This window comes from Pleuronectes platessa, chromosome 2 (assembly GCF_947347685.1).
Source record: "Pleuronectes platessa chromosome 2, fPlePla1.1, whole genome shotgun sequence".
Lineage (NCBI taxonomy): Eukaryota > Metazoa > Chordata > Actinopteri > Pleuronectiformes > Pleuronectidae > Pleuronectes > Pleuronectes platessa.
Window position 1 is genome coordinate 6,832,115 of NC_070627.1, and position 72,089 is coordinate 6,904,203.

At 43.3% G+C, this 72,089-nt stretch overlaps 2 protein-coding genes across 3 annotated transcripts; both read right to left on the reverse strand.

Moving 5' to 3' along the window:
• Positions 1–363: 363 nt before the first annotated feature.
• Positions 364–10,654, reverse strand: mybphb (myosin binding protein Hb). 2 transcript variants are annotated; one of them, XM_053412152.1, is made up of 12 exons: positions 10,408–10,654; positions 7,163–7,204; positions 6,886–6,927; positions 6,534–6,668; positions 5,728–5,895; positions 3,409–3,497; positions 3,121–3,316; positions 2,896–3,035; positions 2,628–2,787; positions 1,893–2,029; positions 543–729; positions 364–434 (listed from the first exon to the last, which is right to left on the reverse strand). In XM_053412152.1, the coding sequence occupies exons 1-12, from the start codon at positions 10,652–10,654 to the stop codon at positions 397–399; spliced, it is 1,581 nt and encodes a 526-aa protein (XP_053268127.1). In that variant the 3' UTR covers positions 364–396. The 2 variants fall into 2 exon arrangements, with proteins under 2 accessions (XP_053268127.1, XP_053268134.1); XM_053412159.1 differs by lacking the exons at positions 6,886–6,927; positions 7,163–7,204.
• A 3,943-nt stretch (positions 10,655–14,597) lies between these two features.
• Positions 14,598–59,832, reverse strand: nav1b (neuron navigator 1b). The gene is made up of 29 exons (XM_053412246.1): positions 58,821–59,832; positions 52,576–52,678; positions 50,600–50,953; positions 34,127–34,271; positions 32,370–32,670; positions 30,284–31,043; positions 29,446–29,856; positions 28,498–28,539; positions 28,255–28,415; positions 27,559–27,732; positions 27,130–27,182; positions 26,546–26,569; positions 25,938–26,015; positions 23,976–24,059; positions 22,948–23,059; positions 22,743–22,864; positions 20,913–21,091; positions 20,555–20,714; positions 20,196–20,391; positions 19,810–19,907; positions 19,630–19,725; positions 18,922–19,090; positions 16,686–16,921; positions 16,428–16,582; positions 16,257–16,328; positions 15,480–15,676; positions 15,248–15,366; positions 14,910–15,107; positions 14,598–14,799 (listed from the first exon to the last, which is right to left on the reverse strand). The coding sequence occupies exons 1-29, from the start codon at positions 59,551–59,553 to the stop codon at positions 14,716–14,718; spliced, it is 5,616 nt and encodes a 1,871-aa protein (XP_053268221.1). The 5' UTR covers positions 59,554–59,832; the 3' UTR covers positions 14,598–14,715.
• Between the last annotated feature and the right edge of the window lie 12,257 nt (positions 59,833–72,089).

Genomic DNA, 72,089 nt, shown 5'->3' on the forward strand with positions numbered 1-72,089 from the left:
GTTGCTGCTGCTGAGTCGATGAAATGTGATGAAGTCTCCGGCCCCAGTTCACGAGGAGCCATCAGGGATGTAATTTACGGGCGCTACCTCCCACACCCTTTAAGTGGCAGAGGCCACCATTTCCCAGTTTAGTGCCGTCCATGTATGGAAAGCCAGTCACGCAGGAGGCACATGTCACCTCGGGACTCATTTAGACCGGCCGACCCGATGCAAACTTTTACGACGCACATACTCAGCGTATAACTGTGTGTTTATATGTTTAATTACAGTTTAAAAGGTGGATACTTTAACTAGATGATGGGTTTGTAGATTCACCAATGCAGTTTTTATCGGTGTACTTTTTATATAGTGATAAAATATGAATCCAAATGATTTCTGACCTGTAATGATGAGAACCTATTTCTTCTCTTTCCCTGCCTCCGGGATCGCTGCCTCTGTTTAACAGAAAAAATGTTTGTGTTCAGACACCAAGCAGAACCTGATGTTTACAATCATAAACAAACTCTGGATGATGGTTTTGGATTTTAAAGGTCCTGACTTACGTTTGACCTCCAGCTTGCAGGCGACTATTGCCTCTCCGTGCTTGTTCTTGGCTTTGCAGGAGTACACGCCACCGTCGTAGTTTCCTGGCTTGCGGATCTCCAGAGAGCAGATGCCCTGGACGCAGATCTGCCTGTACTTAGGGTCGTCTCCAAGAATCATCTGGTTCTTCATCCACTGGACCTTGGGCTGTGGGAAAACAGTTATTCCAGCAATTAATTTGAGGGCATTTGATCAAGAAATAAGGGGTTGTTTCTATTTATGTTTGTGCCACTTGGCGACAAATGCTCTGTTGATTGAAGGGGACACGCAGCGCACGCCACACTGTGGGAGTTTTAACAACCCTGACATGGTGAGGACCCCCGGGGGGGCCCTGCAGGGAATGTCAGACATGTGACCGCGCTTCTCCGCTGACCCTCACAGCCTCGTCTCCTCCCGTCCCTGCTTCAAACAACCAGAATACCAACTCTGGCCTTCTGAATCACAACCATCCATCTATCCCACTGTCCTGTCGGGGACCTGGTGGGATTAGGAGGATGAAGAGGAGGTGAGAGGCTCAGATGTGAGGCCTGCGGGGTCAGATGAATATCCCACTGACAGTGATGGAGGGGGGGGGGGGGGTTTGTTAGAAGCTCTTCATAAGTCCAGGCTCAACCTTATTACCATCACTAAGCTGCTGACAAGAAGGGAGAGTGAGGATTGGCTTGTTGGCACCACTGGTGTTACTGTTGATCCTGCCAACAGTTAAGGCATTTAAACGGTTTAAACATGTCAACGGCCACTGGTTAGGTATATTTTATTAGTCACAAAACTACCAGACATACTTTAGAGATTCAGTTTCTTTTTTAAAACTGCATTTATTAGTCTGGTTTTTATTGTTTTGTGTCTTTCGTCGGATTTTAAACTACTTTTCTCTAATTTCATTGAACTTGTACAACGATGTACAATGATGATAAAAGGCTTTTCTATTATATTTGATTCTACTGTCCTCTGTTTCTATTTTTCAGGGAGCCACTGGTTTGCATATCAATTTGAAAAGACTTACTCAAACCATTATATTTCACATCTGTAATTCAAATATTGAAATTCTGACAGCGAAAGTTATTTTGCTGTCAGCTGTGATATTCACAGTTTGAGATTTGATAGTCGAAACAAACTGAATTCATAAGCTACATGTTCAGAACATGTTGAAAACTGGACGTCAGACTTTAAGACACAGGGTTAGAACATGCAAAACAATCACATACAATACAGTTCATTGGTCTTAACTCAGCTCAGGTAATGGAGGTAATATTGAGTCTGAACTGTTGGTGTCACGTTGTTCAGGTATGAGAACAGAAGTGTCTTTGTACCTTGGGCTCTCCCCTGACGGAGCAGAGCAGCTTGGTGCTGTAGCCCACCGTGGTGGCTCTGTCGCTCAGGGCCGTGGTGAACTTGGGAGCCTCGGTGAAGTCGTGCTCCTGGTATTTGGGAGGTTTGTAGTCGATGTCTGCAGAGTGGAGCAGAAACACAAACCCAGTTTACAGCTGCTTCTGCAAGGCTCAGCTGATGGGTGTCAGCTGGTCTGTAGTTGGTCATTGTTTATCTCCTCCACAAAGAGGAGGTTATGTTTTCAGCCCTTGTCAGTTTGTGTGGTCTGTTTGTTTGTGTGACTGAAGGAAACTGCAAAAACTACCGAACCGTCTTCCATGACATTAAGTTAAGGACGGGGAATGAGCCACAACACATTCGACTTTGATTCGAATCCAGAAACAGTTCTTTATCACTTTATTACCCGTTTAAACTGTTTTCTCACGGAATAACTCCTGGATCTTGATTAAAAAAATTATAAATAAATGTCTGTTGCAGTGAAAACATCTAAATGATACAATCCTTTTAAATTAAAGTTTGTCAAATTCAAGCTGAGAAAAAACTGTTGGAGCTTTTTTACTGCATTTCTATGAACTATGTTTTAAAAATCCAGTTTTTCGAAAGGATAAGAATCAGTTAAGAAGAAGGACAGATGAACCTGTGGCTTCAGAGGGGACGTCACTACATCACTGCTGTTTGAGTGAAGGACTGAAAGACGTCCTGACGGAGACACGTACCTGTCTTCAGGATGACGGCCTCCCCCTTTGTGATGGCGGCCTCCTCGCTCAGTCCACACTTGTTCTCTGAGAACACTCTGAACTTGTAGGTGTTGCCCATGATGAGGTCAGAGATGGTGGCATTCAGTCTGTTGTAATGTTCCAGCACATTGAACCAGTCCTGTGACACACACACACACACACACACACCGACACACACACAATGAATAAGGTGCAGGGGATTTAAAGTGTGGGATTTCTCAACACATCACAGCAGAGCAGGTCTTACTCCAGTCTTCTTGTCGGCCTTCTGCACCGTGTAGCCTTTAATGTCTGTGTTTCCACTGTCTTTAGGTGGAGTCCACTCCAGGGCCACGTTGAAGCCCCAGGTGTCAATAATCTTCACGCTGGCGGGAGGTCCTGGCAGCTCTGTGGACAAAGCACCGATCCTAGCATCCAAGCTCACAGTTTGAAACTATCATCTCCGTGATATGTGGAAAAAAAAATTCCTCACCGACAATCTGAAGGGTGAGTGTCGCCTTGTCCTCGAAGTCGTCCACCTTCACGCACATCTCGTACACGCCGGAGTCGTCCCTCTCGGTCGTGCGGATGAACAGGATGCTGTCTCTGTCGCTGTTGCGGATGTTCACCCTCTTGGTGTCCAGGGGCTGTCCGTCCTTTGTCCAGGTGACCACAGGTTTGGGTTTGCCCTTGAGGGGAGGGGGCAGACATGTGTGTTTCAAGGAGGCATGGTTGGTTTTTTTGTTAATCCTGCAGGAACAAGGAGATGCAGGGGTCTTACTGTGAAGGGGATGGTCAGGTTGATCTTGCTTCCGACCTGGGTGACGTATCTCTGCCTGAGGAAGCGAGGCAGACGGACCTTGGGGCGATCTGGAGAGAAGAACACAGGGTGAGACGACCAGTCGGTTAGTGAATCAACATGTAGTGAGCCTTTCCCAGGTTCTCGGATCTCATCTGTGAATGAAGCCCGAAGAGATCTTTGTTCAAAGATCTGTTGAGTGAAAGTGAAGGATTTCAGATCTGTTCGATGAGCCTGCTGAGCTGAACTAAGTCTGTACTGATTCAGGGAACTTTCACTGGTGTCATCAGGGGCTTCCTGTGGTTTAACTGGTTTTAAAAGCAGCAGTTTGTCTTACGAGTCCCACTCAGACCTTTTTAATATTGTCCAGAGAGTTTACTCCCGAACGTTTACTGTCCAGGCTAAGTTGGTCGATATATATTTATCTTGAATACCTGCAAAGTGCCTGTTGCATGTCCCAGACCCTCAGCTGCCTATCAGCCCCCCCCCCCCCCTGTGTATTAGCTTGTCAAAAGCCCAAAATAGCCCATAAATCATAAACAAGGAAATTAGCCACTGAGACGTGTGAAATGATACAGAAGCCTTTAGGAACCTTTAGGACTCTAAATAAAGCAGCTTCAGTATATCAGCCCCCCCCCCCACACTCACATCACATCACATTCAGACCACAGAAATGACCAACATCAGAACTGTGAATGTTAAACTTGATCAATAAAGGTCACTCTGCACATACGTCAAATTGTAGATATCTCAAATAGCAGCGACTCTGCTGCTATTTTCCCTTTTAAAAAAGAATGGAAAAGTAAAGTGCTCCTCTACATGAGAGTACATCCAGAGCATGTTCAGTCTTATCGCTTCATGTGGATCAGTATCACCTGTAAAGTCTCCGGCATGTTTCAAAATAAACATGAAACCACTGGACGTGTCATTAGATCCAGTGTGACCTGAGAAGTTGGATCTCAACCCACCGACCCCCAACGCGACCCCCTAACACAACCCCCCCTCCCTTCAGGGACAGGATGCTCTGGAATTCACCATCCACCCCTTCCACTCCCCCCCCACCTGCTCGCCACCGTCTATCTTCTGGAGCAGGATTCTGACACCCCCACCCCCTCACCCCCACCCCCCCCCCCCCCCCCCCCTCAAGATGAATCCTGGCAGGGATCACGAAGCCGAGCAGAAAAACCGGTGCTAACATCAGGGTCATCCCAGAAATTTCTCCCGCACCTTCGTGGTCATTTTGCACGAAACCATTCACAGGTCTATATGTGGCCGATGTGGAGCCAGGCAGCTGGAACATGAACCTGAATGTTGAACTGTTCCCAGTCCAGCAGGGATCGAGTTCCCCGCCCGACTCTCCGTTACGCACAACCAACGATTTGTGCCAAAGTAACGCAGCTCCCTCCTTTTAAAGTCCTCGGGGTCCAATCATCATTTTTACCACAAACCACTCCAGATATACTGGCCACGATTAACACTGCAGGGCCGAACCCAATCGAGTAAAACCATCTACTTAAGTGTGGAGTTATCGCACTGTCCCCTCGGGGGGTGATCAGGGTTCCATCTCGTGCCAACAGGACACGGACAGCTGAGAGGAACACATAGCTGAGATCTTCCCGTTTGACTCCCGCACTTTACGAGCAGCTTTCCAGTGATAAACGGCTCCATAAAGTTTAAACCAGGGGCCCCAGTCTAATGGCGTGACTCAAATTTGTTGTGTTGTTGTTTAACTGTTATTTTACAGCTGGATTAAAGTGATCATCCTAACATTAACCTCGGTTTGTTATGAGTTTTGTCTTTCTCCTCCACCTGTGGTCGCTTTTTAAATAAAAATGTATTTTTGAAACTTCTGGAGAAATGGACAAATAATGACTTACAGCCACATCTCTCACTTTTGTGTCACAGTACACAATTTTAGGTAGTATTAGTACCTTATACTATAGTATTTCAGTGCTTTATGATGTAACTAGAGAAAGGTGTGTTTAACAGCTGTATTTGTGTACATATTTATCATTGAAGCTTATTTCTCTTCTAAACTTGACATATTGTTTCTATTCGTATTAACACTGACTCATATAAAAGCCATTTTTACTGTCTTTCCTGTATCTTATCTTGTTAATGCTCATCATGTGTAGCATATTTAATAAAATATAAAACACATGTATAAGATGCATCTGCTCGTCTCTCTCATTTTGCTGCTGCTCACTTCAGTTTCATTGTGTGGGACCAACAGAATGAAGGTAACTGGTTAAATGAAAGCACAGATATTACATTGTCTCTCATCCCTAAAACATTTCTTACCAGCGATCTCCTTCACCAGGATGGCCTCGGGGAGGGCGCAGGGGGGGCTGCGGCCGCCGGCGTTCACTGCCACCACGCGGATCTTCAGGCGGTCCCCGGTGGTCTGGTTCTTGATGACGTAGCGGCAGGACTTCTGCAAGTCCTCGTTCACAGCTTTCCAGTCCTCGGCTGAATGAGAAGGTTAGACACAGAGAAGTCAGACGTCTGCAAAGCTGGAGTTGGTCTCTTTATTGATTTGAATTGTGCAGAAAGAGCGGGAAAAGATTCTGATCCATACAGATCAGGAAGTGAGAACAAACTAATTAAGACACTCTTTGCAGCATTGTGAAGAGTAAAGTTATTATGCATCGAAATATTAAATATATAAAGCAATTTTGCTGTTCTGTGGTGTTTGTGGTAACATTCCCCCGTCTGCTAAATCCAGCTCTCACTGACCCGCTGCTGATATTAGCATAGGGCTGGTCTAAAAGCAGGACCTCCAGTGAGACCACAGCAGCTCCTGAAACGCCTCTCTCCTTGTAGGGAGAAGGTTGGTAGCTCAGGATATAACTCTGCCAGTGACACTTCAGGGACAGCTGCAACCGATATACCGCTGACCCACATTAAACCAGCGATTAAACAAGTTCCAGGGTACAGTTAAAATGCCACGGTGCCAAGGCATTCATACTGTATAATGATATAATGTAAAAAGGTTAAATCAGCTTTAAAATAAAAGCTTTCAAATAAAATTCAAAGGGCCACTGGCAAAGTTTGTACTAATATCTGACTCTTCCTGTTCTCGGTGCCTGGTCGACAGTTCCACTCACTTCCATCCTTGCAGATTTCAACGGTGTATCCGTCCAGACCAGTCAGGCCGACGACCTCCGGCTGGCTCCACATGATGGTCACAGACGTGTCATTCTTGTCCTCGATAAACAGCTCCACTGGGGCGCTGGTGGGCTCTGCAGGAAAAACCGTGGAAACACAGAATTATTCCACTGATACCAGCGAGTGGCCGAAACAGTCCCAGAACAATCAGAAGTCAATTCAGGGCAGGAGCTGAGAAGAGGAGGAGGATGGTGCAGCTCTTTATCTTTACACTGAAATAAAAGAAGGGGAAGAAACGATGGAGGTGAAAATCACACTGCGACGGAGTTCTTCCTCAGAATGGAGCGTTACCTTTGGGTGGAGGTGGTGGGGGGGTGGGTTCCCTAGGCTCCTCTGGTGCAGCCGCCTCAGCAGCTTCAGCTGGTGTTAGATAAGCATTTGCATTATTGTTATTATTGGCAGCATGTGACGAGCAAAGCAAAGCAACAGGATACATGTCTTATGGATTCAGGGATTTATCTTATCACTCAAGAGGATTGTTTATCCTATTCAGGTGAAACGGCAGAACCGGAATCTGGAGTCACTAAAGAGAACAGAGAATAGCAACATGTTGAAAGTTTGGTTTTACCATCAGCAGGTGCTTCAGCAGCAGGAGCAGCTTCGTCTGTGGCTGGAGCGGCAGCGGCTGCTGTTAAATGTTAGATATGAATCATCTGAGCGTTAAGCAGATTGGACAAGTTGAACAATGTGATGTGTGACTGAGTTCCATGTGTTAGAGAGGAAGCCGTACGTGTTGTTAGGTTTACTCTAAGAGTGGAAGGCTCAAACTTTAGTAATACTCTATGGTATCAGATCTGTTGTGGCTCATGTGATCTTCATCGTTTTTACCATCAGCAGGAGCCTCAGCAGCGTCTGTGGCAGCGGGTTCCTCTGCAGCAGCAGCAGGGGCAGCAGCTGGTATTAGAGGTTAGGAGATGTCAGTAGATATATAACATTTTGAAAGGGTTGTATTGACATTTCAAAACGTTATAAAAAGCGATTAAATATGTTTAAATATGTATATTAAGTTTAAAATGTTGAAAATTGGTTATGGAGGAGTGAAGAGAGACAGACCCTCTGAGGGTCACATCCTACCATCATCAGCAGGTTCCTCTGCAGCAGCAGGCGCAGCAGCAGCTGATATAAGAGGTTAGAGATTGTCAGTACATGTTTAAAGGATCCAATGTAATTTTAAACGTTATAAGTAGAATTAAATCTGTTCAAATAATCATCATGATTGAGTGAGGGGTTGAAGAGAGAGAGAGACCCTCTGACGGTCACATCCTACCATCAGCAGCAGGTTCCTCTGCAGCAGCAGGCGCAGCAGCTGGTATTAGAAGTTAGAGAATGTCAGTATATATATGTATATATATATATAACATTTTGAAAGTATTTTAATGTAATTTCAAAACGTTATATGTAGAATTAAATCTGCTCAAATAATCATCATGATTGAGTGAGGGGTTGAAGAGAGAGAGAGACCCTCTGTGGGTCACATCCTACCATCAGCAGCAGGTTCCTCTGCAGCAGCAGGCGCAGAAGCTGATATGAGAGGTTAGAGAATGTAAGTATATAATAATTCAAAAGGCTTTGATTTAGATTTCAAAATCTGATAAAGAGGAATTTAATCTGTTTAATTACACAGAAAAGGGTCAAATTGGACATTTTTTCAAATTTCAAATAGGAAATATGTGATTCAGGGAGGGGTGAAGAGAGAGAGACCCTCTGAGAGTCACATCCTACCATCAGCAGCAGGTTCCTCTGCAGCAGCAGGAGCAGCAGCAGCTGTTATTAGAGGTTAGAAGATGTCAGTATGTATATATATATATAACATTTTGAAAGGGGATTAATCACAGTTCAAAACGTTATAAATATGTAGTAAATATGTTTATATAAATAAAAGTTAAAATTTGCAATTTCAAAACTTTAAAATAGGGGTAAGTTATGGAGGAGTGAAGAGAGAGAGAGACCCTCTGAGAGTCACATCCTACCATCAGCAGCAGGTTCCTCTGCAGCAGCAGCAGGCGCAGCAGCAGCTGATATAAGAGGTTAGAGAACGTCAGTATGTAACATTTTGAAAAGCTTTGATTTAGATTTCAAAGTGTTACATACAAGAAGAATTTAATCTGTTAAATTGGCCATTTTTCATATTTCAAATAGGAAAAATATGTGAATCAGGGAGGGATGAGGAGAGAGAGAGAGGCCCTCTGAGGGCCACATCCTACCATCGACGACAGGTTCCTCTGCAGCAGCAGGAGCAGCAGCTGCTATAAGAGGTTAGAGAATGTCAGTAGATATATAACATCTTGAAAGGGCTTTGATTACATTTTCAAAATGTTATAAATAGAATTAAATCTGTTCAAATAATCAGAATGAGCAGAAGAGAGAGAGAGTGAGAGAGCGAGAGAGACATCATACCATCAGCAGCAGGTTCTTCTACAGCAACAGGAGCAGCAGCTGATATTAGAAGTTAGATGTCAGTATACAACATGTTTGAAAGGGTTTTAATGTCATTTCCAAATGTTACAAAAGGGATTAAATGTTAAAAACATCGAGAGAAGAAGTTAAAATTGGCACAAATGTGAGTCAGGGGTTAATAGACCCTCTGGGGGTCATGTTATACCTTGGGCGGGGGGCTCTTCTGCAGCAACTGGGGCGACAGCTGATGCAAGAGGTTAGGAGATGTCAGCACACACATAAGTCAGGTTTTAAAGACATTTCAATATGTTATAAAAGGGGATTTAATATTTAATAAATTAATAAAGTAAAATCGGTAATTTATCATTACAATTAAAAAATATATATTTCAAAATTGGAAATATGTGAGTCAGGGAGGGGTGAAGAGAGAGAGAGAGAGACCCTCTGAGGGTCCTGACATACCATCGACCGCGGGTTCATCTGCAGCAGGAGCAGCAGCTGATATAAGAGGTTAGGAGATGTTAGTAAAAAATATAACTTGAATCAAAAGAAAAGAGTTATTTTGGAAATTGTTGAATCTGAATTTTTAAAATTAGAAATCTGTGAGTCAAGGAGAAGGGTCCTGACATACCAGCGGCGGCGGGTTCCTCTGCAGCAGCAGGAGCAGCAGCTGATATAAGAGCTTAGGAGATGTTAGTAAAATATAACTTGAATCAATAGAAAATAGTTATTTGGGAAATTTTAGAATCTTAATTTTAAAATTAGAAATCTGTGAGTCAAGGAGAAGGGTCCTGACATACCAGCGGCGGCGGGTTCCTCTGCAGCAGCAGCAGGAGCAGCAGCTTCTTCAGTTGGAGCAGCTGATATAAATGTTAGATGTTCGACACATTAAAGATTCAATGTGCATTGACATGTTAGAAACAGTGTTACACAGAGGTTGTTGTTTTTGTCATGAAACAGTTGTTGTCACACATCGGTTTGTAACGTGAGCACAACAAGTGTTTCACTGCTCGTTGGTAAATCCAGGCTTGTTAATATTTACTTTTCATCCCTGAGGGAACAGAGCGCACAGACTTCGCGGCACAGTTGAGGAAAGCTGCGCGTCTTTGAAGCGTAAAAGCGCGTCAGTGACCGAGTGACTTTCACTTCTGATTCAGTGTGAAGAGTCCAGACAGGCGGATAATGCAGGAACATGCAGCTTTATCTTTGTATTGTGGTTTATACCGATGGCTGCAGATACGGCACTTACCGCCTTTACGCACGAGCGCTTGTGCGTAATGGACAACCTGGCACCGAGCTTACCGTGAGCTGAGCCAACGACTGAGGCTCAGGAGTTAAACTACGCATCCAGCGTTACTTAAACACTAAACCAGGAATATTACGGTGGAGGGAGTTTATGCACTCTGGTTCATTTACCATCAGCGGGTGGAGGAGGGGTGGGGGGTTTGGGCTCCTCAGCTGGCGGGGCCGCGGGGGCCTCCTCGGCAGGTGCGGCCTCGCCCTCAGCGGGGGCCGGGGCTGCCTCTGCGGGGGCTGCCTCTGCGGGGGCGGCCTCTACCGGTGCGGGCTCCGGTGCCGGCGCCGGCTCTGGAGCCTTCTCCTCCTCCTTCTTGGCCGGCTCCTTCTTGGCCGCCTTCTTGATGGGGGCAGGCTTGGACGGCATGTTGAGGGTTGCAGCTAATTCCCAACTGAGGTAAGTCCGAAAAAGTGACTCCAATTCCACCGCGGGTGCAGGGGGGACCCACTCTTATAGGGCTGGGCCGGTTCAAGCTCCGCCCCTGCTGCACAACAAGTAATAGATATAGACCCCTCAACACAGGACACCATGTATGACTCAGTCTGTTCGTCCCACTCATCAACTCTCAGTGCATCATTAACTACTTCTTTACATTCACTGTACGGCTTCATTAAATAGACATGAAAAATATGAATGATATATAATACAATCCTCAGATATAGACTTTACTTTTTTTTATTTCTGCTTTTATGTTCATTGTGATCAAACATTCCGGGGATTTAAATTTTTTTTTTTTTAATAATGTTAACCATTATCCTTTTCATGTAAGTTAGCAATAAGCACTAAGTAAGCTTAAACAAATTCAATAAAGCTGATATGATGAGGCTCTATACGCCTCTGCAGCGGACAGGGTTCGATTCCGGCCTGCGGTTCCCCACTAACACTCTGTCATGTCCAAGAGAGGCCCCGAAAATATATTTATATTACTTATATTCATTCTTTACATACACTAGGGATGAAAGGATTATTGCTTTCTGGGTATATTGTGGTAAAATTCATGACTTCTGTCCTAATTAAAGATATATGAGCTAAAAATATACATCATTACAATATAGATATGTATTATACGATAAATATTGTGAATATTGTATAGATATATCTATATGTAGTGTAGACATTTATATAGCCTAATGCATATATACATATTTATAGCCTGCTTTCAAAATAAGTATATATATATATATATATATATATATATATATATATATATATATATATATATGTTTAAACGCCACAGTTTCAAATCGACACACAAGAAGCCACAGAATAAATATAACATGAATTTTATTGATTCCAACAAACAGTGATAGGTGGATGAAAGTCTTCAGACAAACAAGCCTTATCCATGTATTGGACCCAACTCTGAAGAAATAAACCTTTCTGTCAGTGATATTCTTTTTTTCTCCTCCTCAATGATTGTTGCCGCATCCAGAACGCCGACCTATTTACAATCTTTACAATGATGCCCTGTACAAAATAGAGAAATTAAGTTTTACAAAGGATTCTTTAGAAAAAAAAGAAACAAAAAAAAGAAAGAAATATCAAATATCTGAGTATTAAAAAGGAAAACATCATCTGGAGTGATTTTCCTAAACAATACGTCAATTCTATCATTTTTATTTTCCTCATCACACAGCAGGTTTACATGCATTTACAACACTTAGAAACCTCTAACATTTGCACGTCAGTGACATTAGATACCGCATAACAGCTTTTTTTTTGGAATCATAGTTTAGTCCACAACAAGCTTTGCAAAAATATGACTATTCAGCAACATGTATAGGCCTGAATTCTGAATTTTGAACTCATTATCGGGTTTGATTCTACTTGGAATCAACTCACTGTGAAGAGCCGATTCCTTTTGCCAACTACGTCAGGCTCATTGTTTGATTTTTTCGATTTCGTTTATCGTCATTTGAGCATTAACTTTCTTTTCATTCATAAAGATGAAACACATTAAACCAGCCCCCAAACAGCTGGTTCTTTGATACCAAAGCGAATCCTCCTCCCATTTTTAAGGCTCAGTATTACGCTCCCCACTTCTATCCCATGGTGCACTTTGGTCCAAATCGAGAACCCAAAGACAGACCGGATGGAAACACGTCCGCGTCAAAGCTCAGACATTCGCCGACCGCCAACACCAGTAGAAGTTGCTGCATAGTCCCGATGCACTAGTAAGCAAACACAAATCACAGCTACACTGCTACAGAAGCAACAGGCACAACAACCAGTGAATGAGATGAGAAGCACAGGCGGACGATGGCGTTTGCTGACCTGTGGAAACAGATCGTGGACGGTGACGCTGTCTGCGACCTGGAATATATTTACAATAACGGAAATGATTCTAAAACGGCATCATTTGGCATCTTTTCTTTTTTCTGTAATGCATTTCATTCATTCATTCGTATTTTTTTTGGCAGCCAATCAGAGCTGCAGATTAGTGTAACGTTTTTTTCAGCTTTATTCTAACTGTGCATTTATTTTTAAAAAAAAGGGATCTGCAGCTCAGACACAATTTAAAGTTTGAAACTTTGCCATCGAGCTGTTTTCAAAGTGGTCTGACATTCATTTACAGGGTTGATGTGTAGTTGGTGATGAACAGATGAATCATTTCGACGCCACAACCATAAGCTTCATCTGTCATTTACCCGATAACAGCTTCTATACAAAAAAATCTACAAAGTGTCTAAATCCTCTTTTAACTCTTTAAACTTTTTTTGTTTCTGTGTTTCTGTGTTGCGCTCCCAGAAAGTTCTAGAATATGCACGACATCAACACGGGCGTACACACCGCACAATGCGTCACATGACTCCACTGCATCTACGTAACGTCCTCAACACTTAGTCACCTTAGAAAAAACGATCATCCCCATCGACCTCGCCAGCGTTTCACTGATCTAAGACACGAGAACTCTTTGCTACGCTACCCTGAAAGTCTACATAACCTCTATTTGACATTGAAACAGTCCGGGACGTTGAGTAAGAGCACCGTACAAACCTAAATGATGAGAAAAGCATGAGTGACGAGTGTGTGAACTGCAGAAGAAGTCACTCTTCTCAGCCATTTGTTTTGCAGAGGAGCTTTGTATTAAGGCGTCCTTTAAAAGCACCTACAGGAGGATGAATACTGTTTTTTATAGTTCAACTTAAACCCTTAACTCGACAATCAATATGCATGATTAAAGTACAGTATTTGGTTCAGTATATTAGATATTTGCACCAACTAATGGTAGATAAAATAACTGTGATGTCTGATTGTATGTACATTATATATATACAGTTACTACTCTGATACATGAGGGGAACGATTTGAATCAAGCACACACTCAATACTCTTTTTGTAAGAAATCTGAATTGGATTCAAATAGCATTTTCTCAATCGGGCGTTTGTTATGTTATGTATATGTATTATCCCTGTGTAATAAGTATCTAATACCTGATATATATGGCAACATTGGTGACAACTTGTTGAAACATAAAGCAATTAAATAGAAACTAAATTAAGAAGTTGGAATGGTATGACAATCCCACGAACCCACATCGCAAATAAATAATAGTTTGTATGTAAAAGAGTATGACAGCAAGTTTAACTTCCAAACTTAGAAGCCTGAAAGGTAGACGTTAAAATGAGTGTCAACTTAAAGAATAATCCGGCGTTGTTTGTTTATATATGTTTCTTTCTGTAAAATAAAAGTGATAATTTGAAATAAATAAAGCACAGAGTCGAGGAGGAGATAACTATCAGCCGGGTTGATATCGATGAAAGCACCAGTTTACTCTGCTGAAGTCGAGCTGATGTCTTTTATTCTTAAGGCATTTTATCTGTGTCACCTGCTTGGGCTTTGAAGTTCAGGATTGCATATATAAGTTTGGCTTTCAGAGACTTTAACACTAGATATGTACCAGAGAACAGGAGCTCCTGGCGATGCTGTCATACTCTTTTTTGTCTTTCTTTGTCTAAATGAGTTACCATTGAGTGAGAAACAGCGCTTGTTGACAGGAACGCCGTATCCCATGATGCACTTGGTCACAATGCAGGATGATTCGTGTGTGTGTTAGTGTGCTGCTGCAGAAATAACCTGAAGTTTAAGTGCTGAGACGAAGAGATTCCTGGTGATCTATTAGCACCGATCTGACACGACGGAGGGCTAATGAAGGGTTAAATATGGAATGAAGTAATAGAATATATAAGTTTTCATTCAACGCTTGACCAGTTTTTGAAAATACTGCACATATTAAAAGGATCTGTAATAACCCAGTTTCACTGTTAACCTACTGTGGAAATGAGAGTTTAAATCCCCCCCACCCACCCCCCGCCCGGACAACCACTTTCCGAGGGTTCACACGTTCCTGAATGTGCACTGTGTCCGTGCAGCGTACAGAAAAATAAGATCCGAAGTGCTGAGTGTGTGATGTGGGGCTCTGTGTTCAAAGTTTAGGCAGACTAGGATCTTCTCTGTCTGGGGATTCAATGTAATTGGCAGCCTCTTGAAGTTTCAAAAGCATAGCCATCTACAACAGAGAAGAGAAGAGTTGAGAAAATCAGAAACCCATCGAGGATCCAGTGGAGGTTTGAGTCAAATAATTCTGACGACACTCTTAAAGATTATCGAGATTCTTACCAGCGGATCGGATTCCATGGAGCTGGGCGGAGTCTCCTTGTGGGGCCTCTCCTCGCAGGGCTGACCGGGGCTGCTGGAGCCGATGCTGGGGGGAGGAAGGTGGAACAGCTTGGCCTGGTCCTGCTGGGCAGACGGCCAAGGCAGAGTGCCCCTCACCCACTCCACCGGGTCCTCCCACACCGCCTTCTGGCCGTGCACCTAAGATGTCACAACATGCCACAACAGTAAAATTAGAGCGCAACATTTCCTGTGAAAGGGAAGCCAGCAGCTCTCCCTGAGGACAGAGGCCGACGCCACCTGGGGACAGTTCTCTGGAGTCGCTACCTGTCGTTACTCACCTTGATGCCGTCCTTGGCCCCCTCCTGCAGGTACGGGATAATAGAGTGGTTCCAAAGATCAATAAACCACGATCGAAACTCATCCAGCGTGACCGGACATGACAGGAAAAAACACGGACCTGAGGACACAAGTGGGGGGGGAACAGAGGTGAATTGAGGACACAAGGAAACCCACCAGTCACAGATATAAAGTTTGAGCGACCCTGTCCAGCCCTGAGGTTGCGCTTCATACCAATGAGGAAGTCTGATGTGCTGTGCTTCTCCAGGAAGGCGTGCAGGTGGTACCAGAGTTTGGGGACCCAGTCCAACACCTTGATCAGGTCCTCGTTGGTCAGGTTCCTCTCGTTCTCCGACTCCATCATCTTCCTGTGCAAGTATCGCACCAGGAAGCCGTTGGCTGGTTCCACGTTGTTGGAGAAGGTCACCATCCTTCGAAAATGAGAGGTAACACGCACAAAGTCATATAAACCATACAAATACTGAGTGTGAACATGAGTGGGCGGGTGCATTAGCCTCCTACAGCATTAGTTACACTTTTATCCCTCACATCAACAGTTCACACTTTCAAGACCGTGTGAACCAATTAAAAAAATGCCTTTTCAGAATCGTGAAAACAAGGAATGCTGTAAAACGTCAAACTTCACAATTCAGTACAACATTGTTCCCTTTTCCTTCACATGTTTTCAATAATAACTTTCTGACATGTAAAGCATGTTAAGAGACAAATTACTGACTTTGCTTTACAAAGTCTTTAAGTTAAAGTCCTAGGGAGGGACTGGTTAAAGAATGGCACAACTACAAAAGGTCCCTGCCATACTTTGATTAAATTCAAACTTCACTCTGTTATCGCCAAGGTTAAAGAGGCTTTTATTGTATCGACTGGTTTATTCTACAGTCAGCTTCAAGTCTGATCTCAGTTCAATCAAGAGGAATTTATCCACACACCATAACACACCAATGAACCAGTACAGAAGAAGAAAACAGATCCACAGCTGCTTCTTTCACCAACCTGAAGCTGAGGTGAAGTCCATGGTTCGCAATCATCTTCACTGGCTGGTTACTTGTTCCAATAATGTATGGACTGAAAAGAGAGAGGCATAGACAATTTTATTAATCCACAATTATCTATAAATATGTCTTTATTCATATTTTTTGAGTCATTTTCGAATGTGGAAGTTACCATTTGTGATATTTGCAGGTGAGAGCACCGTTGACCAGTTCGCTGATGGAGGCAGGATTGTGAACATCGTCCAGAATGATCACCAGCGGAATGTCTGAGGTGCTGGTTTCGCGATCAATCTGATTGGCCAGGTTGGAAAGATACAGCTGCAGATCCTGGAGGAGAGAAAGTGAGAGATGACGAACGGATGTGAGACGACACAAAACTGCGTGAACCACCGCTTGTACAGATTCTGAAGAGATGCAAGTTTCTGGTCACCTTGCACGACTGGCGGTGCATGTTGAAAGTGACCACGATGCCACTGGTGACTTCGCGGGCGCTGCGGTCCACCAGGTACTCGGCCAGCCGGGAGGCGAGGTAGGACTTGCCCGTCCCGCTGGGCCCGGACAGGATGAGGCGGCGGTGTTTGAGCAGCAGACTGATGTAGTGCTGCATCATTGGTTTGGGAATGAGCGTTTCAAATACCAGGCTGTCCACACACTTCTCCTTTAGACCTGGACATAGTGAGGAGGAAAGTGAGAATGACCGGAGCGGTAATAAGCAATGAAGCTGACGACTACCTGCTAACTACCCAGGACATATTAAGGTTGGCGATGAAGTCCAGTTTGACACTTGATATTTAACCGCTTGGTCAGAATTATCTTAATATCCATGTTAAAGAATATACACTACAAACAGGAAGAGCTACGGCAGGGAGACGTTGTGAAAACGGATCGATATCACCTCCCCTGTCCTTCATGAGCAACATGGAGCTCAAGGCTTTTGCTCTGAAAATAACTTTGTGCAGCCTCCGCCGCCTTAACATCCTTGGGGCCCGTGTGTCTAAGAGTTGGTGGGCCAGCTGGGCCCCGGCTACACTGGGATCGTGTTACCCAGAGCTCTGTCTGGGCTGCCGCTGCTTTCCCAGCTCTCTTAGCACTTGGCTTCTCGCATTCCTGCGTGCGAAGGTGCGGAGGGGGGGGGGGGTCGGCCGCCGGGCCCCAGCCTCAGCTCTCCTCACTGACCACAGCTCGGGTTTAGAATCCCTGATGGGCTCCACATATGTGCGCCTCACAAATCAAAACACGGCTGCTATACTGTGGCGAATATTGTCTATAATCTACATTTATCTCTCCTGGTTGTGTTACAACAGAATGCATAATATAACCACATTTATATAACTTCCATATATATCTATTTCCAGATAAAACTATTTTTATGTCGTTGAATTAATGAGTTTATCAGCTGCTGCAGGGTCATTTGAGTTTCGGCTACACATTTCTATTATATTGCTCAATGTACGTAAACACATACCGACATAAAAAGAAAAGAGTTGTAAAGTAATACTGAACGTGACGTACAGACGGCTGCAGTTGCTGTGGTAAACAAACAGACATGAGGATTTGCATAAACACTGCACTAAACAGCTGATGCAGACGTTCTGACCATAGACTGTCAATACAGATGGCCGACTGGTTTCTAATTCCTCCCACTATCCAAAACTGAAGCCAGAAATATCCCACATCTTATGCATTTGGAGCAACACCTTGCACAATAGCGTTCGTGGGGGGGGGGGGGGGATTTAGCCGCCGTAGCAAGGTCTTGCGAGGTCGTGCAAAACCATGCGTCGACCAATCGTAAGCCAGTCTCACCTGTCAATCAAGACTTTTCACCCTGTTTTTATCGCATCAAAAAAGTAATTAAAACCAAGGTCCGTGGAGAGTTAACACTTGAACCTCAATGTGATGAGAAGTGAATCTGTGAGGATATTTGTTGCACCATTATTAGAGAGGGGACACTGAGACCCCCTCAACTCCCGGGCCTTATCAACAAGGCCCGGGACCCCCACCTGACTCTGACTTTTATTCCGCCCCCACACCTCAAGGATGTGTTAAATTAACACATTATATTATATTTATATTATACTGCATTACATTGCATATTGCAATCTGACACTGTTCACTGTCTTGCATTTCACTTTTTACTTCACTTTTTATATCTTTTATCTATTATATATATTTTATTTAGATATGTTTATGTCTAAATAAATGTTACTTTGTATAAATATTAGAAAAAGGGAGTAAATAAGAAGTAAATAGTGAGTAAATATATATGGTTTCTTTTTATTGCTTTTCTAATGTGTGTTGTGTTTATTGTGTTTGTATGTTTTTATGTTCTATGTTCATTGTATGCATCAATAACCAGAGCAAATTCCTCGCAGGTGTAAACCTACTTGGCAATAAATACTTTCTGATTCTGATTCTGATTCTGATTCTAACCTCTCATAACGGTCCTGGAAGTGTAAAGACCACGTTCCAGAATAGTCCACATGTCAAACCTGTCCATTAAACACTCCATAGATACATTTAGAATAGATGGTCACTAAAGATATTTATTTCATACTCTGCATTTTGGGTTTGTGTTGTTTTTTCTTCAATCTTGAATCATGACTACATGAGATAAAGCTTCAGTCCTAAACCCAGTCAGACTGCTCGTGTCCCATGTCTTCACAAACCTTTCAGAGACACGGTGATGCTGCTGGGGGCTCGGGACATGCAGCGAGAGGGTTGCGTTTCAGGGGCGTCTCCTCCGAGCACCCTCTTGATGTGGCCCATGCTGTAGCTGTAAATGGAGTCGGTGGAGAGGCCCAGGCTGGAGGTGGGATCAACTTTGGTTATGTACACCTGGGAGGAAAAGGGCCGAAAAGAGAACAGAGGAAAACTGTATCAGCAGCATGTCGTGGTTTTAAGATTTATTTAGAATATTAAGAATTAATATAAATTCACCATAAAACACAACATCATGACAAATGTGACGTTTCAGAGCTTTAATAGGTCTCCCAGGAGAAACAGGGTCTGTGCATGAGGTTTACAAGCTCCTGCTCCTGAGCCCTTTGGGTTCATTGGGTCCCATACACACTAGGAAATGAAACTCACTGAAAAGACATGAGCCTTGTAAATAAGATTCTTTACGGTCACGGTAAATCTAAATACTTTTTAAACTATCTTTGTCCGTTTTATAACAACCAAAAGTTGCGTGGTACGGTAAAGCAGTTAGGGGAAGATGCTATTTCTGCATCTTAGCTCTCACCACTGGCCAGTTGTTGGATAAGCTAAAATTATCGTGACAGCTGAAGCATAAATGTAAACAAGCTGGATACAAACTGTACATTGAGTTCCTGGACGGATCTCACTGAACCGAGTGGTCAGAGGCAGAGTCTCACCTTGAAAGCCTGACTGACGGCCGAGTCCAGCATGGTCCAGTCCATCCTGCCGTTCACCCGGACGGTGCCCGCGAAGAAATCCTGTTGTTTCACCTCCTGCTGGAAAAGAACGGGGGATAAAGATGTTTTTTACTCATGTTTACTATGAGTCTGACGAGGGTGAGGAAGAAGAAGACTTACATCTTTGAAGACGTGCAGGTCCGCGACACAAACCACCACCCGGACACGGTGATCGTCCCTCTGTGAGGAAAGACTGAGGGACTCTGCAGCGTGGACGTCTAACCAGGAGAAAACCAAAGAGGATTTGCAGGACGTCTAACATTTGAATTAAAGCTTAATTAATAACAGTATAAATTATGTAATTGTCACGTCCTAAATAGAACAGACTAATAACTGGGATTAGAAAAATGATTTTGGGAGCCTGCAGAAGATAGTAACTTTAACGATCTACATACATAACATTCACAGTTGTCCTGTGTGTGTAAGAACCATTTACCACAGTGTCTGCATGTTCACAACACTGGTAAAGACAATGCACGTCTACATTTTCGGAGATATAACTTTACCTGAGCTCCCTTCACTCAGCCCTCTGCTGAAGCTTTTTGGCATTTGCAAGGCCACCGACTGTCGCGGCGAGGAACCTTCGAACGTGGCGAGACCTGAGGACTGGGACACGGAGCTGGAGGGTCCGGGGGACGGACAGGGGGACAAAGTACCCGTCTTCAGGTGGTCGTTCTCAGCCTTCAGGTTCTCCACTGTCTTCTACAGGGCAAATCATACCTGTTACAACTGTGTTCATACATCACAATCTTGCCCTCAGTTGAATGAACATTTTGGCTTCCTTTTCGGCCCAGTACCATGTTTTGTGAGGAAAATCAATAATCTAAAAATAAAAAATATTGCAAAAGGAAGCTGTAACACTTGCCTGCATGCCGTTCATGGCCTCCTGCAGCTGCTCCAGCTGATGAGCAGAGCTCAGAGCTTCCAGGCGGATGTCTGTCAGCTTTAGCTCCTTCTGCCACAGCTCTGTACGCAGCCCTGTCACGACCTTGTCATCCACCTCCTCATCGCCTCCTTCACACAGTCTGCACACATTCAGTTCACACCAGAACACATTAGAGATCTGCGGAGGCAGCGAGGAGCAGCGGACTGACAGATGAAATAATTAATTTCAAGAGTTTTCAGTTAAAAAAATGAACACAGAAGTCTTTTACTGACAATGAAACATGGCCACCTCCTGTTCTATCAAGTTTAAAAACAAATCACTGAAGTTAAAGGTTTACCCGGATGATGCTGCAGAGGTCGAGGATCTTATGGTGGCTGAGGGATCGTCACTGATATGGTGGACCTTAGGGGAGGAAGGTGCAGAGGATTCTGGGGTGGCGATCTCCTCGATGTCGGCGTACGGCCCCGACGGCTTGGAACCCTTCTTACTGAAGGCCTTGTTCAAGGAGCTGCGCAACTGTTCAGAGAAGAGAGAGGTTACAATGAGGAATACAGCTGAAGATTTGAACACACGAGAATTGGTGTTGAGCTGCTTCTGTCAGATGAGTCGTCAACATTTGTTTCCGGTTAACTTTCTGGTTCACCTTGTATTATGAAAGTTGTATTGTTTCTTTATGTAACCACTTACTTTTTAAACCTTTTCAAACTAGGTATTATTGAGGCATTTCACTTTTAATGAGATGTGTGAATGAAATGAGAGCTACACAACAAAACTATGAAAACCATCTCAATGTAAAAGTCACTTCAACAGAAATGCTCATCTTCAGTGAACCTCATACACGATGGTTAAATGACGTGCTGGTTAAATCAATACACGGTTCATGTCTGATGAATTCACAGCACATCTCAAAGTAAGTTGATGAATCACGTTTAAAAAGACACGTATGACAGAACGTATGACTCATAAAGTGCGTGCTGGCTGCAGACAGGGGGGGGAGAGGGGGTGGGGGGTGGTGATGGGGGGGGACTAACAGCTTTATTTGCTGGAGCAACATCACTCACCTCGAAGACCTAAAATAAAAAAAGCAGGGCAGCATGAGGGAAAGACCAGAGTCATACTTAATAACAGATCGGGAACAAGATAGGAGGAGAATCACACATGTGCGCATGCAGGAGCACGAAGTAGGACAACAGCTGACTGAGGGTCTCACATCAAATACCTGCACTGAGCTACACTGCTCACAGGAAAGGTCAGAACACATCCAAGCTACATGCTACGTCAGTATAAACATTTAACAACTTAAATTTCATACATTTATATATTTGTTTTTGCAAAAAAAAAATCCACATTAGCCTTTATAGAGAGAAACGTGTGCCATTATGGAGTTTACTGCACATATTGACCATGTGAATACTTTAACCTCTGTAACGTAGTACTAATCAAGACTATTACTACATTTATTACTCTTGATTAGTGCTGATTAATTTGTTGATCAAATACAAATGGATTGCCATGAAAATCTGATCAAACATGAACAAACTCCACAGGATGAAACTCTGAATAAAACCTGCAAAACAAACACCTGCTGGCATTTGTTGTACTTTGCAATAAGTGCTTTTTACAAGGTTGCAAGGCCCATAAAGTGTGTGATATGGTCAAAACAATCAAGATGAAAGCATCATTAATTATCACAATAGACATCAGATGATTATTTTCCTTATTGTTTCCTCCGTGAAGGTTGTGGTTTTATGAGCAGAGAACACTTGATAAACAGATCTGATCGAATGTTATCCCCCTCACTGCTTTCACACAATATATAAGCAAAATAAATCTATTTAAGTTTCAGTGTTTTATTGCTATTGAAGATGCGAATATTATTATTGATGTTTATAATCGTTCAACAAGAAAAATCACTCGAAAATTGGTTCCACCACTTTCATAGTTTCTGTGATGAGAAAAACATGTGATTCCTCAACCGCTGCAAATTGTTGGTCAAATGTATGTGTTCTAGGATTTGTGAGAAGTTTAGCAGAACACAATTCGCTGACTCCTGCTGTGGTAAACCCCGAATCCTCTGGCGCGCCAAACAAACCCAATGTCTAACCAAACTCTGAAGTGTTTCTAATCAGTGTGACCACCACTTGTGTGTCTGGCCGTGAGTCCTCACCCAGCTCTTCTTCTTCTTCTTCTTGGCCTCCTGCTCTTTCAGACTCCCCATGCTGGAGTGGCTGGTGGTGCTGGCCAGGCTGGAGATGCTCTCCGACGAGTTCTGCCGATTGATCACCAGCTCTGAAAACAAGAGCAAATTGAATATTGGGAGGAAAGTTTTTTAAATGTCCAATCACACCCTTCCTCCTCAGCATGTCATGTACCTTTGGGCGTGATGTCTGCATCACTGAGAGCCCCGTGAATGATTTCTTGGGCCTCTGAGTTTTGAGTCTTCAGAATGTCGATGGTCTCCTTTAGCTCGGTGAGCTCCGAGTCCTGAAGAGCAGAAACATCGATATGACCTCCTGTCAGCTCGTAGAAGGGTAACTGAACCAAGATGCTTCGGAGGTGGGGATTTGTGGAGGGGCTCTCTGCGCTCGGCTGGTCGGTCGGGCTGAGTGGCTGGTGACAACATGGAAGTTATCACACCTGGCAAACCTTTGACCTCAAGGAATACACACTGAATTGCTATAGATCTTAAAACAATGTTAATATAAACTGAATTGTAAACTGGCCGAATAATATTAATAAAATAGTTATGCTATGACGACAAGCAAAAAAGACTGGAGAGGGGAGGAAAGGAGGAAAGGGAGGAGAGATGACTGGAGAGGAGAAGAGAGGAGAGGTGACTGAAGAGTGGAGGAAAAGGAGAAAACAGAGGAGAGAGGAGAAGAGTGGAGGAGGAGAGGGAGAGAACAGATGACTGAAGAGAAGATCCGTGTTGGATCAATCAAAAACAATTTGCTAAACCTTTTGCTTAAATAACTATAATTGTCTTTATGGATCTATAGCAATGCATATTTCTGTTCATTGTTTAAAAAAACAGTAAGTCCATTGTATACATGCTAACTTAAAAATTTGTATAAATATGTTATATAATTTGATATACTTATTTAATTGTATTAAAAAAATTATATATAAAGTTATATAAAATACACATAACATGTTTATATTGCTAAGCACACGTTAGGCTTACAGTACAGTATTAAACATTGTTTTAAATAGAAACAAAATCCATAAAAATGTATTTTGTGTTAATAATGAGTTGTGATATTTTGATCCCGTCCCCAAATGTTCACTTCAAGTGTTCTGGACTCTTTTTCTAATGTATTTATTTTACACATAAAAGGAAACAGTCCTGGATGTAAGAGGCAGCACATCAACCGTTAGCATCATGATATCGGAGAGATACCTTTTGGTCCGAGGAGACCGACAGGGTCTCGAGGCGCGCCGTCATCAGCGCCAGGCTCTGCTCGAATGCTGCCACCAGATTGGCCTTTAAGGGAAAGAGACAGGCGGTGAGAAAGAGACAGATAGAGGGGCTCGAGAGAGGAGACAGGTATGAGTCACCGGCTGAATAAAAAATCACTCTGCAGTCTCGCACTCAAAAGCACATCACACTAATGGCTTGTCTCCGTCTGCGGGGAGGAGAGGGAGGGGATGGAGTGGCAGACAGCTGTGGGTGATGTCAGAGATGAAAGAGGAGGTCAGGGTAATGGTGGTGAAGGAGGCGCAGAGTGGGACAGTCAGACAATCCTCTTCAACCTCCTGGAGCATGTTTGACCTTTAGACTAAGATGTCTCACACCTTCGCTGACGATGATGATGGCTTTTTGGTTCAACGTCTTCTTATTAGCTTTGCAGGCTTATCGGTTTATATGTTCGTGATTAAGTTTGCACCCCCACAAAGTTGGTGGAAAACAAATCAAAAGTGTTTGGAGACTGATATTTATGAGTGTGTGCAATTTGGTGCACATCTACAGAATGTTAATGTGGTTTCATTAGGAGACTGTTGGGCCTTAGGTGAGGTGGGTGCTCTACTGAGTCTCCTTTTAATTTGGTTTTATATCTGTTTATGTGTTCTTTTATTTTGGTAATTTAATGAAAACCTTTTGTGTGGTCGACCCAAGTGTCTTCACCTCCTTTTAATACTTAAATCTAGCCTGCCTGTCATTCTCTTCTGCCCTCCTTCCTCATATTTATCTTAAAATAAAAATAGAATCAAAATTGTTCATCTGCATTTCCTTGATTGCCTTTGTTTGGTGTTTTATGCCCAAGAACAATTGTTAGACTCTTGGCATGAAGACCAGACAAAACAAGGAAGTTGAAGTTTTGTTATGTTAGGTATTTTGACTATGTGTGACATTTTACAGACCAAATAGATAACAGACTAAATAGAGGACAGATTACTGGTTAATGAGAATGATCATAGGCTCTAGCCCTCGTCAACATGCTTCAAGGTAGGCATCGAGGCTTGACTGTTTCACACTGTCAGCCTCAGCAGAGATGTGGCCTGACGTCCAATCAGAATCACGCAGGGGAAGTAACAGAAAGCGCTCTGAAGGGCAGCAGTCCAACAAACCTGGCCAAGCTGCTTCACCCAGCATCCAGAGGTGCGGGTCAGCAGGAGGGGGCGCGGGGGGGGACAGCAGCGAGTCCAGTAGTCAATACAGCCAGGAGGGTAAAAGAGAGGAACAGGGGCGTTAGGCCTGTGATAAAGCTTCTCATTCAAAACATTCAAAAATACACACACACATGAAGATTGACTTCATTAATGTGTTCAAATCATACACAGGTTAGTTGGAAGTTATGCAAAGACAGTGAGTAAAATGTGTGGCACGATGAGGAGAATAGAAAAAGGAGGAGCAGGATATTTAGTGCGTAAAGCTGATAGAAATAAAGGGTTAAAAAGTGAAATTAAGAGTTAAGGTTAAATGACTATCCATCAAATTATAAGGGATAAAAAGGTTTTAGTGAAAGTGGCCAGAGGTGACAGGCAGCGAGACGACAGGAAGCACGGCATGTTTGCTTCGACACTCGAGATGATGGATCGTAAATGTTTTGCGATGACATGGAATCTTCAGCACTTGTACATAAGCAGCTGGACTTGCTCGTGTTTCTTGAAGACGTCTTATGTCTCTTTCAAAAGGCGTCTCCAGTTCTCACAGTTTCCAGAAACACCAGCGAGTCCAGTTGCCTGTGTGGACGTGCACAACTCCTGAAGTTACCGAGAACACCTTGGCCTTTCCTTCAGCCTTCCAAATGTCCTCTGACGTTAAATACTGACTCTTAGGACATTTAATTTACATTTTGGATTCATACCACTCGGATAAAAAGTGCGTCCAAGTCACTTAAAAATAAAAAGTCCTACTTACGTTGGCAGAGAGCTGCATTGTCAAGTTGGCAACCTTTTCCTGGGAGGACTCCAGCTCGCGCCTCAGCTTCCGGATTTGCTGCAGACAAACTTCCAAAGTAAGTCTGAGCAGTTTAAGCATTGAAATGATATTAAACAGGAGCTTGAGGTGCTGGAAACGTTAACATGGGTTTTTAATGGTGATAATGGGATAGTGGAATGTGTTACATGTGTGGTTTGGTCAAATGAAAGAAAACAAAACACACAAATATACAAACGACAAACTATCGCTCCTCATTAAAAAACTGAAATGATTCAAAAACAAAGTCGACTCATTCACAACCAAATCAAAATGTTACGATCATGGGATGTTGATGGATTTTCCTCATGCGCTGAGAACTTTTTACGAGGTCTGAAAATGACTTCATTAAATGTTAGCGTCTGGTGCTGAAGGACAAAGAATATGAGACGTAAAAACAGAATGAACTGAGTTATGAGCTTCGGGGATAAAGATCGGGGGTCACAGCCCTGATGACGTCATGTGATGGATGGACCTGGTTCAACAGGAAATGACAGATGACGCAGAGGAAAAGAAGTGTGGGCAAAAGAGCTGCGGCACGTTGGCCTTACCTCCCCTTGTATCCTCTCCTCATTCTAATGAAGGCATGGTAAACAATGAAGAGAGTTCATTTTAGTACTTTTACTACTTACCCACAGTGAGAGGGACAATACTGAAGTTTTATAGAGATGACAACAGGGAAATACAAGCTTGAAAAAGGTAATATAAACCAATTTGGCACTCAACTGGAGACTGAAGATAAATGTTTAAACAGAAAGTAACAGGGCATAAAACATAACGGTAAGTGGCAATAAGAAAATCTCTGAGCAGATTGGAAACATTTGTTTGTCAATCTGAAGATCTGAAGTAGTTTATGTTACATCCACAGGGATTTGAACCCTCAGTCAAAGGATAGTAATCATTCTACAATTTCTTATGATAATTATGGATCTTTGCAGTTAGACAAATAAACACACATTGCTTACCTCACTAGTCTGCACTCTTGACTAACTTGAGTTTGTGGTGCTGACAGGTGAAGGGAGCAATGTGTAACTGTACTGCAGTTAATGCTCCTGAGGCCTGAGACATGACCATGACAACAATAACAACAGTAAGAAGAACAAAGACAATAAGTTAAAATAAAGTTTCTTCTTACCGAGGAATAGGTGGATGAAGCATTGGATGCCAAAGACAGTACAGAGCCATGTACTGTAAGAAAGTTAAGATAAACATTGATATCATGAGATGATTTCTAATCACAGCATAAAGAAGTTCCTTTATAAGAATAATACACAATGCTAACACACATTTGGAAAATTATCAACTTTGTGTGAGAGGAATAAGTTATAAATATTTACGTCATTCAATTTCTAAGTTGCTGGTGGGTGGTTTGCTGTTGTGGTTACATGTGAATCACAGATTAGGTCATTGAGTAACTCCCTTTCAATCTGAAACGATGACACACAGACTCCGCTCCACTTAAAATAAATGATATTCTGATGTTTGGCTTATGTGCCCAGCTTTATTTCATGTGAGGCCATGTTGGGCGACTCCCCTGCAGGGAGGCCACTTGAAGAAGGCTCACCATCGTCCCCCGGTTCACGGAAAGACCCCGACCGCATCATGCTTTTTGGCCGGTCAGCCAGCGACAGACTGCTGCCCAGGGGGGAGGTTCCGAACAGATCACAGGCTGAGTCACCGGGGGGGCCGATGCTGTTCGAGCGCGAGATCCTCGGAGAGCCGCTGGAAATCGGGGCAACTACCGACAAAAGAAACACATTTGGTAAGATGGAGAAACAAAACTTAAACTGGAGGATGCAGCCCTGCAGAGAAACACACACACAGAAATCGTACACCTAGGTATGGCAGCCTTATTCTGATGACTCGGCGAAAGGCAACTCCTTGGTTCCACAACAGTCAGAGAGCTAAATATAGACTGACTTGACACCCCCCCCCACCCTATACTGCCTCTATCTCCTGCATAATTCAGACTTTAAGTTAAGTCCAGTCACAGGATCATCATCTTCACAGGGTTGTATATGATATTAAACTATTTGCTCACCACTTCACCACTTGGATATGACAGATTGTTGTGTCAACATTTCTTAACTTCAGAAAACTTATCTGGACAGGCCCCCCCGAGTGTGAACTCAGTACCTCTCTGCTGGGTAATTATCGACGATTAGACGGATGGCTTATCAAAGATCTCAGGTCTCATTAGTTTCAGAGCTCGAGTGTTTTTAGAACTTGGCAGCCACAGTGAAGACGCAGGCGGACTCACCCACGTTGGTGAGAGGAGCCTTGCCGGATGAGGGGTGGAGCAAGCGGGTGGGAGAGGGCAGCTGGGGGGGGCTGTCGCTCTCCGTCATGCCAGCTATGGTGTGGGAGTGGCGCCTGCCCGGTTTGCTTCCATCACTGTCCGACAGGCTTGAGCCGTAGCGTCTGAGAGGAGAGAGGGGACTTTAACTTAAAATTATCGAAGACTCTTCAAAGTGTGAGATATTAGAAATGTGTTGGGACGTACTCTAAGCCTTTCTTCGGCAAGGTGTTCCTGTCTGCTTGCAAGCTGTAAAAATAAAAACATAATTGACAGAGAAAGAAAGTGTTAAAATCATGTTCATTTGTCATAAACCTGCACAAATCTCAGGGCTTTTTAAACCTTCCTGTAACTACAGTCCATGTGGCGCACTGGGCACTTTCATACAGACTGCGTGGGCACTCTTCTTTGGCAGGAATTCATTTGGGCCATCTTGAAAAAAACTCAGTCTTTCAGTGGCTGCAAACCTTCATCCTCTAAACGACAGCTCAGACTTTATGTTCCCAGAACAGGCCAGCAAATATGGGTGGATGTCTGTGAACTGCCAAGAAGCTTAAAGCTCGATGCTGAAACACTGGCTGTTGTCAATTGACATGAGGATGACAGATCCAGGGTGCATTTTTTTCATGGTTTTAATCAAGTTTTCATTTCTGGGGTATTAAGATTAAGAGTTCCTGGACAAAGAGGACTCTTCTTCTTTAGTTGTTAAATCGTACAAAAACAGAAAACGTCTCCTGTGCAGGTCGAGTGATTTAGAACTTGTTACGTTCCAAAATGTTCCAAAGTGGTTCTGACCTGTCACTGCAGTCGTAAGTGCTCTCTACATATTGTGTGGTAATGCAGTAAACCAGGAGTAATTGTATTATAATTGATGGGATTATTGGGGGCATTAATTGTGCTCATTTGCTGTCCTTGTGCAGGCTCATTCAAATCACCATGTTTACACGTCCTTTACACACTTTTCTGAAGATAGAAGCGTTTGTTGAATCTGACGTGAAGCCCCTAACCATACAAACTTAGGATAATAAGACAAATGTGTTCTTGCATTAGGCCCAAAATGGATATTTGTGATCTCACCTCATATAAAAAACTACAATAAAACACACTAATGAAAGACAAATAACAGAATCACATCTTCTTTCTTCTGAGACTTGCCTATCAGTGAGGTTGAGGGACGTTCTGCTCCCGGCCCCCCAGGTCCCCGTGGTCCTCTCCTGCTTCTCATGCCTCTCAGCAGTGAGAAACCTCGAGCTGCAGGGGACGCTCATCGTCAGGGGCAGGGACTCCATGCTGCGGTGCATCAGCTTGGGATAGAGCAGTGGGGATCCGCTCCGGCTCAGGCTGTCACTGGTGTAGGAGCTGGGGGAATCGATGTGGAGGATGGGCGCTGGGCTCGGGGTGAGGCGGCCGGCGGTGTGGCAACCAGCCAGGTCCTGAAGCTTGGAGTACGGGGGGACTTTGGGGGGGAGGTCATGAATGGTCATGCAGGAGTCAAGACTGTTCGAGTTAACCTTGTCCAGGTGAGCCAGGCTGGGGGGGCGACCCAGAGTTTTCGTGTGCAGCATTCTAGGAAACAGACAGAAGAGACAAGAAGTCAAAAACAGAAACTAAGGTGATGATCGAAACAAAGTCATCACTTGACTCGTGCATGTGTATGATGTGTATTATTCATTTCTTGTCATTTTATAGTGTCTTTGACCCAGATCACAGAAATCAAATCTTCTAACATCTACTCCTACATGCTGAGGCAGCCAGTTGTGTTTGTATTTGACATCTGAATCCAAGATGTCTGCCTGTAAATTCAAGAGCAGCATGAGACAATATTTTGGCCTGTTTCTTTAGAAAGTAGTTCCAGAAAAAACACAGAAAGCGATTTCACTGGATTGTTTAGACTAACTGTCTCTGGGAAGACAAATCTCTGTTAGGGTTAGGGTTAGGTGCTTTTTGTGACTCAGGTTAAATGGCCCTTTAGAGCAGAATGTTAATGAGAGACCTTGGTGTGGTGGGTGATGACAGCTCAGGGTATCTGCCGCTGCTGGTCCGTCTCAGGCCGTGCAGTTTGACAGTGGACTCCCCTGAAGTCCCAGACCGAGTGTCGTCACCCTTCAGGGAGCCGCAGTCCATGTCAGCGCCCACCGCCTTCGCCTTGGCCCTCTCCTTCTCCTTCTCCCGGTCTGTCTGGTTCACCGGGCCTGTGCTGGTTCGAGTCGACATCTTACTGCCGCAGCTACTCATCTCTTTGACCCTGGGGCCCGCGGAGGCCATGGGCACAGGCTTCAAACTCAACAGGCCGGGGTCAATGGTGCCGCTGACAGGCCGACCTGACGGGCGACCAATCACACTGAACGTGCTGGATTTGGCCGGGCGAGGCAGGCTGCGGTATTGAAGGCTGTTTCGGGCAATGGGCCCCGGGAAGCTCTGCTCGCTGCTCGCATCAAAACTGTTCTTCCGACCTGTTGGTATCCCTCCTCCCACGGGCTTCATGGGGATGCAGGAGGACTTGGGGATTTTCCCAACGGTAGCGGAGCCACTGGAGATGGCGGTGCCCCCTGCTGTCATAACAGTGGCGGTGCCGGTGGCTATTGGTGGCTTCTTATACCCAAAGGAGGCGCCAGCAGAGGGTTTGACTAAACCTGATGGAGGCTTGCGGTGCTCTCCAAGATGATCCCGGCCAGCGTCGGAGCGAGACCGTTGCAGACCAGCAGTTTTGATGGACATCTTGGATTTGTCGAGTGGCCTCTCACTTTTAGGTGCTGCATAAAGAAAGAACACAAGCTGCCTGGTTAGGTAACAACATTACGGCAATTTGTATTTATAATTTCAACGCAGATAAGCTGCACAAAGCTTCTTTCATGTGTTAAGAGCATTAAAAAAACTCCAAGACACCTTTGTTATTATTATTTGCATATTAAAAAAGAGCAAACAAAGAATATCAGCTGTGACAAGCATATGAACAAATAATAAACGCATGCAAGTTAATCATAAAAACGTCTGTATTGGCTTAAAAGTTTGGTACTAGGTGAGTACAAGTAAAAAAGTGTAACTTCACTTTAAAAGCTAATAGTTAGAGATGTAAAATTATATAAATTGGTTTTGAAGTGATGACGTCAGCAACTCCGCACCCAAATTTGTCTGCCAACTTTCCGAGTTGTTGTTTTGATTTGACGTTGTGTTCCCTTGAATTTTGTCAGTCAACAAATGTTCTGATTATTCTTAGGCCGCATGAATGCATCATTAGCTACTCAATAAAATATATTGATTGCATAGACTGAAATAGCTTATGAGCAGTCATACATCATTTCTTTCAAAAAGTAAGAGCTGGATAAGACTTTAAAAGATGAGAGAAAGAGGGTAAATTATGTTTTATTTTATTTGTTATTAAAGTTAAGAATTAAAGTAAAAACACGTCTGACGTCTTACTGTATGTGAATCTGTTAACTTGGCATTTGCCTAAAAAAAAATCCATCCACTAAGTACGTTTTTTCCCTTTATCCTGCTGCCAAAATACATACAATCAAAAATAATTATATAATCACTTGTTTTTAAAGCTGAAATTAAGCAAAATGAAGGTCAGGAAAAATGTTGATATTGGATCTCAATTTAAACCCCTTTATTTAATCAAGCACTGTTTTCTTGAGGATTAGAGGACATTAAAATAAATGTAGTTGAAGCAGACAGCAGACACAGTGTCTCTGTACAGTCACTGGCTTTTGCAGGCCTCGGAAGGAACATGGCTTTGGGCCATGCTGGGATTTTTTCCACAATAAAATGGTTTTTCATGGTGAATTGTTTTCATCAGTAAACTGCAGCGTGTTACAAATCAAAACCTGGCTTGAACTTCGGGTTCACTTCTCTATTCAGCTTGACACCGAGCAGACATCCGGTTTGGCTTCTCTACAAACAGACTCTGTTTTATGTTTGGATTCATTACACAAAGACATGATGGATGACATAGATAAAACAAGTTAACGGTGGCGGTGATCCATCAGGAATTTGAATATGAGAGGGAACATCAGACAGAAAGAAAGAGAAATAAACATGGAGATGAAAAGTGACAACATGTTATCGTGAGATCTCACCTGCGACTTTGAGCATGCTCTGAGATGTGTGGGTGATGGGGGAGGTGACGCCCACAGGGGGATTACGACCCTTCCTGAAACTCCCTGGTTGACCCAGACTCTGCGGCTTCTTCAGTTCCCCTCTGCTCCCTGGATCTTCACTGAGGCTTGGAGGCTTCTTCCTCCACTTGCTCGGGGCCTCTGTCTTGAGACTCCCCGTTTCATAGCTGCAGGTATCCAGCTTGTGGATGACTTTCCCATCCTCGCTGTACCAAGACAGTCCGCTTTCCACCATGGAGCGCTTCTCTGCATCAGTGCGGAGCTGCACAGAGAGGAGAGGGGGGTGGGGTAACCTTCAGTTATGGTCTGTGTTATCTGTGGAGTTGGCTGTGCTCTTTAATCTTTTCTAATCTGAGCTGCATTCCAGTGGGAAGGAATACGATAGATTCATGTAGCCAGAGCGGATCAAGAAAAACACAGACAAAGGAAAGAAAGCAAACAAATAAAAACATTAAAAAAAAAAGAGTATTGATCCAAAACTTTCTGAGATAAATCAGTTTGTTGGGGATAAAACTGAAAAAGTTGAGTCTATATATTTTTTTTATGGGTTTCTGTGCAGAAGACAAAACAAAAGCAGGCTGCACGAAAAGAGAAAGATCCTGTGGTGCGTTGAAGAGGTAGCATCGGGGACAAAACTGGACATGCTGCTTCTTGGCACAATATGAATGTGATCCAGAGCGACAGATGGCTCATTGAGCCCCAGTAAGGTTCAGTTCTTCCCAGTGAGCAATCTGCAAATAACCACTATTCCTGGAATAACCTGGGAGAAAGGTAGGAGCCACTACCACGGCTGTAAAAGTGAATCTAAAACAAATGTTAAGATCTCCTCCAGACATGTTTATAGTTTCTTGTGGTTTCCTCACATAGAAAGTTCAGTTGCCAAGTTAAAAATCTACTTTTTCTTCCTCATTAAAAAAACAATCTATAACTACAGTCTCCACCCTGCTGTTGTATGCATCTGCCAGTGCAGTTTCCTTCTACATGTTTTTTTCCCCAAACTCATGAGGTCACAGTGACCTTTGACCTCTGAAATCTGATCAGTTCATCTTTGAGTCCAAATGACAACTGATCATATTTTTGAGAATTCCCCTAAAGGCACTTGAGATATTATATTCAAGGTAAAAATTTGTTTTATGAGGACACCGAAATGAACTTGAAATTTGATCCCTCAAATCGAATCAGTTCCATCCCTCAAGGTGTTTATAAGACCAAAAATGTGATTTGTAAGATCACTGTGACCTTGACCTTTGACCTTCAACCACCAAGCTCGAATCAGTTCCTCCTTGAGTCAAACTGAACATTTGTAAGACATTTTAAGAAATTCCCTCGAGGCGTTCTTGAGATGTTGTGTTCACAAGAGTGGAACAGACAAATAACACGTAAACAAAATACTTCCTGCCACTGGGTGTCGCCCTCGTGGAGCCATAAATAATAAACTATTATTATAAATCTACTGAACCCAAGATGTCTCCTACTTCCATTTGCAGTGTTTGTGCAGTGGATGTTTTGCACTGTGACAGATTGTGTGTCTCTGTCGTTCCAGCGTAATGACAGAGGTGAGGTTTGTGGCTTCTTCCTGTGGCCCTTTGTCAACTCACATTTAACACAGAGTACAATGCAGATCACTTTCTTTAGCTACCGCTTTTTCCAAACAAAACAAGGCAAAGGAAGAGGAAACGTCACCACACGGGGGTCGGAGTGACAGTATTTCAGCTCACCATGACAGAGGAGTTGCGTCTGGAGCCCAGGGGCGTGGTCGGGAGGGAGTTGAGAGAGGAGCTGGCGTTGAACTCCTCTGAACTGAGGTTGTCAGAACCATCGCCGTCGCTGAGGCCGCTGCTTATGGAGCTGCTCTCGTCCCAGCTGAAACCACACATGGACGACAGGTTAGCAAAGCAAACTTAACGTGTTTGGAGGGATGAAATGAAGCTGGTCACAGTCATACGTCCATCTGTCGGCAATAAGTTGTCTCTGGAGGAGGCCACGTGCTCAGACAAGCATTTGGTTCAACTCATACATCAGAGCTTCAGGACATATGGTGAACGAACCCTTCAGGAGAGGACACTTCAGTTTGACTGAAATAAACCATAAGTCTGTCGTTTATCAGCCAACTGTCTACATCATAACAGCTGATGAGAAAAACGTGATTTGAACTTGTGACCATTTGTATGAACATCCTGTTTGAATCATTAATGAACTGCATTATGGGAGGAAGACGATTTAATTTTCTTTGCGTATTTTCTCAAGCCCTAATGATTTGTCTAATGGCCGATAAAATGTTCCGATATGAGCCTATAGCAGATACATTGGTATATATGAAAACTTTTATTTCACAGAATAAACAATACAGAAAAGATTTATGTTTGCATTATGTGATAAAACGTTTATTTTCTTTATTAAAGTTCTATAAAACTCAACCTCTTGCCCAATAAACTGTAAAATATGAAGCGTCAAAAAGGTTTGATGAGGATGTTTAAGGAATGTAAGGAATCCAAGATTGTTTAAAGAGTTTTTCCTCAATGTAGCCTTGTTTAAACAGAATCAAACAAGGGCCACCTTTAACTGTAGCTTCAAGAGAATCTTCACAGGATGTGCAGATAAATCATGACGAGTAAAAATGTATCTGTTCTGACAGTTCAGGGTTTAGAAGGCAGTCTGCCGGTCTCTAAAGATGCAGGGGATCAGAGTGACAGGCTCCTGTACACTCTCTGACCCTTACATCCACCCTGAATCACCCAAAATCACCTCAAACAGATGCTGCAATGAGCAGCCTGTTGCAGAAGGAAAGCAGGGAAGGATAGTTCTGGCACACAGGAAACTAAACTGGTCAATGGGCATCAGATATCTCCATGCACTCATACTGGAAGATAATTAGAATGCAGACTTGGAGCTGCCGCCTCTAAGTCAACCGAAACATTACAGCTCAGAGTCCAAGGGGAGTTTGAAATGAAACAGTAAAACATGTTTATGCGCTTTGGAAGAGCAATAATGCCTCGTTGGGTTTAGAAATTATATCTCCTGTGAGATAAATGCACGTCCAGTTTGGGTTATTGTGTAACTATGCTCCCCCATCATTTCTTCTGGCAACCACAGGTGGAAATCAAATTTGTGTTGGCGCACAAAAAACACGGCGCAGTGGAAAAAGGTACATTAATAAAACCCTTTAAATGCAAAGTCGCTGCTCGAGCTGGATCGGTTCTTTTTTTCCCCTTTTCCTCACTTTCCCTCCACTGAAATGAAAATGCTCTTTGTGGCTGTGCAGGCTGTAATTAGCAGAGGCACGGAACACGGAGCTACACAGCAAAATACAGGGAGACAAAAATGGCCCGTCCACATTCAGAGCAGGATTTAATCACACGGCTGGATTTGAGTTGTAGTCGCGTATACGCTGACACTTCACGCTGGCTTTGAAAACTCTGATATATTAAAGATTTGCGGCCACAGATACATGAGCTCAGTGGGAAAGTTTGACATGAGGAAGGGGAAAAAGAAAAAAAACTAAAATAAATGTTTGATTTTAAATGTTTTTTTTTGTTATATTTTCACATACCATCAATACGGAGAATAAGGTTTGATTTACATTGAGTGCAGATGTTCGCGGTATGTTTGAACAATACCACCTCTGTCAGGAGCCACGGAGCGGCCATGAATAAACCCCACAGGGATGTCAGCGCGAGAGGAGGCAGGAGGGCCTGCGGGCTGTCGGCGCTACGAGCCAAACTGTCAGCATCTCGGGGGGGGGGGAATCCAGACAGAGAGAGAGGGTGGGAGTGCACCGGCAGAGTGCATACTTCATTCATAGGGTGGCAATTAAAATTCTTGTTTTCTGTGGCATTACTCCAACGTCTCTCTGACTCGTGTGTGTCCACGTTGTTACTTGAGTTGGGCTGCAGCAAAAATGTTGTGATTTAAGAAGAATCTGGGGATGATTGGTGGGGCAGAGCAGGTCAGAGACGATGCAATCAGCATCAGTGAACACACACACTGACACACACACAGACACACACAAAAGCTGGCTGCAACTATGGCAAGAATCACTGCATTGTTGTTTTTACAGATATATCCTTGAATTCTATTTGATTTACTTATTGAATCATCAACTTACTTACTTACTTTAATACTCAACTTTTTATCTCTAGTTTTTTCTGACTCTTGCATTTCATTATTTTATTTTTCATTTTAGCTTTAACCCTTTTATATATTTTTGGGCATTTTATCATGATCCTTTTCTCGATCTCTTTTAGGATTTCAGTGTTTTACTTTTACAAGCCTTTATGACCACTCAAAGAGTTTCACCTTTCACACAGTGAATCTGTGTGCAGCACTTTCTCTATCACTGAACAGCCGTCAGTGTCCAGCCCAAAGACACTTCCTGGGCCAGAGCTCTCTATCATTCATGACATTCACATTTTCTTGGCTTCGTTTAAAAGTTCCTTATCACATTGTCTTATGGAGGTATGTGGATGGGTGGGGGTTATTGTACATGAGAAGTATTTTGTATGGAAAGTCTGTCTCAAATCTGTCGGAGTGAATTGAGGGACACAGAACAAAGATGGAGCAAGCAGCAGAATTGAAACCAGATCAGTATTAATCTATAAAAGCAGATTAAATCATGTCAGAGTGCACGGGGAGGATTCAGTATGACGTTCAGTTCTGGCTCTGGGTTTATTTTCTGTTTATCAAGACCATGAGGACAAGGTTACTGCACAGTCATGTCTATGGCTGATTGAATGGTGGATACATCCACTATTATACGGATCCATAAAAATATATCAGCACAGATTATATAAACAGATATTATCATGCCTTTAGTTCTTAATCAGTGTCAACCAGGGTGTCGACATATACATATTATTCAACTTCATCAGCGTCATGTCATAATTCAAACACATTCAAATAACCCGAATTAATCTATTTGTCCTTAATTAATCTGCCGGTTTTTTTGATTTAAAAGTAAATACTTAAAACAACTGTAAAATGTAAGTATTACAGTGTAATGTGGTTATTCAAACACTAAAAACACAGTAATTGAGGCCGAATTAATCTTCAATCTATATTTAGTTATCAGGCTAGTCCTACTTGACTAAAATGTGAAAAGAGACAAGACTCCACTGTATAATCTGATAATTAACTAATTAAATAAGTGTGACGTCGTTATTAAAACACCAAAAATGTTGTAAAACAAGCCGAATTCATCTTCTACCTAAGTTGATCTAATCGGCTAATGTTACTTCACTATAACGTTAAAAACCAGGCGCTGTTTGAGAAATACCGGATAAATGTAGCACTCGCCGCCATTAACCGTCGGATACGTTAGAAAAAGCCGCTGAATCATATCGACCCGCAGCTGTAAAACATCCTCGTTACCTTGACGTGAAGAGCAAAGTCCTTCTCGCTGCTGACGCCTTCACCGGGAAAACACGACCGCTCATTAGAGAGAGAATTTAACTTCCCCGGATCATCAGTGAGCGGACATTTAACTTCACATCCTCCGCTGCCAGGGGACGAGACCCTCAGTGCTTTCACCCGGGTAGCAGGGAGAGGCAGCCGGCCACTGGGCAGACAACACGCCCCTCCCGTGACAGCAGAGGGAAGAAAGGGGGAAGAAGAAGATGATGAAGAAGAACTGGAAGAGGAAGAGGAAGAAGATGAAGGGGGAAGGAGAAGACGAATAAAATAGATGAGGAAGATGAAGAGGAAGATGAAAATAGAGAAGAAGAGTAAGAAGAGTAAGAAGAAGAAGATGTAGAACATTGGTTCCCAAACTGGGGTACGTGTACCCCCAGGGGTACGCGAAGTGGTTCAGGGGGTACGCGGGGAAATATTTGATTTGCGTTTTGAATAGCTCAACATCTTTCGTGTCCTATCGCACGCGCTGCGGGGGGTACGTAGCTTGAGATTGAATGTCTGAAGGGGTACGGGACTGTATAAAGTTTGGGATCCACTGATGTAGAAGATGAAAATGAAGAAGAAGAGTAAGAAGAAGAAGATGTATAAGATGAAAATGAAGAAGAAGAGTAAGAAGAGTAAAAAGAGGTAGAAGAAGAAGAAGATAAACAAAAAAGATGAGGAAGATGAAAATGAAGATCAAGAAGGAAATCAAGAAGAAGAAGAAGAAGAAGAAGAATCAAACTGTACATTGCGATCGGCAGGAGTGTTTCAATGGAATTTGGGGCCCCAGGCAAAAGGGACCTGAGGGGGCCCCTACATCCAAGACACTCAACACCAGTGTAGAAACTCTACCTCGACTCAGACACACCTACGCACAACAATGAATGCTCGGCCCCGTGTGTGGGCTTTGTGTGTAACAATGGCGTGGCAACATCCGGTTGGTGCCGCTTCCTGGTCAGCTATAGCTCTAATTTGCTTTTGACTCAATCGGTAGAATCAAGATTACTTATTTAACTCCTCACACTTTCAGGATTACTTGGGCAGATCATCTGCACCAACTGACCCTCCGGTTTGGTAACGGCCCCGCGGCTGGCAGCAGGGACAAATCGGGTCCTTGAGTAGTAAACTTTTCCACTTCAGCCAAAAGCTCTGGGCAGATATTAACGGATAGTAAGACCAACTTTCTCCGAGGTTGTTTGGCAGTTTCTCTTTCTCTTCTTGTTGTTTTAAAGCATGAGTCACTAAAACTCACCAACTCCAATGTAAACAGTGTCGGGTCAGTCTCAAGCTGAACTAATGCCATGAAATAAATCTCAGGGATTAAAATAGCCTTGGCCGTTTGGGTCATTTTCAAGGATTTATACTTTAAGAAGACACATTTAAAAGCTCATAAAAAGACCTTTCAAGCGTCAGACTTCCTTTTATGTTTAAGAGATGATGACCATAATTGATGTCCCTAAAAATAAAAAAAAACGTGCTCTTTCTTCACACATTGCCTTCTGTGGCCGAGCTGGAAAAACTCAGTTTAAAGGTAAAGTCTGAATCACTGCAAGGGCAACCACGAGAACCACACATGACACGAGGACCTCCACTGAGGCATGAGTAGCCTTGGAAAACCTCCCTCCCCTTCTCATTAGCAGTGGAACAGACCCACGGTGATGACCTCACCAGAGTCTATGCTCTGTAAACTAACCACTCCAGGAGGTAAAAGCCTCCCTGGGCCAAAAGAGATCCCACACACCCAGCACACGTCTTCAATCACAGGCAGCTCAGAGGGAGTCCAGCTGGAATTTTTCGGGTTCAAAACGTAGGAAGAAAAGATCGTACATAACCTTATCCTTGTTTAATTTTACACAGCCATTCCCCAAACAGTCAAGGATTCAGAAATCTAGAAGGGTTCTCTCACCTCTGCCAAGGCACAACAGTCCACTTGTTATGAGACCACATTTAAATTCAATTCATTGGACTTGTTTTTAAAATCAAGATCCATGAATTATTCTCTGAGAAATCAAATGAAATGTTGAAAATCGCAATTCCCTCTAACAAGTTCCTTGAGTATCTGTCCAGTAGTTTTTGCATAATTCTGCTTCCAAACAAACAAACAAACAAACAAACAAACCAGAAAGGAGATTCTATACCTCTGCTCAGGATCAACCTAACCAACCTAAAGCAAATTTCACACACTCATAGATATCAGTTACCTTATGGGTCTTCATTTTTTCCATCAAGATCTATGCAATAGTGGAAATATCCCAAAACAAACACAGAGATAGAGCCCCACCTCACAATGTTAAAGTTAAAACAAATCCTGGATCCACCTTCAAATCAGGATCTGCACTAAAGGGGTTCTTTACTGACCTGATCACTCCACCAAGTTTCGTGCAAATCTGTCCAGTAGTTATTTCGTACTCTTGTTTACAAACAAACCGACTATAGCATGGCACTCAGTGGAGTGGAAAGCTCGGCCGAGGCCCAACGGAACCCTGACATTCAATCAAGCTGAACCAAATTTCACACAATCAGAAGAATCTGTTTCCTAGACATGTTTTTTCCGTCAGGACCATTGAGTTATTCACTGGAAAATCAACAAAAAATGTGGAAAAAATGCTCATTAGGACCCAAACCGCATCCTTTCCACTAAGTTCAGTGGTAATCTGTTGAGGTTTCTTTTTTGTGTGTATTCTTCCTTGCAAAGTACAAACACACAAACAAAAGGGACAGGGGTTAAAACCACCTCCTTGCCAGAGGCAATAACAAAAGCACTTTTGAACAGTACAAACTTATTTTCTTCTCTGTGGTGTTTCAGCCTCACGATTTTCTCTCGGCTTTTCCACATCAAGCCAAATTTTGTAATACAAATGCAGAGTCAGCATAAATGTTTTTTTCAGATGAGCCGGGTTTTTTACTTTTTGTGAAAATCAAGCAGCTGTTTTGCAGTTGTTAGTGTGTAAGAGATCCGCACACAAACAAATTCTTCCGACGTCTCCTCAACAGACTGAGACGATGGTTTGATGCCGGCTTGTTGTGTCTGCCTCTATTTTTCTCTTCTGATCAAAATCCGAGACAGAGCTTTTATTGTTTTACTCACAGACATTTCTGCTTAAACACCACCTGGCGACTTCCAAACTGTATTTTCTAATAGCAAAACATAAACTTGGACGCTCATTCATTTTTCCAATAGAGATGTCTGAAATAAACAGTTTACAGTACAAAAGGAACGGAACCCTGTTTTTCCACGTGTCCTGTTTATCTGGGCCGAGCCACGGAGCAGCTAAACACACTTTTATCTTAAAAAGGCTTGAAGTCCTGTTTGTGCTGTGTAGCAACATCTGTTCTACACTGATAACCACACGGCTTGTGTCAGAAACATCCCGAGTATGTTTGCTCAGGTCGTTGACTTGTGTGTCCGTGCATCACCAGCTCTCAGTATTTACACTGTGTAAAAACAGTGATTTGAGTCCATCAGGGTGGAGTTAAAACACCGTGAGGACCTTCACTGTGTTTACTGAGGGCACCAGACAGGAAGTCTTTTTCATGATCTGACCTTTACTGTTGTGGCTTTTGATCCATCAGTGCAGCCACCCCCCCCCCCCCGCTGTAAACTATGATGCAATACAATAGTCTAAAATGTATTTAAAATATATATAGTATAAAAGAAGTAGACATGAAATCTCAAGTTCTCTTAAGGTCCTTTAAAAATATATGTTTTCGATTTGTTTTGTGTGCAAAAGTCCAAGACAAGAGTCAATTTTCAACAGTGAGCAGGATGAAAAGATTTGTTTTATAAATCATGAGGCCTAAAGTATGCTGCCATGTGAACAACGAGGCCTTCGTTTGACTGTTGACAATCTCTTAACATGAAACATGAACATAAACTGGGATGTGCGTGTACAGGGAGCAATGTCATGTGGAAAAAAAAAGAAAAGAAAAGCTTTTTGTCAAACTGTTCAAACAAAGTTTTGGGCATGTCCTGAGATTCACTGCAGCATTAGGATTTAACTTCATTGGATCAGAGAGGCTTAGTTTGCACTGTGAAAACAGCCTGAGGTCAGAAGAAGAAGAAGAAGAAGAGAAAGAAAAAGTTGGGTGGAACCACAATAGCTCTTAATGCTAAAGTTTCCAATATCAGTCATGAAATAGGAATTAAGTATCCAAATACCAAAGTGTAAATCTTACAGGAGGTTAAAGTAAGGTGGTGAATCTGGATTTGATCTGTGCTGTTGTTTCCTATGGGGTGTCATGACATCAGATATCCAGCAGGAGGCTCTGTGAGTTCAATTTGGGCCTCTATAATGCTCTGGAAGAAAATGGCACTTTTCAACCCATTGATACTCAGAGGGAGACATTCCTCTACTTGAGTTCATTGGAACAGGAACAGTTTCAGATGTCCAGTTCCGTGCACGACCACACCCGGGTGAATAGGACTGGGCAGCAGAGTTGAATCATTCCAGTAAACAGCTCTGAGACGCATCAGCGGCCGTGTGTCCCGGACCGACCGACACATCCATCTCCACAAGGGCCCGGGAAATGGACTCGACGTCTGTTTATCGAACTGGAAAAAATAAATGCACATGCAGTCTCCTTCGACCTCAGACAGACCCCCCCCCCCCCCCCCCCCCCCCCACACACACACACACAGATGTAGCCCAAAAAACAGCTGATGCAAAAATTCCTCCTGAGACCAACAGTCAGACACATTTACAGCCCGATAGTCTGGAATATTGTGCTGTTCTTGCATAATGGTGTATTATTTCCTATTTTTTTTCACCTCAGCTCCCCTCAGCCAGATTCATAACTTGATTGATATTGGACTGAAATATTGGATTTTGAACCGGTCGCTGTCTGAGTCGTGCAGTGTCAGATAACAGCAGAGTTGAAGCGGAGCCAAGTTCAACACAAAGCAACAACTAATCGGAAAAGCGCAGACCCGCGCGGCCACACTTTAAGCAGATAATCTGACATTCCTGTACCAACTCCAACAAACACAGATATGAAAGGGCAACGCTGGATTAAGCAGGTTCCGTATGATTTATGCTTTAAAACATAACATTGTGGGAAAAAAGAAAAAAAAACTGCAGCTGTGTCATATTTTCCACCCGGGGCTGAGTATTATACACTGGTGGAATCCAGACTGCACAACCTGGTGACCACACGCAGACATGATACAGGCATGATTCACAAACCCCGGGGGTGCAGCTGTAATGGTCCATTATGCACGTGGCGGAGGATGCAAGTGGAGGCTGGGGCAGGTTTGGTGAGGAGGGGGCGGGTGACGGTGAGGTAACGTGTGGATCTAGTATTTCCCCCGGACCTTTGTTGGGGAGGGTGAACTCCATGTTGACCCCAGATGTGCTCCAGCTGATGACCTTGGGGGGGTCTGTGTGTAACAGTGACTCACAGCTGGATCTAGCGGAGAAGCTTTTTTACTTTTGCCCAGTTTTTCGACCGTGTTGAAACGTCAGCTCCAAGGAAACATTGGCACTAGTTTGAGCACATACCTCTGCAAAGATCTAAGAATCCTGTTATGAACCCACAATCTATTTAGATCTGCACCAAGTCTCACACAATAATAAAGGTTTGTTATCTAAATATGCCATTTTCTTGAGTTATTCTCTGAGAAATGAAAGAAAATGTTGAAATAGATCCTTGATCTGCCCCCTGATCCGGATCCAGCCCAAAAAACATTTGCGTTCATTCCTGATCGATACCAACCATCAAGTTGTGTGGTTATCTGTGTAGAAGCTGTTGCGTAACCCTGCTAACAATCAAACAATCTACAATGTCCCTCCATAGAGTGCATGACCTCTGTCAAGTTCCCTAAAATTCAATGAAGCCACGACAAAATTCACAAGGTCATAGATATCAGTTTCCCAAATATATCATTTTCAGCCAGATCTATGAATGAGTCTCTGGGTAATAAACAAAAAGGTCGAAAAATCTCGCAATATTAAACAAAGTAAATAGAAAGAATTCCTGGATCCTTCCTCAGAACTGAGTCCGCATCAACATATATTTTCAATTCATCTTCCTGGAGTTACCCCTCCACAAAGTGTTTAAGGGGAACTCAGCAAAAAATCTCACAAGCAGACAAACAAAGACAAAAACACAATTTCCTCATCTGAGGTAATATTGTTTGTCTCCTCCTGTGAGAGTGCATAGAATTCAGAGGCCAGAGAAACCACATCCCCCTCTAACTGAGCCACAGCCCATAAAGGACGGAGCCCAAGTCTCAGTGAAGTGGACCAGGGAGGCCGCAGCCCGGTTCCTGTACAGATGAGTATAAGTGGGTCAGAACACGTGTGGGGTTTCATCAGTCGTGGTCGCCCCCAGTGACTGAACACAGGTTTAACAACAGGCAGGAAGAGGAAATGAAACTCAGACAGCCAGAGGCACAGATCCAGGATCAGATGACTGCACCAAACCATTTCTGTGCTTTACTGAAACCGATTGTCGATGAGCACAGTTTCCAAGATAGAGGCTGCAAAGTATTCCAATATTTGTATTTTTTTAAATCATGCACACGGTCACACTCTACACGCTGAGCATCTTAACACATCCACTCACTATAAAGCTTTGTTGTTGCAATGACATTGCTCGAAGAGAAATCTAAGTCAAGGGCTTATCCACAATATACAGTAATGTAGAGAAAGAGAGCAGTGCAGTGCTCCTGAGGACAGTAAAGAGATTTCCCATGAAAAGAATTGTTTTGATCTAAATCATTTTCCACAAGCAGAGCTACTGTTAATCCGGGGAAATAACAAGACACAAATGGAAATTTAAAACAATAGCTTGTCAGGCAGATGCTTCCCCCCCCCACAATGACAATTACACAACGATGTAATTAGCTGGTTAGCATGCCGGCTTCACACCAGTGTCTCTCTATGCGTCAATCCATCACAGTGTCCCTCTGTCTCCCTCTCATTTTCTATTTGTTTTATTTCTATTTCTTCTGAGCGAGCGATGTACACACACACACACACACACACACACACAGGTCCTCCACACATGCACTGGTTTGAAAGCTATCACACTGACACACACAAGGCAGCCCATCACTGGGTCATGGGAAGCCGGTTGCCATGGCAGCACATCCCGAGCCATGTTGCCGCATGATCAGAGGTGTGATGCGGCCGAGCGAGGCTCCTCTCTCTCTCTCTCTCTCTCTCTGCACTGCATCGCTGCCTGTGTGCTGCAATAGAGAAACAAGAGCCGGTACAGTCCACATCCCCAGATAGGAGCTGGTCCTCTACCTCAAACCCCCTCGGTCGGTTACACCCAGAGGAGAGCAGGACAGCAAACGAGCCATTTTGTTTTCACCTTCACCGTTTCTTTTTTACCCACAGTGTCCTGATCTGTATGCAGCGGCGGGGATGGAGCTGTGCTTTGTTCCCCGTCATGTGTGAGGCTACGAGCAGCATGTGGTTGCAGTTATGGGATCGAGGGGAAAAATTGTATACTCCATCATATCGATAGCATATCATTCATCAGTTATCCATGCTGCTTATCCATTGAGGGTTGCAGGGGGAGCTGGAGCCAGATATTCTATATTCATATCTTATATTATGACAAGATATCTCCTTACAATAGTAACATATACAAGACACAATGGCCTGGCTCTGTCGTATTAGATGTTTAAATGTAGAAACTGAATGTCAAGATGGAGGATGTCTCTTCACTTCCTCCCATTGTCCAGAAATGAATCTAAAATATCTCAGATACAAAGCGATCGGGGGACGGAGCCGTGGTGTCGAGGTCACATCGAATACCACCAGTTACTAACATAAAGGTGGCAGGGTTTATGACCTATATATAGCCAACCAGCAGGGGGCGATATAGACGCGTTGGCTTCAGATTTGGGCAGCTGTCGTGTCGTCCATCTTTTTAAACGGTGATAATGGGCTGAAGTTCCCCCCATTTTAGCTCCTTTCTGCGAGTTGTTTTGGATTTAAGAGCTCTGACCCGTTTATGGATTATTCTGTCATAACGCTACTAAGTGTTAGTGTTCTAGAGTTTCAGGTACGGAGAGTGATCGATGAAATAAAAACATTTTTGTGGAACAAAAGCTGAAGTAGAGCAGCTCTTGAGCTGTTTAAGAGGCTCTCGGTCATCAGCAGCTCTCGGATGCAGGAAAGCCCCGTTCGCTGCTTCCATCCTCAGTCAAGGGTTTGGATCTAAACCAAACGCTGACAGGTATCTGCCTGTTATTCATTCATATCTTCAAATATCTCACACTTACTCCCCTGCCAAGATTAACCATAAATCTGTCAGATGCACAAGTAATGTTGCCAGGGAACATCTGTGTTAGACATAGGAAATCAACCGGAACCAAACTTCTTACTCAAACTACAGCGGAGAGCCTGTAAAACATCAACCATGATTGACTGAGCACCACAGAAATGACACGCTGAATAGGAGTCATAATTCGTACGCCAGAGATGGAAAAAGTCAACCATACACCAATAATAAAAATTTGATTACTGGTCCACTCATAAACCAGCACTTAAAGTATGGCTCGCAGTCGGATGATATCATATGACTGATGGTTGACCTTTGCCAGTACGGTGTGTGGAATGCAGCCACAGGAAACGGTTATGAGTCTTGGCGTGGTCAGACGTGTCGGGGGCTAAATGAGAAGCCATCTCGACATTCCTCCGACTCGTGGGACTCACTCGCTGAGAAGGTGGAGGACTCATCAAAATTAGTGACATTAGATAATAAAATCCAATTCATTAAATGCCAGCCAGTGATTCAAGCAGACAGGCTAATGAGGGAGATGCAGAGTGATGAATAATTGTAATAATATACTGTAAATGTCAGTTCTCCACGACAGGAAACCGTACAAATAGCAACCGCTGTGCGTAGTGCAATTTAATACAACTGGCCTATAACTGCTAAACATGTTGAATTTTTTTTTTTTTTATGTAAATAGTGTTACAGAGGCAGTGATACAACTCACCGATAATATAATGGATTTCGTTATATTATAGGATTCATCAGTGAGGTGGACAAAACCAAATAAAACCCCTTTTCTTGCATTATAATGCACAGGCTTCATCAATGCAAAAAGTGAATCAATATCTATTGAAGGTTTGTTACAATCCCTGGAATCACTGACAAATAAACTCTTTAGCTCGACTAGATGTAAGCTTCTTTCAGATCATTGGTCGAAGCCAGAATGAGCTGCACTAATCAGGAGAAATCTCTACAGAGGCAATCTGTGGCTATTTGAGCCGTTTTGGATTAAATTGGATTTTACAGTTGTATCTGATACGGTGTCCACTGAGAGTATCAGGCCCCTATTGGTGAAAAATCAAGTCATAGAGTTCAAGTTCAATATCTGTAAAGGGGGTTTAAATTAGGTTTTATTTATCTCAGGCATTTATGTTTTTTTTTATGTTACACCATATTTACAATATAACAGATCAATTGTATTAGAAGGGCTATATGTATACGGCCTCGTTAATAATTTCTAGCTTAACTGGGATGAACCCGATCATCAATAGTCTGTGTTGCGCTGTGGAGACGTGACCATTGTTCCCCGATTGGAAAGCTGGGATGTATGTGGCCTCAGGTTATTGACGAGGCCGACACACACAGCAGTGATTACTGTCAGCGTGAATACAGTTAGCCTTAGCTATAGCCAGTGCCGTCTGCTGTGGGTTAATCAATATCTATTAGACGACGGGTGAGGTGTAACATTCTGCTCCAACGTCTCATGTAAGAAAGAGACAATCAACAACATGTTATTGTTTCACCGTGGCTTTCCAGACCGTTTGAGTTGTTTGACCATATCCGAGCATAATAGCCTGAAAACAATCACTCTCTACTTATATTAATTATGCCAGGGGGCTAATTAGAGTTAATTCAACCCAATGAAATGTGTGAGAATTTAAAAGTGGGCCTGTAGTAGAACAGGGAGCCGATTTCTCACCTCTCTCCCCACCAGCCTTTTTCCAACTGGTTTCCATGGCTGCGCAGGAGGAGCCTGATCTATTTTTTCCGAGAGCTCGTAACTAATGGTTCTCAATGAGCCGAGCTGTGAACGTGTGACAGGGGGATGTACAGTAGGAATGCAAATGTGTCACCACACTTTGCAGGAGCAGTTGGTTTTTGCTTTATAAAATAAAATAAATAAACAGATTAGCTCATCATCTACACCGAAAGGATTTATGATGGGGGATTAACTCCTGATATAGAGGATTTCCAGCATTCCTGCAAAAATGAAAAGGAATACCTTCCATTGAAACTAATTCAAATAGTGAAGCACAAAAGATCAGTTTAATCCTGAAAGCAAAAAGCAAGCAACCTGCACAAGTCAAGGAGAAAATAGCTGTATTTCTATATCTCTGTCAGTTGTGGCCTGGTTATTATTTTATGGCATATGCATCCACACACACCCATAATCCTCTTGTGTTGCACATGGTGGTAATCTCATGTTGGGATCAGCCGTAACAATCAGGGATTCGGGGGACTGGCGGCAAACTCTGACCATGACAAGGCATTTTTAAAAATAAATAAATAAACAGGTTACGTAAAAATGATTAGCATCTCTAGTGCCCATGGTGTTGTAAAGCGGGGGGGGGTGAGGGGGGGGGTTCGAACGTTCACCTCACACACGTTGTGTTTGAATCAGAGCAGAGCGGTGGTGGCGAGGAACAGGACAAAATACAGGTCAGATTTAAGTGGATTTCGGGTGCGTGGATGTTACAGACCCATAAAGACAAAATCCTCATTTAATCCAGACCCCATCAGAGTTGATCCTTTTCACTTCTCTGCTCCCAAAAAGCTAAACCTGTACACATGGAGGTAATCGTCCATTGCTATTCGATACCTCTCTCCATTCTCTCAAGCTATAGTGCAGTGCCCGGTGTAAACCTGCCCTGTTTGTTTGGCCTGTGGTGATGTTGGTTGGGTGCAGCTTTCTATCAAACTATTTAACCAGCAATTGAGCTCGGGCAAGAAAACACCTGCAGCCGGACTCAGTTCACAGATCCCTGATCAGCCTCCGCTGTTTGTCTGTTTATTCAAAGTTCAGTAGAGCTTGACTCAGAACACGGAACCCTGAAGTAGAGAATCAGTTGTCGTTATCAACAACGTCACTTGTGTTGATGAGTCCAAGCTACTGAAGAGCGCTGGTCACCTGCTAATCCAAAATTGATCAATATAGAACACATATGTCCAAATTGCACCAAATTCAACTTCCCTGGGCTGTGAACAAAACACATGACCATGTGTGGCGCTGATAAGATGAAGAGATTTCAAAAAATCATTAGATATATAGAACTCCTCTTATTTCTCATTTGTTCCTTCCTCCATTTATCCTCCCAGTTGTTACAGCCCTTCGCTTAAACTGACCCACCCTCATTTCAACACTTTTTCTCTTTTGCTCTAATTTCTTCTCGTTTAAAATGTGTCATCTTTTTTTATTACTGCGCTCTGTAGTAAGAACGGCTTGCAGGCCCTGATGAGCGCTCCAGGGGCTGAGCCTAAATCCCACTGCATGTGCAACAGAGATAAAGCTGCTAAACCACACCAGAGAACTGTCCTGGATTCTCTCTCTCTCTCTTTCTCTCTTTCTCTCCCTCTTTCTCTCTCTCTCTCTCTCTCTCTCTCTCTGACGCTCGCTGTCAGTTGTCAACTTCAGAGAGGGAATTAGATAAAGACACACAAAAGATTGTAGGAGGAGAGTGGAAAGGGTTCAGGCAAAGAGCAGAGAGGAGAGGCAACTGCAAGATGTGGCACGAAAAATACAAAATATTGTCAGACGTCTGATCTAAACTATTTGTTGCTTCTGTACCTGTTGACAAAGTCGTCACAAGATTCCGGCGCAGTTAAGAGGCAAGAGGGCGGTTACTGTGCAAAACCTACGATGGAGTATCAGGGCCACGTGAGGGAAAAATAATAAAGTTGTAACATTACAAGAAGAAGTCAGACATTTGTGAGAAGTCAACTTAGAGTGGGGATCAGCCTGTATGAGGCATGGGGGGCGTGGTCACTGTGGATCGTGGGATAGAGCCGGTCATCCTCTAACCAGAAGGTTGTTCTTTCGGTTCCAGTCTTCCCCTGATGGCCTGATGCCACAAGCACCTCGAGGAATTTGCCTCTTTTGTGTGCTGGAGTAAATGCTTGATTGCATCTGTTTTATTCAAATAGGGTTTTCAAAGCTTCTCAAAAGAATCAATCAATGAGACTTTGGATCCAGAAGGAAGAAGGAGCGAACCACATATTACAACCTTGTTCTCTGATTTCATTTTTGTAATTTAGTAATTTCTGCAACTTTCTTGTGGCAATGTTACGACAACATTCTTGATATCTATGATTTTCTTTTTCTTACTGTGGCTTTAATTCTCCTTTGAATAAATCTGATAAATTCTCTCCTCAGTAAAAAAAATAGTATTCGGGTGGCATCCAGTCAGAGTCAGCAAAAAAAAAGCTGCCTCTGTCAGGAGCACTGAGAAATCCTTAAAAAGCCTGACTGCAGATGAAAGCTCTTTGATGATTCTGCCAAGTGCAACAAGTCAGATGTCAAAGACAAAGCAGGAACCCACCATGATAGAATAATATAATTCCCTTCACTCTAAGTTTTTTGGCACTAGTTGAATGATAAAAATGAGATTGACAAATGTGGCACGACACAATATCCAGCAGTAACAGCAGGAGGTCAATCAGCTCGACTCCCGAGAGCCAAATGAAATTCGACAAGAGCTGCCCGCTGACCTTTTCAAAGTCACAAGGTAGAGGCTGGGAGGACACACTGGCACCCAGTCGCCCTGCAGCCCCTACACGGCTCACAGTCTTACCCGTTAGCCAGGTTGTCGTCATCGTCATCCGGCAGGCTCTTCCCCAGAAGGTCACTGTCGCTCAGATAACCGGACTTAAGGTCGGCGTCGTCCAGGCTCTCGATGAGCTCGATGCGTGAGGCGCTGCTGAGGCGGCCCGGGGTGCGAGCTGGCATCGTGTGGGCCGTGTACTGGGAGGCGGCCTTACTCCCCTGGTATCCTCCACCTGTGGCGGACGGGGCGTCGCCCGCCTGGAGCCGGGGGCTGGACTGGCCGTGGCGCCAGGAGATGGGGGACGAGCGGTTGGACATGCTGGACATGCTGCGGGCGTTGGTCTCGTCACTGTCATATCCAACGTTACTGCTTTCCAGGCAGCTGGAGAGACACATGGCGGGGGGATCAGTGTTACCTTTGCTTGTTTTGAGGGATTTAGACGATAAACATCAAGCCCCTAAACATGTCTGATTTGTATCATCGAGATCGAGGAAATATTCTCTAAGAAATTAAGGAAAATGTCCCTGAATCCTCCATCTCATGATCCGCCCCCTGATTTGGGCCTGCACCAAACATTTGTGGGTTCTTACATCACATCCTTCCACCATGTTTCATCCGTCCAACAGACAAACAAAAAACCACAGACCAAAACTTCTTGGCGGGATTAATAATGTAACAGGATGAGACCAGAGGAAAAAACATTTCTCTTCTTCGTCAGAAACACTTTAGTGGCTTTTCAGTCTGACACGGCAGTTGCCATATTGTGTCCAGAGCCTGAAGCTAGCAATGTGACATCTCAGAACCCAAAGACAAAGACGACCTGATATGTGTCTTAACATGGCATCTGTGTCACAACCACCAGCAGACACCAAGGACTTTCACTTTACGTGTCCGCAGTCCTTATAGACGCTGCAAATACCAACACCACTATAACCATCGGGCATCAACGTGCATCCCAGTTTTCCCAATTCCCTCCAGTAAGTGGGTCAGGGTCAGGGTTAGAAATGTCCTCCAAATGGCTGGAGGCGTCTTCTGGGTCTGCCGATTACATAATGTACCAACTCACCCAAATAAATATTGCAAGAGTTATGACCATGTGGGTATTTTTATCCATTGTTGATGGATAATTCATCCATATGGAGGCCTAGTGGTGCCAGTACTGAGAGTGACGGGGGGAGAATTTTACTTTTGTTGATGAATCGTTGACTGAATGATCAAATATTGTCTATCAGATGATGACTGATAATTACTGTCTCTTTACGCATGTATTATCGAGTATGTATTGTTCCAATATTTTACAGTAATTGATAGAGACAATCCTATGGTTACTAATATTATACATACATTTAGTAAGATATCAGTTTTTTCTGTATTTATTGTTAGAAGCTATGACGCATTGAAGCTACATTTTAGAGGTCAAAACCAAAATTTGAAAAAAATGTTAAACTGAGAAAAATTTGGTGTTAATGTAAAAATCCTCTGGAATGTGAGATAACATCCATATATGCACATCAATTTTCCCCATTCTTATTTTTTGAACAAAGCATTTTTACTTCCAAGGTTAAACGTCCAAATGAAATAAAGACTTGTTCTCTGCCAGTGTCTGATTATGTTGTGGTCATTGCAACACATGGATGCCGGGGGGAAGGGGGGGGCTCTTTCGCCTGGGAGAGCCAAACAGATAAATGCCTTGGAATGAGGTCACGACCAAGAGAAAGAGGCTGTTTGAGAAGGATGGAAGCCAGATGGCAACAGGTGGCAAGTCTCCAAGCGTCTGTTTACACATGACTGCGTTATGTATCGATCCAACGAGCCAGCTCAACGTTTGAGTTTGTTTCCTTTCAGGTTAAATCATACACAGCATTCGGTTCTTTTGTTTTAACCTAAGATCTTATCAACAGAACATGCACTGCTGTGGTTTTAAACCTGATATTAACCAGGGACGTGGGACACACCATTGAGGAGCAGTACAAAATATTAAAATGCAGATGCAGTGCGGTTACCTGTGGCTGAGCTGGGACCCCCGCAGGCTCGACATGGTGTCCTCCAAATTCTGGCGAAGGTCGAGGACATTCTGCACCGTCCGTTTCCTCTGAGACTCGGGGTCTGTGGATCAGTCATGCACAGCAAACGTTTATTAAAGATTCAGCGTTGCTTGGTTTTAGTGTGTGTGTGTGTGTGTGTGTGTGTGTGTGTGTTTTAGGAGAGGTCATGCGGAAAACACAGGTTTATTGGCTGCACATGCTCGTATTATTCGTGTCTGGACTGATGTGACAGGTGTCTTCCTTGTAAAAGCGAAGCCAAAGTACATCCACTTCATTAGGCAGATTAATACCACTCCATGGGCAGATTCACTCTGGCTCTACCCCCCTCTGCTCTGACATGGTACATCCTGAAAATTTGATATTGAAAGCTGGACTGCGACCTACTCGACCACCAGGGGGATGTTTTCATGCCATGCCAGGATCTCTTTTGAGGTATTTTTATGTCGGGTACAGTGCTGTAGGGTATAGTGTGATGTGAGAGCAATAAGAGCCATTTCCCAACACCTCAGCTGTGTGCAACGTAAGGTGTCCAGTCATGGAGTCGTGACCATATCACCTCAATAACACAGAACAATTAGGAGTGTTGTTGTGTTAGCTGCAGATAGTGAGACAATCGGAGAGGAGGATGGGTTTTCCCCCTGAAGTGTGTGGAGACAGAACGCCTTTAGGGCAGAGACATTACATGTGGTGCATTAAACTGAAAAAGCTGCAGAAGAGGCGAGGATGTCAGGGGAGTGTATGTCAAATAATGTGGTGTTATCATAAGAGGCTGCTGGAATAATTAGAGGGTGTGAACTGTGAGCGTCACACACACAATAAACAGATTCAAACCACATGCATGACCCCTTATGCAAACTGGAAGTAGACATGTGGGGCCCAGTGTGTAAAGGAACTGGGGATTTTAATAGTATAAACCCCAAAGGCTTCATATTTATGGTTTCAGACAGAGAAGAAACTATCAAGTAGGTCTATTGGAAGCATGTGGATCTTAGTATAATACAATTTAGTGGTGGATTGTACATGTACAGTATTGACAAGCACAGTCATTTATGATTTATGAGTCTGAGCTGGACAGAAGAAAACACTATTAAACCGTGACTCTGGGATTATTGAAGCCGTGCTCTTCCCCCCATGTTGAAATGGTTTTACGGAACAGAAATCTTTGCAAATTGATTCACAAGTGCACAAGAACAACAGGTCCGGTTCAAAGATCTTGAAATTATCATGAGAATCATCCAACAATCGAGTTATATCAGTGGCCGTGTCCCAAACCACTTTACTCTATTCACTGCTCCTTTTAACAGAAAGATCAGTTAACAAGCATGAAGTAGAAAATTAACGAATAAATCACAATTTCGCTGTATAACTAACAAATGTTGCATTATGGGATTATTAGCAGATATAAGAAGTGATTTTGGACACTAACAGGGTTTTGCAGTCATTCCATGATCAGTGTCATCCACTGTGATTCTCAGCAACTTCCTTCAATCAAATCAATAAAACATTTTGCCCACTTATTTTTCAGCATGCGATTTAATAAATGATAAACAGTAAATATGTGAGATGTGCTCAATGTTCGTCGAGGGGGGTTGATCTGGTTTTATTGTAAGATTCTTAACTGTTATTGAGAGTTAATTTAGTGTCTCCTCCCCCGACAACTTTCAACTAGAAATTAGGTTTATGATGTTTATATTTCTTGTTTTCTGACTTTCTTATGTTCACACACAAGTTTTAACCCTAACCCTAAACCTAACCCTATCCTAACCCTAACCCTAACAATAACCCTTCTACAAGCATTGTGACGTGTGCTCTAAGTCACCAAAACTATGGTATTTCCTTTACTGAACTATTAAAGGGACAATTTAATCATGCTATAATGGCTGCAATCAAATACTAGGGAAACAATCTTGGACTCGATCACATCACATCCACGTTATCACATTCCTATTCTGTAATGCTGCTTATTCTATTCAGGGAAGAATAGCTACATCTGTATTGGATATATTTAGCAGTATATCCTGTATTCAATGTGCTTCCTGTGCAGTGAATGACAGTCCTCTGGCAGCCTGCATTGCAGTGATGCCTCAAATACAGAGACAGGAAAAGCCTGGACAGAATACTGAAGCAGATCTAAAGCGGGAAAGACCCATGAATGATGCAACACCACAGGAAGTGCTCCACATTTACACAGAGCAGAGGCAGAGGAAAGTCGAGCAGCATTAATTCTAGAATATTGTCAGAGGCCCTCGATAATTAACCTTAGAAAAGCATTATATGTTTGTGATGTTGGGCCAATTAAGTCTTCACATTAGCATAATTTGCATGAATAAACAAGATGATCGGGGGAAACAGAGATAGACTTTCAACAGTCTGTTGTAAAGCTTGTTTCACTGAGGAACAGAAACAGAACAGAAAAAGAAACGAGAGGCGGCTTCAGAGGAGGATGAACTTTTTGTAGCTGAGTGTTTTTCACAATAGCAGGTGAAACAGTGGAAACTAGTGTGTGGGTTGTGATAAGAGGAAACAATCAGAGGTTCACAAAGGAGCAAAAAGTGGGCGGTTACTTTTTTTTAATTCACCTCTCCTACAGTTCATATTCGAAAATAGCATTTTAAATAAATAGTTTCAGCTTAATGACTGCAGACAGAATGGCTCACTTGTCCATGTTGTGTTGCAGCATCGGCTAAAGTTTTCTTTGAAAGTAGTAGCATCAAATCATTTCAGATTTTGTATTAATTTGTTATTTTGATAGGGAATATTGAGAGGAAATTGTACACGTTTGTAGGATAGGAAAGGATATGTAGCCAAGGTTTATTTGCAATCCCTGTCCCTAGTTAGGCTTTCATAATCTAAAAAAGGCCACAATACATTGTTGTGAAGTAATTATAACATAACCCAACACACACACACAAATTATAAAACATGTTTGCAGCTGCATGATCAGTGACTGCAGGTTTAATTTGGTTTCAGAAGGCATTTATCCTCTTTATCTAAATGCTTTCATATCAGTTTGTGTTTGTATCTCTGTTGCTGATCATAAAAACAAGACTACAGTCTTCTTGCTCCTGTTCAATCTCACACAAACAAAGTAATAAGAAGCAGAGACCGAGAGACAGGAATTAACTATTTAGATCTGAGGCTGCATGTCGTTTCCTCCATGTTATCCGATTAATACATAATCCAAAAAAATACTTAACAATGACCTCTCGCTCTGACTTTTGAGAGTCAACATTGTGACCTTGCACGCCTGCAGAGCTCTATGATTATTCCTTGTCCCGCAGGAGGAGTGTGTTTTCCTCTGTGAGTCTATATACAGTCTCTGAGGGCCGGCGCTTTGCTTGTGGACATCTTGCAAGACAGATCACATACAATTACATTGAAATGAGGTTTGCTCGTTTCCTCATTGTCTCGAGAAAAAAAGAAGAAAAAAAAAGAGCGTTTCCATGAGTTCTGCTGCCTGCACCACTTTAATCCACTGCTGTCTCAGTGGATATGACTCTGCCGTCCTGATAACCTGAGGTATATTTGTCATAGTACGTTCATCATTGAAAAAACCTGGAAAGTGATTTGTTTTATTCCCAGTGCAAACTCGACTGCTCCACATGAAGGGGAGGAGTTAAACAGAAGTTGCACAATAAAGCATGAAAACTTTGACTTATATCCTAAAAAAGAGGTGATTTTGTTTTTATTAGGCATCTGGAGGTGAGTCTTTTGATGAGGCAGCATTCTGGTGTTGTATGACGTCCATGTTGCACAAACCTAACAAAGTTTAATAAAGGAGCCTGTTAGGAACGTTGACCATTCTTGATGTCATGTCGGTAAATCAACAGAGCCTCTATTTATAGACATAAAGGCATCCTTTGAGTAAGCTCATAATGAGATGTACTGCAGGAGCAGAGGTCGACATTCAGCATTAACTTGGCCTTAAACATACAGCAGCGAATGAATAAAAAAGATCTATTTACAGTGACAGGCATGCCCACTGTACGAGTACAGTCAGCACACGCATGGAGACGTCGACTCTAATATAATAACAGCTTTCATCTCTGTACTACATGCTTCACTGAGTACATAACATAGCTATTATTAAAATAAAAGAAATGCGTGTCTCCTTCCCGAACTGATTAAATGTCAATAATCAGTGCTGCCATTCTCTTTCCCTCAAAATGTTCTCTTTCCATAGTCTTCCTCCTTTCAGGGGCACAAAGCACTTGACTTGTGTCAAAGGCCTGCGCGGGATTATTATTGAAATGATGATAAATTATTCAGTAGGATGATGAACCCGCCTTTTTTGGGAAATAATGGCTTTCAATTGATTAGAGGGAGACATCATGGAGCTCAATGCAATACATTGAGCGGAATAGATGTGACGGCCAGAGGCATCCGGCTGCAAATTTTGTGCAATTATAGGTGAATAAAGCAGACGTGGGTGTGGCACAGGAATCTGCATGGCTCCTGGAAATTTGGGTTTGTGGTTTTAAACTCAAACACGAAGAAACACGACCAATGATTCCACACTGATGCCCATGGTGTCTTGTAGCGTTTAAACATCTCGGTTATCTCTGACTGTGACTAAAGTGAGTGATAGACCTCCATATAGGCTAACGAAGCGTGGATAACAGATTAGATCACAGATGTGTCCATTAAAATGCAACAGGGAACATGCACTCCCGATGGTACTGAAACCATGGAATGACACATTTTGGATTGGTACATGAAATGCTGCTTGATTTTATACGACATGTTTGAGGCATAATTGTGATGAGTGTTAGGGACATTAATTAATGCAAAGTGTTCCAGTTTTTTATGTTTGAAAAGCATCTGTTAAAATTGTCTTTAGACACCAGAGCCATACAGTTAATAAATCAACCATTCTTATTTAAATAGTCTAGAAAATACAAATAAAATCTGAGGTTTAAAAAAACAATAAGAAAACTGGGCCTGAAGCTTAAAGCATCATTCTGATAATCTCTAAAAACTGCAAGTGAATATAAGGAATCTGTAGGGACAAGATGTTTGGGCCAGAAGCTTCTGGTATCTGATTTTGGTTTGACCCATGGAGTTTGAGCAGACTTTGGTTGCCTGCAGGTCAACAGTCCATGTAAATAGCAAGGGGTTGAAGATATTCACGAAAAAATGCATCTGCTATGAAGGTAACTTCATCCATTCATTAGAAGCTAGCTGTTGATATACATCATCCAAAATGTTGTCTGAGCCTAAAACACAGAGCTTTGTATGGAGAAACATTCGATGTGATAAAAGAAAATAGTCTGTAAACAGTGTATGGCAAACAGAAGACGGACTATTCACCCAGGTATCAACATATTGACCTTTGATTTTCATTTGGTAAAAACTGAATTCAGTTTTCCAAAGACAAAGTAGAATGTAGAACGCTTTGATATGCAAAGGAAATAACGAACCAAAAAATGTGATGAAATCATATCGTAATCATAAAGTCTTATTGGGGTCTAGGTCATGTTCATCGGAGAAAAAGCCATTTTCTTTTGCACCATTGCAGTATATAGGGTGTAAACCCTATGAGCGAGCTCTACAGATGAATGGAGATGGGAGGAGGCTAAACATGTGTATGTGTGCCTGAAATGAATTCAATATGGCATGCTGTGTTTCAAATCTCCTTCCAGAAGCATGCGCGGAGCAGCGGATGGACCCTTGAGTGCATCGGCACATGTTGCAACAAACGAGAGCTTTGAAAAGATCAGTCGCTGGTGATTATTCACGACCTTTCAGGATTTCTTTCATGCATCAAACAGCGACGTTATGAGAGCAAGCACATTTAACCTATTCCATTCCACCACAGCCTCAGACACCTGAGTGACATCCTGCAGGAATTAGAACAATGGAGCATTATTGTAGCGTTGGTATTCAACCAGCCATTGAGCATTCATTGAAAAGGCCAGGCTGAGACGGCATTCGATCAAATAATAAGAGGAAAGCATGCTCTGCAAGCACAATGAGGACGTCTTCCTGTTTTTCCCCCCACGGTCGTTCAGCTGCATAAAATCCGTTCCTTGGGAATTGTGGGTCTGCAGCAGCAGCCAGCAGGTGCCGTGTGTTGGTTGTGTTAAAGGGGGCGTGATGCCGACTCTGAGAAGCACTGGGAAGCAGTGGCATTGGCTTTGCAGCACATGGCGGCCAAACATACTATAACGGTGGTAGTATCAAGACTGCTGTGCTGTACTCACCTAACATTTGACTGAAGAGCAGCTGTTCCAGGTCACCCAGCACTGTCACCACCAGCTCTGGGTCCACCTTCAGGAAGGCTTTGTCTCCCCCTTCCTCCCCCTGGCCTTTGGAACCGGACTCCCCTCCGGCTCCAGCTCCCTGTTTCTTAGCGTTGGCCTTTGCTTTGCTGGAGAGGATCTCGTCATCTGACTTTCCATCCTCAGGTGCTTTGCTCAGGGGCTTCACCTCGGCATAAGGACCACGAGGTATGCGGCTCTGCTTGCTCAGGGCAGAGGGAGCAGCCAGAGGGCTGAAGGGCTTGGGTTTGCCCTGGAACAGCGAATGTTCCGACTTGGATAGGTTTCGAGAGAGAGGGGAAACCCCTCCGGCACCGGGGCCACCTCCTGCTGTCTTTGGCTTGCCCATCTTCGTCTGCCCTGCTCCAGGTTTGGCCATGTCATCGCACCACTTTGGCTCATATAGATGCAACTTCTTCTCGGCGTCGGTCAGCACAGCCAGGTTTGTCATAGACCTCTGCTTGCGGAGGTTGGAGGGCACCGGTATCCTGCCCTCGGAGCTACCCACCCGGTAAACCTTCAGCTCACCCCGCTGCGTGCTCTGGGGCACTCCAGACTTGGCCCTCTTCGCTGCCATACCAACTCCTTTGCCATCTGCTTGGCCGTATGCCTTTGTGCTATCCGTCCTTTCCATTTTCAAGTCTCCTTCTCTGCCTTTCACACTATTTCCGAGCATGCCCCCTGCATGAGACCATATAGAAAAGCATGAGTGGGGAGAAATAAGGCTTCCTTACACAAACCCTTCTTCCTATGCAAAAAAAAAAATATGTTTCCTTCAAGGCAATCCTGCAGGCTTCTCTTTCTTCCCTCTGCCTCCTTTCCCTCCGTCCTTCCGACAGGCTGCTGCGGCTGCAGCTGTTGCAGTGCTGCCCAGGCGCTCCCTTTCTCTCCTTCTCCCCTGTTCTCCTTGCCTCAGTTTTTTCCACACTCCTCCTCCCTTCAGCACACCCTCCTGCCGTCGAACCGCGCAGCAGCAGAATGACAGCGCCGGCAGACGCAACCACGCTCCCTCCTCCCTGTGCTCTCTGCTGCCTCTCCCTCGCCTCCTACTCCCCCTCCCACCCTCCCACCCTCCCTCCTCCTTCTTCCCACATTTTTTTCCCTCCTTCTCTTAGGGATGCTTTGCTGCATCTCAGCAGAATATATGAAGTGCAGGGGGGGGGGGACGATCAGAAAATGGATCAATCTGTGGCTTTTAAAACCAGCCACCGTTCTTCCTCTAACACACCATGTTTTCCCACCATCTCCTCCGAGTCCTTTGTTCTTCCCCTCCCCCTCCCTCACCTCCAGTGCTCGCTGTTCAATACGCTCAACATGATGCATGATTTGTGATGTGGAGGAGTTATTAATGCGTGAATGGATAGACATTAAGAAACGGAATGACAGAGCATAGCATGCAGTATTGTTAGTGCCACTGCAGCCAATGGAGCATCCAGATTATCTCTTGATCCTCTCTGAGCTTTCTTACCGTATCAATTCCAGATTTACGGCTGGATAAATCATACACTGAAACATTAGCAGGGTGCCGCCCTGCTTTAAACGGATAACTGTATTCTCCTCGTTTAACGCCAGCAATGATGACATCAATATTCATGTATATAATGTGACTTTATTGAAAACTGATGCACATTGAACTGAGTTTTGACTGCAGCTTGAAAAAAAGAGAGAGAGAGAAAACTTAGCAGGAGTAGAGGCCAAATGGGTGACTTCACTCCAGCAGACTGAGCGAGCGACAAGATGTGCCAGCGTAACACACCCAAAACCACACGTTGGAAATGTCTTCAAGTCAGGGAGAGACACAGACACAGACGGAGAGAGACACACATGTGACTGTGTTAAATTGAGAATCCAGTCAGACCGATTTGTGCAGGGTCTTCTGCGGACATAGGAGTGGAATCATCTTTTCAAGCCAGTTCCACGCAGCCGTGTCTCAGGAGGATGGACGAGGCTCTGCAGCGCCCGCATGCAGCGCCGCTCCATGGAAACCAGCCTCTCTCATCGCCTGCACTGCTCTGCACTAACACAGCAGCCACAGACATATTTACCTTTTCCATAAACTAATGCGATACAGCCCACATGTTATCATGGATGCATCGAAGGAATTTATTTTGTTAAATATCCCAACGCCACTGTTTCTGGATGCGTTTCTCCGTTATCTTTATGGAGCTAAAGCTGCCGGAGTGATTGACCTGTTACCTACAATGCCAGGAGGGGAGCACTCCCACACTCCTGCAGTGGGCTTTGCATCACACTCCGCTGCCTTTTGTTATTTGGGTTTGAAGGCACCTGGGGTTGCTCATGGACCAGTGAGAATGCTTGATATGGCAATTTGTTTTCTGGTAACAATGTCGTGTCTTGTTTCTCCTGATCACGAGGTCCTAGGCTCCCCTGCTGACTCCAGATCGCCGACCTTAGCCCCATGAGGCACTGAATAGCTCACTTGTTTTGGGAAGTGAACATTTCTCAAAAGAGTCACATGGTAACAAATCCGGACATGCCCAATTTCCTGCATGCTTTTAGAATGGCATCTATACATAAAGTTAATATCATACATAATTGAAACAAGCATCTCTTCTCAGGAGTTTCATATTACCACCATGAAATTCTGTAGGTTCAATAATCGGTATCCCTCTGTATCTCTCTAATCATGTAAGTTGTTCCAGACTGAAATACTTATTTAAACCTGATTCTTTTCTCTTTTTGTTGTTGTTAATTGGCCTCACTAATTCCAAGCAGACATAACCATACATTGTGTATAAGCAAGTGTTATCATGCTAACACCTTTGATTGAATGAAGGAAACATTTGTTCAGACTAGATAATCAGTGTTTAATGTAATTCCAATCACCCCATGCTGTGTTAGCTTGTCAACCCCTCAAACTAAGATAGTGAACATGCTAAACATCTGCACAGTTGTGCCTCTATAGCTTCCTCAATGTTTGTCCATAACTTAATCCAAAAAGGGGTTTTAATTCTGAATCGACTGTTGTTTCCATTCTGTAGAAACATTCAACCATCATCGGGTCTCAGGAGAGACGAGGGTGGAGCTGCATCTTTCATTTGGTTGCTTTCACATCTGGGGCTGATCCGTACTCTCCAACTGGTCATCTGAGTAATCCTATATGTGTGTGTGTGTGTGTGTGTGTGTGTGTGTGTGTGACATGTCTTATATGTCTGGTTCAAAAGCTTTTCTGTAAAGAGATTTAAGACAATTCTCACAAACTCAAAGGCCTCAGGATCAAGACTTGGCTTTGGTTAGGGGTAAGGTTTTGGAGTGTGTGTGTGTGTGTGTGTGTGTGTGTGTGTGTGTGTGTGTGTACTTTTTATCTTATAACATTAGTCATCACATTTTAAGGTCATTTTAAGAGATTGAGATCATGTTCAGGTTAGGTTAAGGTAAGTGTGAAGGTTTAGGGGGCTAGGCAAGTAGCATTTATGATTCAGGTTAGAGCAAGTCTCCAGAAAATCAATGCAATCAACGTTATGTTCTCTGAAGTCATGGAGACTGTGTGTGTGTGTGGGTGTGTGTGTGTGTGTGTGTGTGTGTGTGTTGAACAGCTGGGTGATATGAATTTCCCCTGGACAGCGCATGTAATCACTTTGGAGCTGCTCAGCTGCAAATGATGCAATAGTTTTGAAAACATCGAGACGACCTCCACGTGTGCTCAGAGCCAACGCACAGGGAGAACAACCATGTAAATGTGCCACATGTACCGAGAGCCGAGCAAAGAATTGAAAGCACATTTTAAGTTTTCACATGCTGGTGGATTCATGTGGTAATCAAAAGCCTCTGAATCGAGATCTAATGGGATCAATGTGCTGGCTGGAATGTGAGCAGCTCGAGGGAAGAAGATAGTGTTTTTATTTCACTCAAATCCCTCTGTCTGTTTTGGGTTCTTATTTTTTAAATCAAGCTGCACAAAACTAGAAGGTTCTGCTTCTCTGACTGTAACTGCTTGAATGATTAGTTTGCTCTCTTGCATTAATCCTGGCAAATAATTCCCTTATTTCTGAAACCGCAGTCGTTTTGAAGCCAGATTTCTCCCCAGAGACCCCGACCTGAACCGTTGTTTGTGCAGATGTTTCTCCTGAGTGGAACTGTCATTTCAACAACCTATAATTTTCCAGCTCACTTGTTGTTGAAGCTCACGAAGACACATCTCTCCACCCTGTTGTCAAAACCGGAATTTAAGCGCCCCTGAGGTCCGTCCGGCGGGAACGAGGGGGAACTCCCAGACAGGAGGTGAAAGCCGATCCTCCCATCAAACCACTCAGTCTCTCAGCGTCTGTCCACCCTCCGCCAAGGACCACTCAGTCTCTGGTCTCTCTCTCTCTCTCCCTGAGGAGGCTGGCCGGGAGGCGCTCGCCCCTCACAGTCATTAAGATAATTAAGAAGCCAGTTAGAGGGCTATATAACAGCCTGGTGCATTTATATGAGCTCATTTTTTAAATTAGGGACGATAAATACGCACTAATTTCTGAGATGCAGTGTTTTAGTGCTGCTGAATTTACATCAAACCACAATTTAATTAGATTTTTCATGTTTTCCTTGTATGATAGCAGCTCTGGGGATGTCCATCTCAAAGATCTCATTAGCACTGGAAAGATGAACACTGGTGCGTTTGGGGTTTGATGGGTGAATATCATATAATTTACTATGAGGTCTGACATTAAGTTGTTTTTTTCTCCAACAGCAAGTTTAAACATCTAATCAAGACAAAGCTTTTGGATAAATATCTGCTAATCTCTTGAAGTGAACTCAGGCAACATGTTTAAGTATTAACGTGGTTTCGCGGCCACAGCTGTTACCACTGAGGCAGCAGTGTGTGCTTGCTTACCTGAATCAATACAACTTATTTACAATAGATCGTTAATTATGTAATATCCACCTAATTGGACTTAATTGATTGGGAACCTGTGGTTGTATCTTCTGCTGACGGAGAAGTTGCATTACTGAGTAACATACTTTAGCTAATGACATACTGACAAGGAAAATACATTGAGTGTGTGTATGTGTATGTGAAAGTGTATGTGTGTGTGTGTGTGTGTGAGAGTGTGTGTGTGTGTGTGTGTGTAGCATAGATTGTTTATAAAGATGGACGTCGCGTCTCCACTGCAGCCATGACATCATTTGGAGGCAGAGTCTGTGCAGCAGCGATCAGGGGGTGGAGCCACGGTGGCAAGGTCCCGCCAATACCAGAGCACTCGACCAATCATGAGTCAGTCCCAGCTGTCAATCATGATGCTTCAACCCATTTTGATAGCATGATACAACCAATTAAAACCAAGGATGAGCACCTGAATTGACATAAGAGCGATAACAACTAATTAAAATGACAATTTGTTCCATTCACCATCCACTTACATGGAGATACAGGACTCAGCCACCAGGGGGTGATAGAGACACCTTTGGATAGCTGTCATTGTATACAGTGGTTGTTACATGTCATGTTTGTATGAGTTTCTAAGAACCACAATGTATGAGGGACAGGATTGTTGCAGCCATAGAAACAAACCAAACTTTCGACTTTTAATGTTTCATAAAGCTCTGACAATTAATAAATCTGAGTTCAATGCTGCAGCCGACACACAGAAACAATGAGGAGGCAACGCAGGGTTAACGGCGCGGATGTGTGATTTGAGAGACGTGCCCCGTGCCAAGAATCTTGTGTTTTCCCACATGCACATAAAGAAAGAAGTGAAGTAACGTCAGGAAGTCCTGATGCACATAACAGGTGGTAGGTACAGTGCAGAGCTCTGGTTGGGAGCTGGCAGCCGCTGTGGTGAGAACAACTGTCACGCTGAACAGAGCCCAGTGTCAACGTTCAGCCGTATCACAGCTCGGCCGTTACAGGATGCAATTCAATACAGTTGGAAGGAAAAAAAACGTGTTTTGCACAACTGGTTGAACTCTGTGAACCGTGTGAAGAAGTTTGCTCTGATATAACGACACTGCCAGAGGACAAGAACTTTTTAAAGGACTATAGAGCAAAAAAATTGAATTGTAAGTCGACAAAGTGATTAAACATTATGAACTGCCCGCTATTTAAATTTAAGATCCCAGATGATCACCTCTACATTTCACTACCCGGTTTACAGCAGCTGTTCTCAACCTGTCAGGCTTGTGAACCCTTAATGAAGGAATGAAGCCATGCATGTGAGTGACCCTTCATCTTTTCCTTCTGAGCTGTCAACACTTTATGTCTTTACTGGATATCTGACAGAAACACTAGGAAGTAAGGGAGGGACGTACATTGAACTTCCCAGACTGGACACGGATCACCAGTCGCGATTTATGGTTGGCGTCTTTAAGAATTGATTTTTCTCTAACTAACTGGGCTCTGGCAGATGAAATATTTGGCTTTCTCACGTAGTTTCCCGTCACACAGGAAGAGGTTGTCTCCAAAAAAGATGTTTCCAGGGCCTTTAACGCTTAAGCTGCTTTCAGACCTCGGGACAATGTTCTGAAATTATCCAGAGGGGCTGTGTACGTGAGAACGCAAATGTCCAAGTCAGTTACTCTGTTTTTCCTGACAACCCCTCAACAAAAACTCTTATAAATGTCCAAGTGAGTCCATGTGAGAACACAGCTGGTTGTGGTCTGAAGGATTTCACCAAGAGCGAACAAACAAGGAGAATACAAATCTCTCGGGATGAAATAGAGATGCCATAAATGTAGAAGATGCTAAAGAGGATGTCAAGTTGGAAAGATAACGTATGAGATTTTAGAGCTTTTTACAATAAGGGCCGACACCGGTGTCAATGTGCTTTAAACAATAACATATGATGCCAGAAGTGTTATTCACATGTCCTGGCTCCTGCTGCTCTACCCAGAAGCCATCTCTCGCTTGAACGCTCTAGAGATTTCCTTTTGTGAAAGTGTCTGACCCGAACAATCTCCTGCTGTGTCATAGGTGAAAGTCCGGAGAATGTCCAGACCCGGTTGTCCAGACTTTTACCGGACTTCATATCTCAAAACAGCTCAAGTAAGGAACCTCATCCAAAGTTTCCTTCTCAGAAATTAACAATTTCTTGAGGCTGACAAATAGTATTTCAAAAGGCAAAGACTACACGACAATAACCTGACTCTAAACTACAAAAAAACTATGACCATGTTGTTGTTGTTTTTCTCAGACATCTTGTAAGCCCATGGAGCAGGTTGGAAAACCACTGGTTTACAGCAGCATGTGTGTCTGTTGTCCAAATATGAAAAGATCAACAGTATCAAATTCAAACCAACTCACCAAGATCGTCGCAGCAGACCTCCATGGAGTCAGAGGAGCAGTCACTCAGGTTGTCCAGGGAGGCGTCTGTGTCCTCGTGGACCTGAAACCTGCAGGAACAGACACAACCACAGACCTTTCATGGATCATAGAGGAACAAAAAACAGACCGGATTGTGATCAAGTGGCAGTAAAAGTGGAAAAAATAAAACAGATGGCGACATAAAAGAAAAAAGCATGGGATGACCCGAGGCTGCATCGTATTCAGTGTGTCCTAAAATCAGAGTGTGTCCTAAAAGCAGAGCTTATCCTCCCGTTGTGAAAAAAGGCGAAACACTGCCCTCACCTGAACCTAAAGGGAGCCACAGCCGCCATGTTGACCTTCCCCGGCTCACTCCCTCTGCGTGGCATGTTGAATGTCTGATGATAAGACTTTGATTTGTCACTTGACAGGTGTCCCTCACAAGCCTGATTGGAAATGGTTCTCATGTCCTTCTGGAAGGATCCCATCCCAGCAGGAGAGACTCCCGATATCTCATTCCCATTCGCACCTTTAGTGCAAAGGTGATTTCCTCTACCCTGGCCCTGCTGGACATTCGCCGAGAGCCGGTACGAGGAGGAGTCATTCACCTCTGTGTTGTCCACATCCCTCAGACGACTATGTCCAAATGTCCAATTCTTGTTGGCATGTCGTCTTAACTGGAGGTCGCGCATTGCCTTCTGGGTGAGCGTGGTGGCGCGGAGGTCCAGTGTGTCTTTAGAGCGTGGGACCTCCCTCCTCGGTGTCTGCGGGCTGCTGTATGCCGAGCACGTCCCGTCAGTCCGCTCTGTGGACGCTGGGCTTCTGTGAGGAAACATGCTGCTCTTCTGCTGCTGCAGCAGATGGTTCTTTAAAGCTGCACCTCTCAGCAGTTCTGCAGGACCCGGAGATACCGAGGACGACGAGTAGGAAGGTCGTCTCCTGTCGGCGTGCTGATAGTGCAGGGTAGGGTTGGGGAGGCCGCCGCTGTGCAGTTTGGGATCCATCTTGGAGAGTGGCATCATGCTTCTGGGTAAACGGAGACTCGAGCGGACATCTGTGTCACTCCGGCTCTGGGATGTGACTTTGATGTTCACTCCACCGCTCATGGTTGGTGAGCGTCACTGGACTGAGGTCTGGAAAAGAGAGCAGGGAAATCAAACAGGATGATGCAACAGTTTAAAATACACAGTTCTCATTTATATGTACACACACACACACATACAGTACTTGTATCAAAGTGAGGACACTCACTGTCTTACTGAATTCCCTATTGCCCCTTAACCCAACGTAAACCATCACAACTTAAGGCCTAACCCTTATCATAATCTGAATCTAAATCTAATACTAAAGTCTTGACCTTAAAACAGCACTTTAAAAAAGTTAGGTGCGGCCAATATGCCGTCCCCCTGTGAGGTTGATGCTCTAAGCGACATCACAGGGGGGGCAACATCATGTCCATATGTTAATAAAACTGAATTGCATAAGATTCATTAGAATCAGAAAAGACAGTATTGAGGATAAGAATTGTTCAGAGGTGGGAGGAGAAGCAGATACACCAGGGGTAATCCGATTGTGAACTTACTGTAACAAACAAAACAGTACGCTAATCAGGAAGTTACACTAACCAATAACATCTGCACTGGTTTGAAGCTAGGCCAATTAGATTGCTAGTTGTAGCTTCATATTTAGCAATTCGAGCACGAAAGTGGAATCAATGACCTCATTTAACTTTTAGCGAGAAAGAAAAAATAAGATAATTTATCAAATTAAAATCTAATGGTGGATTTTCGTCTAAATCCCCAAATCGTAAAAAACAATGCAAATATCTCTTCTGGTTAAAAGACAATTGTAGTAACCCTGTCTGTATATAAACCACCTTGTAAAGGGAGGCTGCAGACATCTATTCATGTTGGATTTGGCATTATGGATAACAAGCTTTCATTTGCAGATTTCCATTGTGTAAAATACTGTCAAACAGCTGTGGACCCCAGGGTGTGTGCCTGACGCAGAGAGGGATGCTAACCACACCACCGACTGACTGGATGTGAGTATGAGTGAGTGGGAAAGAGGAAAGAGGAGATGATGGTTTGAGGGGGAGGAGCATTGTACTACTGTGCATCATCAAGATCAAAGTAGCCTCAAAGTCTGAGAACCAGTTCAAGTTTCTCTACATGGCACAAACACTGAGGTAAGAAAAGTGAGTGAAACTTTACTGTCAAACATTGTAAAAGTCACCTTGAGGAATTTAAGCCAGTAAGAAAAAAACTAATTCACAGGTTAAATAAGGACAAAAAGAGAAATTCAATTAAATCTCAGGTTGAAAGTGAGATTAGGAATCAAACGGCGTAGCAGAAAAATCAATAAAAGCATCAGCAGCATCTTAAAACACAGCATATGTTTCAACAGCTTTACCCTAATCTGTGCCTGGTCCTCTAGCCACAACCTCCAGTGTGAAACGTGCTGTGAAAGCTAGTGACAGACTGACACCACTTGGCACAGGCAGCGGGAGAACGGCTCCTTTCAGGGCCTGCCAACACCGGCTGTCCCCACCGCGGCCCTCCACACAGCACCTCACCGCCAAGCACACGTCCAGACTGATGGTGGGACAGAGCTCCACAAGCCCAGCCACGCCTCCATCCCTCAGTAATCCCTTATCCCACAGCGAACTACAAGCTGACCATGACCGAAAGAATCTATTCTTATTCTAAGAGGCAGTTTGGGGAGATAATTTGAGATTAAAAGGAAACCAGGATAAACAATTATTGAAACAGTATAAATTAAAAATGTAGAGCTCTTCAACAAATCCAATTTTACCCTGAAAGTATTTTGTCAAATTAAACTACACTCTAAACATACGTTTTATATATAGTATGTATACAAACACACATACATATATAGGTATACATTATATCTACACACAAACATATATATTTTTATCAATTTGAAATGTCATATTATACTATTTGTCATATTTATCTGTATGCATTTCTATGAGGAAAAGTATACAATTGCACATTAAGTAATGCAATTAATATTCAGTGCATTTAGAGACAGTATATAAATATATATATTTTTTAGCTTTTATGGGACAATTATTGAGATGAAAGAACTTTGCCTAGTAAAAAAAAAAAGCAGCAACAGGATCATGTCACGAGAGGATTTCTGAGCAACCTGATAAGCCCTTTACTGACAAAAAAGTAAATTATGGATATAAACTTACCAAGCTGAGATAAGTACCGATCTTATTAAGTCTTACCTGAATGAATAAACCTGCTTCATTAGTCATCTTCAGCACAGCAAGGACATGAGGAGAAACACTGCACACAACTTCTCCTCCACTGAAACGAGCTGTAACAGCTTGGTGCGGTTTCCAGTGATTCAGAGACATATCAGTGACCGGTGTGTCCCTGTTTCTCTGGTGACATCATGCTTCGTCCCCCCCCCCCCCCCCCCCGCCCCCTGGAGGCTAATTTCTCCGTCACAGTGTGAACGTGACTTTGAGCCTCTTTTGTCACACGCCATCATCAGAAGCCTTGTGTTACTAGGAACTCAAACTGACCCCAGATCCCATAATGAGGGCCTGACTGAGGATGCTCATCAGACCAACAGCCTGTAGACGCTGGATCAATTTCACTCTGGAGCAGTCTCCACTCTGCCGAGACAAATGCTCCGATAATGCACTGGTATGACAGCAGAAGAGACAGTTTCATAAACACTATAAAACCACTTTGAAATGGAAAAAAAAATCAAGACAGTCTAAATCTGGAAAGCATCATCATAAAGTCGATGATTTTCCAGCTTAATGATGCTGATGTAGTTGTTGTCTGTTCAAGCATCATGTAAAGAAAAGATGGTAAAAGCTTCATTTCACTTTCAGACACAAAACTTTATTCTAACCCTACTTGTGCTCCACTTTCTCTCCAGCCTAGCCGAAGATCAAAGGAGGTGAACGAGTGCATCGTCGTCTACATAACTCAATTTTCTCAAGAGCGTCGGACTTTCTAGTTTTACAAGAGACCTGATCTAATTTTTATATATAGCACCAAGTCCCAGATTCCTCATTTTCTCTCCTTCCTCCCGTGTCCCAGCTTCACTGCAGAGGACTATTTTGTTGAGGACGAATATTAACTAAGGGCGTCGCACACTGTGTTAAAGATGCACACATGTACACGCACACACACTTACTCATGTCAACAGATGAGCACACAAGTGGACACAAGTAAAGCTTGGCTCTTCTTACATTTGGCTCAAGGCACACTTACTGTTAGGTGACACCAGTTCAGGCTTTGTGTTGCTTTTGTGTTTTGACGCATAACACCTGCACTTGTGTGATTCAGCTGTTCTTCCAGCAACACTGGTTTTCAGCTGTGTGTTTAACTTGGACCACACAACAGCTGGAATCTCAAAGCTACAGATGTTTTCCCCCTGTGTTTATTGGCTTATTGGTTTGTTTATATGTTTGTTATTAAGCAAGATAATTCAAAAGCTGCTTTCGGGATCACAATGAAACATGGAACAACAACCCATTGGAATTTAGCATCAGGGGCAGATCCAGGATTTTCTTTCCAATTTCTTTACCATCTCGAGATGTGGCAGAGAATATTAATGGGAAATAATTAAAGGCAAATAAAACTCCAGATGTAGTGAATTAAAATGTGTTGTTTCATTACGGCACTCAACTGAGAATACATTAAGACATTAACAATCATTATAACACTTTAACACCCTTTTAACAAACTTATATACAAGAAAACTCATTTTTCTATAGAACCCAAAATGTATAAACACATCAATTTTTTTTGTAATCTGATTACTATAATGGTTTAATTCCCCCCCACCTGGCTACAGATGACATTACAGCCAAACTAAAGTGAATCTTGGAGCTGCACTCTTGTTTTTCCCTGACACACAAACACTGAAAGCTGTTTTTCTAAATTATTGATATTCCGGAGCTGTATCATGTCAGGTGTTTGTACATTTCAGTTATAGAATGAAAGATTTTTCATAATCACGTTAAACGTCTCTCCAACATCGATAATAGTCAGACGGAACCGGTTCAATACTTCAGACATTCTAATGTAATTACAGCACTCAGCCACACCACTGCTCTGAGTGTGTGTGTGTGTGTCTCTGTGTGTGTGTCTGTGTGTGTGTGTGTGTGTGTGTGTGTGTGTGTGTGTGTGAGTGTGTGTACAGGCTTGAATCATATTTATCTGTCTCGTCATCACCTTCCGTCATCTCCCATCATTCATTTTCTAATTTCTGCTGATCAACACTATTTGAGAGATTAATATAAAACCATTAAACACTAACACATTGTAGTTTTAATTAAAGCCTATTGTACTGTGTGAAGCACCCAAGATTAGAGTGGGTGTTTAGTGTAGTGAGTTAATCTGTCGGCTCATTACAGGGACTTAAACCTCATAAGTCACTTTATGTGATTAACTGTGGTCAGTAAGGCCGGGAGAGGAGAGACCGAATCAGGCACCAGTGACCGAGTGATACAGTTTGAAAACACTACACTGAGAAAGATCAAATCTGTGCTACACATGTGACCAGTTGTCCATTCTCCCCATTTCCCCCAGTGACGAAAGATAATTGGATTCAGGCTAGAAATATCGCTAATGATCAAAGACCTGAGAAGCATGATTGTGATCGCAAAGAGATTTTATTGATCTTATAATGAATCACAACAATGATCAATAAATACCCAAAACCTCCTTGCTGCGGTAACCACTGTGCCGCCCTCACAAGAGCAGATTACTGCAGCATTTCCATCTCATCATACTTTATGGATTCATCATTTTAGATATTATTCCCAACCCTCTGGACCTGGACCCCTCCTACTTTAAATAATTAATATCTTTCCTTACACCTGATCACCAGAGACAAAACATAACCTGCAATAAACCAGGTGCAGCCTGGAGAACACATAACCAATAAAAACACACAAACAGGGAACTACACGT

What these genes read in the sequence shown, in the direction of transcription:
- mybphb (XM_053412152.1), bottom strand. Translation starts at nt 10,654, where the DNA reads ATGCCGTCCAAGCCTGCCCCCATCAAGAAGGCGGCCAAGAAGGAGCCG. An exon ending in CCCTCCTCCACCCGCTGATG is followed by an intron (nt 7,205 to 10,407) that starts GTAAATGAACCA and finishes CTGCCGCTCCAG; the next exon opens with CCACAGACGAAGCTGCTCCT. An exon ending in TGCTGAAGCACCTGCTGATG is followed by an intron (nt 6,928 to 7,162) that starts GTAAAACCAAAC and finishes CGGCTGCACCAG; the next exon opens with AGGAGCCTAGGGAACCCACC.
- nav1b (XM_053412246.1), bottom strand. Translation starts at nt 59,553, where the DNA reads ATGCTCGGAAATAGTGTGAAAGGCAGAGAAGGAGACTTGAAAATGGAA. An exon ending in TTGCCGAAGAAAGGCTTAGA is followed by an intron (nt 28,416 to 28,497) that starts GTACGTCCCAAC and finishes CTCTCCTCTCAG; the next exon opens with ACGCTACGGCTCAAGCCTGT. An exon ending in ACCTGCACGTCTTCAAAGAT is followed by an intron (nt 19,726 to 19,809) that starts GTAAGTCTTCTT and finishes CTTTTCCAGCAG; the next exon opens with GAGGTGAAACAACAGGATTT.